This window comes from Salvelinus fontinalis, chromosome 41 (assembly GCF_029448725.1).
Source record: "Salvelinus fontinalis isolate EN_2023a chromosome 41, ASM2944872v1, whole genome shotgun sequence".
Classification (NCBI taxonomy): domain Eukaryota; kingdom Metazoa; phylum Chordata; class Actinopteri; order Salmoniformes; family Salmonidae; genus Salvelinus; species Salvelinus fontinalis.
In genome coordinates, this window is record NC_074705.1 from 11562201 (window position 1) to 11634289 (window position 72089).

Genomic DNA, 72089 nt, shown 5'->3' on the forward strand with positions numbered 1-72089 from the left:
GCTTTGATGCACCTGTACTGACCTCGCCTTCTGGATGATAGCAGTGGCTCGGGTGGTTGTTGTCCTTGATGATCTTTATGGCCTTCCTGTGACATCGTGTGGTGTAGGTATCCAGGAGGGCAGGTAGTTCGCCTCCGGTGATGCGTTGTGCAGACCTCACCACCCTCTGGAGAGCCTTACGGTTGTGGGTGGAGCAGTTGCCGTACCAGGCGGTGATACAGCCCGACAGGATGCTATCGATTGTGCATCTGTAAAAGTTTGTGAGTGCTTTTGGTGACAAGCCAAATTTCTTCAGCCTCCTGAGGTTGAAGAGGCGCTGCTGCGCCTTTTTCACCACGCTGTCTGTGTGGGTGGACCAATTCAGTTTGTCCGTGATGTGTACACCGAGGAACTTAACTTACTACCCTCTCCACTACTGTCCCGTCGATGTGGATAGGGGGGTGCTCCCTCTGCTGTTTCCTGAAGTCCACGATCATCTCCTTTGTTTTGTTGACGTTGAGTGTGAGGTTATTTTCCTGGCACCACACTCCGAGGGCCCTCACCTCCTCCCTGTAGGCCGTCTCGTCGTTGTTGGTAATCAAGCCTACCACTGTAGTGTCGTCTGCAAACTTGATGATTGATTTGGAGGCGTGCATGGCCACGTAGTCGTGGGTGAACAGGGAGTACAGGAGAGGGCTCAGAATGCACCCTTGTGGGGCCCCAGTGTTGAGGATCAGCGGGGTGGAGATGTTACCTACCCTCGCCACCTGGGGGCGCCCCGTCAGGAAGTCCAGTACCCAGGGTCTCGAGCTTGATGACGAGTTTGGAGGGTACTCTATATGGTATGTTCACCTGAAAGATATGAACGTTAAGTGACATTTAACATTGCCCCACATTTACCTATTAAGTACAGCTTGCAAATGATAACGCATCAAGAGCTGCATCTGAGATGTCCTTGCTACAGGAGTCTATTCCAAAAACTGTCCTCACTTCTGAAAAAGTCCATCAGAATGTCACAATTAACTGGAGCAAACGTATCAATCTGTGACTGTGACAGAGAGTCAATGAAACTCATTAGTTGGAAGCATCAGAGGTGAACCTAATTTTATATTTGACAAAAGCTGCTGTGTGTGTGTGTGTGTGTGTGTGTGTGTGTGTGTGTGTGTGTGTGTGTGTGTGTGTGTGTGTGTGTGTGTGTGTGTGTGTGTGTGTGTGTGTGTGTGTGTGTGTGAGAGAGATGTGTACACGTGTTCATGTCAAAAAGAAACAGCACCAGTATTATTCAAATCAGTATTGGCATTTAAACAGTGAGGATGATAAGACCACTTGCTTTGACATTTTAATATTAGTTTTAATATACTGAGTATTCTGCTCAGTATCCTTCTATGAATCCTCCCTGATCTATCTGTGCTGACAACCTTCCTACATACCAAGATTTTTCACTGAGCTGAATTGTAACAACTCTCCATAGGAAGTGGGAGGATGTTGGAAGTCTCTATGCCAGTAAAGATCTCATCTCATATTTCATTAAAGCCTTGGAGACAGTAGTCTTAAACTGTCATGGAGCAAGCCGGTGTGGTGTCCATTTCAATATGCCCAGGAAATCCGTTTCCTCTGTGGGCTAAGAGCACATGCTCACAGACAGTTGACTGTAATCCACTCGCCATCTCCTGTGATTGATTGTTTGCACACAGAGAAAAACAGCTAGCTCCTCTGAGTCAGGGGAAGGGTATAGGGCACATTAACCTGAAATTGGAAAATAATTACAAAGTGGAACATCTCTATAGATTCCAATAAAATTAGGAGGGGAGGCTGTTATTTTATACAATTTGAAATGTATCAGTACAACTTCTAAGTTAGGCTACGGTTTAGTGAAGTTATCATAAAAACACACAGAATTATTGTCACCCTTGATAAAGATGAGCAAAAAAGGCTGTAGACAAACAATAATAGGCAAAAGAAAACAAGTGTGTCTCGTGTACGTTGCAATAAACTTCGGTGAACTATTTACAAGAATACAAAATAATACTACTAAAACAGGCTAGTTGGATCCCCCTCCTAGAACAGGAGGCTGGTGGCACCTTAATTGGGGAGAGCGTGCTCCTGTTAATGACTGGAGTGGAATAGGTGGAATGGTATCAAATACATCAAACATACAGTTTATTACACAATCATGCAAATCTCGATTATTTCTCTTTGAAATACATTTTGCTAATAATGACCATTTGAAACAGGATAGTATTTTTTAATCATTTTTTCATGAGTTTGGAAAAAAGGAAGTGACCTTATTCATGGCCTGTCTCTGACCCAGAACTGATCCTGCTGCTGTCTGGCGCACTTAAGCACTGTCACACTACACAGGGGGCACCCGCTCTCCCCATATTGACAACCATTATAGCAGGCGGAAGCTGAGAAGGACACTGGTTTTGCAATGCATATTCAGGTGTAACATTACAATAACACAGTCGAGGACTCCCTTCCTGCATGATCCAAGGACAAAATCGTATTTCCTGTCTTGGTTGTGAGGCAATCAACCAACCAGAAGCGCAACGCCTTGAGTTTTGCTCACTGGGGGGAACGTAAATGTTTCATTCAAGTGTTAGTTCTCACCAAATATCAAGGCATAATCAAAGGCTTGATTGGTGATTTCCTAACATTGGATTGATAAAATAAAATAGTAAAATAGACCATGTAGCTTTGCGCAGTCATGTCCCGTGGAACAAGTATAAAAGTACATTTCCATACAAAGAGCCAACTCAAATAGCCATGGAGGGAAATATGCTTTATTTACCCATAAAGCATCAGTGAGCATTGGCTGGAAGAACCAAAAGCAAACAACGCTAAGACAACAATCAAATAACTTTCATCATGTTCATAATGATGGAGTGGTGCAGTGTTTGAAATGCTGGTTGTGGTATGTCTTTACACAGTCCTCTATCAAAACAGTTCCGTGCTCCAGTCAATAGTTTGAAATGATTTATATTGTCTTCCACACTGCTGTGTAATTTAAGCGATGCTGGAATTTTTCTGCGCTGCAGCCCCGCTAGGAAACATCAATAGGTTTCTTCCAGATATCAATGGATGACCTGTATCTACACTGCTCTATCTCTCGCAATGAAATCCAACAGGTATCAGGCAGACAACCTCACTTTGGGATGCTAACTAAACTATGCAACTCTTGCTACATATTTCACATCAATACCCCCATTATGTCCACAATCGCAACATGGAATGCATGTACCTTTATTACGGTTCTCAAAATTCACATAAACACCAAACTTTTTTACATTACACTTAATTAACCAAAACAGCATATTTTCACAATCCTATAGAATCATTTTTTGTTGTTGATAAGATTACCTTGTCAGCCTGTACACTCCTAAATGTCATCTGAAATGTTATATAATTAACAAATTATAGTTGTTTGGAGGTTGTGTGCTCTATCCATGGCAGATTGTGCCAGAAGGAGATACAGTTCAGACTAGATGACATGTCACAATATCCTCCTTTGTCAGTGAAATACAGAAATAGACAGCTTTTTTTTATTACACTTCACACAAGTACAATTCAGCTTTTTTGTCTAATGATTTAAGTAGCGACAACAATGGGTTAGATCTGGCCACACCAATTTCCCTTCATCTCATGGATGCGGAGAGCAAATTGTTTCCCATAACAAAATATGTTGAGGTACTTATTGTTGAGATACTTATACTTATTTTCCACCATAATTTGCAAATTAATTAATTAAAAATCCTACAATGTGATTTTCTGGATTTTTTTTCTCATTTTGTCTGTCATAGTTGAAGTGTACCTATGATGAAAATTACAGGCCTCTCTCATCTTTTTAAGTGGGAGAACTTGCACAATTGGTGGCTGACTAAATACTTTTTTGCCCCACTGTATCTAGATATTAGACTGCAGGTAATTATATTGACACTGAAAAATAAATAGTTAATGAAATTGTTTATGTCTTATGTTTTATCGTGCAATGGTTTTGGATCACTAGGCCTCAATAACACAGACTTATCTGACTCATTCAGGGAACAAATGATCTCAAGCTTTTCTTCATTTCTGCATATACCGTATATATCATTACACATTATCGCAGGTGAAGATTTAATTACAATTTTAATAGATTCCATAGCCCTTAATTACGTGAACGGAAATAGTCTCATTCTCCCAAGTAGCTCCTGCTCTTGGAAGGGCATATCAAGGTGCTCTTGGGAAATATGCTCAACCGCCGCTATCTCTGTGACAGGGGAGACAGAGGTGTAACGTGTGTGGTCGTGGCAGGATAAAGCGCCATGCATATGGATATTAATGGAAAACCAGATGGGACAGAGGCAGTGACATTGTCAAGGTATCTAACACCTGTTCATCTGCTCTCTGAGCCTTTTCTTTGTGATGAAAGTGCCTCGTCGCTGTGTTCGGAAAACAAGTGAGTTTCTGAAATCCTGACAGGTGGTGTGAAAACAGGGTTTTACATGAGGAAAAATAGGAAATTTGAGGGTGACAAAACTGTACTGAGCTCCATTAAAAGTGCATTCATAACTACAATACTGTAGTGGGAATCATGCAACTTTTCTATGAAGACCAACAGAAGGCGGCTATTATGAAAGCAAATGGTAAGGTTTCATTTTAGACCTTGGCACGTTGTGAGGGGTGTTTTGCGGAAAGAAAATTACTGTTGAATATCTGAAAAACTTGACATCATTGAATGCTTGACGTCATTGAATCTTTATCATTATTACAATTAAACTATAATGTCAAAAAAATGACTTGCATGTAGGCAGCATTTCATTCACATTTCACTCCTTGCCATATAATGTGAACTATTGGTTTGGAATAATTGATTGACACAAAAAACTGGTAGCAGTGTGTTGTTGTTTCCAGTGAGGCCACCATTCGTCATCCCCTAATTCAGTGACACCAAAACGTAACAGTTCATGTTGCCTCTTTCACTGCCTCCTCCCTTTGCCAAAATCTAATACAACGTCAGAAACAAGCGCTGCTAGTGAGCACTAAAAACCAGACCAGTTGTGCGATCGTAATTACAACACCTATCTATTAATATGAGCCAGTTGGAGGCTTGATGTTTATTATTCATCACTTCTTATATACACACATACACAACTGCCTGAGCAGTGCATTGCTGTCTGTGTCTCCCCATCTGTTTGGAATGGTTAAAATAAACTAATACATGTGAGAGATTGGGTAGAGGGACGTTGTGTCCCCGAGAAGAGAAATTAGTTCAATCCAAAATGTGGAACAGTTCAATAGGCTGTATTAATTATCTTCTGGCCACAAGCTCTATCGCCATAGATATTCAAGGTGATTTACAAAACAACATAAAGTCCTCATACTTTGATAAGGAACTCTCACATTAATCCCATCGGCATCAACTAATGATTTACGTGCACGAATGTCAAATCTAAATACCTTCGAAATGAGATTAGTCCATCAAGGGTAATGCCACTGTGCCGCTGTCTTAAATTTATGTGTGAATTACCCTGTTGATATATCAAATCCATCTTTCAAACATCTTAAAACTCTTCAATTAATCAAAACTAATGAGCACGTATCCTTGGGTGTTGATTGAGTCATTCATTTTGTTGAGCACATCTGACAGCTTTATGTCAAGCACAGTAAAATCTGAAATTGTGTGACTATACTGATGTGGCCTAAGGAATGCCATCACAAAGATAACATTGTGACGTTCAAGTGGTGTGTTATTAAAGCATGATGACAATTTATGAAGCGGAGCAGGTGCTCTCATTATCTAAGTGGAGGATTTCAGATGAAAACACAAATGAATCGACACTATCAAGATTTTGATTGCACCCTACTGTGTAGCATTGCCCCACTACACAATGAATGATTATAAATATTGCTATAACACTGCTATAAACGTTCTGCTATGTGTTATACCTTTCCCAACCAATGTGTTAGGAGAAAAGACAGCAAAGTAAATAGTATCCTAATGTTGGGAAGCTGGAAGACACTAAGAGCTAGAATTTTTTTAAGGACATTTAAGATCAATAAATGAGACTGGAGATGATGTGGGACTCTGGCTGTGGAGCCGTTTGTTTGTGAATGTTCCCTTTTTTAATTTTCTCATCCTTTCATTTCTATATTAATCTTTGGATGTAAGCCTGCAACACACAACAGCGAATGTGCACTCTTCTTCATGTAGCCATCCATCACTTCATATTCCGAGACATTACAGTCTGAGGATGTACTTCAGCCGTGCTTAAGCCTCTAGACCTTCAAAGGAATGAAATGTGTGAAAATCCATCTTGCTTAAAGGTCCAATGTAGCCTTTTTATATCAATATCAAATCATTTCAGGGTAACAGTTAAGTACCGTAATGTGATTGTTTTCATAAAAAAAAAAAAATTATAATTAAAAAAAAATGTTTCTTCGCAAAGAGCAATTTCTCAAGCAAGAATTTTGCTAGGACCATCTGGGAGTGGTCTAATTGGGGAAGGTAAAATGGAAAACTAGCTATTATTGGCAGAAAGGATTGGTCTATTAACTAATTTACCAGACAGGCCAACACTTTATCCTATCAAAACAGGCTGAAATTTCAGGCAGGTTTCCAAACAGCTCTTACACTAAAAGGGCATTATCAACATTTTCACAATTTCAAAGTATTATTCCAACCTCATAATGTGAAACACAGCAGAATCACATTTTTGACTGCACTTGGCCTTTAAAGCTGATATAGTACAGAAGAATGTGTCAGGATTCCAGAAGAGGAATGGCAGGCAAGCAGGCAGGCAGATATTATCGGTTCAGGCAGAAACTCGAGAGAACAGGCTACTGCCAACCAATTTTAATTCATCATTCCACATAAATTCTAATAGTTTTGACTCTCCCGACTCGCACACTAATCAACCTCATTGGCCGAACCACTTAGCCAACATGAGGACCGGATTATCTAATGAATCCGGTGAGAATCGAACATTCTAGCTGTCCTTACTTTGGTGGGTTGTAATCAAGATAGCCTTGCACTGTACCATATTTTTGAAATATACGCCAATAAAAGTGGGAATTCCAATGCCTAAGACTAATTGACAGTAAGAGTGATCCTTTTTTTATTCAGGTAATTTATCTGGCCTTTCTCACAACGTGCCCTGATCAGGCCCCGCCATAAAACAAAAATAAAACGCATTCATGCAGAAAATCTTGTTAAAATGCAACTTTAAACCGCTACACATCAAACTTGCTGACCCTTATTTATGACATAGACTTTTGGACTTGGTTCATAAGTCGGTGAAATTGCTGCGCTGATTAATAACACCTCATTATACATTTAAGGTAATACAATTAACATCTTGTTCGAGCCCATCTTCCAAATAATGTGTTTTCAGCCCCTTGCATTACAGTGCTGTACAAAACATACAAGTGCCACTAGTGGTAAATTGACTTCTTAGGCTACTGAGAATCGTCCTCAGTGGAACATGTCTGCTCGTATCACAAGTGTTGGTCCGTGGGACATTTACAATGTCTCGATACTGTTAAAAATAATTAACCACACTAAGAGTGTCTGTCTCTGTGTACACAGAACAACGTTTTATATTCATCATTAATACAATTTCCAAAGCCCCACGGGAGATGTGTCTGATACACAAATGGTCCCAGTTTTGATTTGGAACGTGTTTGATGGGGTGGTGTTAGTCTTTTTACAGTGCATTTGGAAAGTATTCAGACCCTTGAATAACATTTTCTTAAGTAACAGCCTTATTCTAAAATGGATTTAAAAAATAAAAACTCCTCATCAATCTAATCCTCATAATGACAAAGCAAAAACACTTTTTTAAGTGTTTTTTTTGAAAGACAACAACTGAAATATCACATTTACATAAGTATTCAGACCCCTTTACTCAGTACATTGTTGAAGCATCTTTGGCAGTGATTACAGCCTCAAGTCTTTTTGGGTATGACGATACAAGCTTGACACACCTGTATTTGAGGAGTTTCTCCAATTCATCTCTGCAGATCCTCTCAAGCTCTGTCAGGTTGGATGGGGAGTTTGGCTGCACAGATATTTTCAGGTCTCTCTAGAGATGTTTGATCAGGTTCAAGTCTGGGCTCTGGCTGAGCCACTCAAGGACATTCAGAAACTTGTCCTGAAGCCACTCTTGCTTTGTCTTGGCTGTGTGCTGTCGTGGAAATTCATACTGAGAGATACTTTGTCATATTTTCAAAACAATCATCTTAATTTAATATAGATTCTTTATTGCAATAGTGCAGCCGTCGATCCTAACATCTTGAATGTGTTGCAGAGAGCTTTACCTTTATCCTGTGGTCATCTGCACCCGGTTCCGTTTCCCAGATGAAGAATGATTAGACACAATAAGGGTTTTGTTCGATTCCTCCATCTCTATCTCGGTTACACCCACCAAATCTTACCCACAGACACAGATGAAAGAGTACTCATCAAACCTATTTGATGCATAAAGAATATTATAACATAATCTTGTAATTTAGCTCTCACAGTGCTTAGGGTTGTTGTCCTGCTGGAAGAAGAACCTCCGCCCCAGTCTGAGCGCTCTGGAGCAGGTTTTCATCAAGGATCACTCTGTACTTTGCTATGTTCATCTTTACCTCAATCCTGACTAATCTCCCAGTCCCTGCCACCAAAATACATCCCCACAGCATGATGCTGCCACCACCATGCTTCACTGTAGGGATGGTGCCTGGTTTCCTCCAGACGTGACGCTTGGCATTCAGGCCAAAGTGTTCAATCTTGACCACAGAATCTTGTTTCTCATGGTCTGAGAGTCCTTTAGGTGCCTTTTGGCAGACTTCAAGCGTGCTGTCATGTGCCTTTTACTGAGGAGTGGCTTCCATCAGCCACTCTACCATAAAGGCCTGATTGGTGGAGTGCTGCAGAGATGGTTGTCCTTCTAGAAGATTCTCCCATCTCCACAGAAGAACTCTGAAGCTCTGTCAGAGTGACAACTGGGTTCTTTGTCACCTCCCTGACCAAGACCCTTCTCCCTCAATTGCTCAGTTTGGCCAGATGGCCAGCTCTGGGAAGAGCTTCTTCCATTTAAGAACGATGGAAGCCACTGTATTCTTGGGGACCTTCAATGCTGCAGAAATGTTTTGGTACCCTTCCCCAGATCTGTGCCTCAACACAATCCTGTCTCAGAAGTTGGTTTTTGCTCTGCCATGCACGGTCAACTGTGGGATCTTAAATAGACATGCGTGTGCCTTTCCAAATCCTGTCCAATCAATTGAATTTACCACAGGTGGACTCTAATCAAGTTGTAGAAACTTCTCAAGGAGGATCAATGGAAACAGGATGCACCTGAGCTCAATCTTGAGTCTCATAGCAAAAGGTCTGAATACTTATGTAAATAAGTTATTTCTGGTGTTTAACATTTCTAAATATCTGTTTTCACTTTGTAAATATGGGTATTGTGTGTAGATTGATGAGGAACATGTTTTATTTAAATAAATGTAAGAATTAGGCTGTAACATAACAAAATGTGTAAAAATGGAAGGAGTCTTTCCGAATGTACTGCAGTTGTCAGATCTCGGCTCAGACAGGTGAGGGTGTGGGCTGAATGTTATAGGTGGGCTTGGTTGGGATTAGGGGAATAACTGCTACTCCAGATTAAATATTAAGTTGAGGACATCACCTCGCTCATCAGATCTGTCAGAGCAGAGTGACAGTTGTGCTGGACGTAAATGACAGAGTAAATACATATAAAAGCTCTGCCATATCTTATCATTCCACAGCATACAGGTATATGTAAAATGGAACCCCATTCTTTCATTCTGAATGTACTTGGACTCTCTTGACAAGTACCAGATTCAGCCCGATTCAATTATAGTTTACAAAGGTGCCGTTTTGTTTGTGAATGATTAATTATTGACCGGTTGAGTGAAATGTTTGTGGCCGCGACATCACTTTGTTCATGCAAATTCCTGATACAAATTTGTTTTCTTGGATCCCCATTATGTTTTGCAGAGGCAGCAGCTATTCTTCCTGGTAGACAATGTCAGTTACACACATTTCAAATACAACGATATACAACAACAAAAATGTGTGTGTGCATGTGTGTCTCTTCACAGTCCCCGCCGTTCCATGAGACATTGTTGTATCCACTGTTTTGCTGTTTGCTTGAGTATTTAGAGATGGAAGGAGTTTCTGTCCCATCAAGTTTGTCTATACCTGGTGGTTTATCATTATTTACGGAAAACAATAGTTTTTTTAACTGTCCCACACTAACCAAATTCAAAACAGCAATCCCTGTCTTTCATTATTAGATATTTTATAAATATACAGTATATGATGGTTCACTATTCAATGTTGCCATTTCATTTCTGAGTTTTTACTAGTGAAACAGTCATTGAATGGTTTTCTTATAAATGACCCATCAACTTCAATGAACGATGGAGATTAATTGGGTTTTCTGCCCATGATATAATTTAAGGTACTCCAATGTGTTTTTACATTGTGTTTTATGTCATTTATCTTGGTTTGGTAATATAGTTTCTTATTTTTGTTAAGTTTAGTCAAACATTTCTCAATTTACAGTATGTCAACCACTCAGTTGTGCAACCTGACTTGTTGGCCACCCGTTTTGCATTGTTTCATTGAACCATACTGTTTTGAAATGCATTATCAATCCAGAGGGCTCTAACAGCCCTGTGTTCAAGGCTTCGGCTCTGTGCGGTTGGGACTGTGACGGTAATCAGGTGAAACAGATGACATGACATCCAAATATATTCAGTGCAAAGAGGCGTTTTTCCAAATTCAGAACAAAATGTGCATAGAAAGAGTTCCATTTGAGGATGCAGTTACCAAGCATGTCAACAGTGAAACTTAAATCAGAGATTAAACATTACATTCCCAGTTCAATGCTTTCTGGAGTATATACTGTATTTATGTTTGGAGTTGCAGTGTGAGTGAGGGGGGGAGGAAAATCAATGATGACAAAGCTTGTCATCATTGAAAAAAACACATTTTATGTTGAAGAATGAAATATTTAAAGCACTCCAACAATGGATTCCGTAACAGGATTGATGTTCTTCAGCAGTTCGAGCTTATCACCACCAGCCACACTTTATTGCCAGGGCCTACCACAAAGAAAATTAAAAGCACCTACAGCCTTTTGATATTTCCATTCCCATTATGGAATACTGTATAGCTTGGAAACACTATTACCATTCAGACTCTCCACACACATCCTGCCAGTGCCAGGTGCTATGTGTCAGCAGCTATGTGCCAGCAGTATACCACCCTGCATCCCACTGCCGGCTTGCTTCTGAAGCTAAGCAGGGTTGGTCCTGATCAGTTCCTAGATAGGAGACCAGATGGTGTAGGAGGCACCCTTTCCTCTGGTCTAAAAAAATATCCCAATGTCCCATGGCAGTGATTGGGGAGAATGCCCTGTGTAGGGTGCTGTCTTTCAGATGGGATTTTAAACGGGTTTCCTGACTCTTTGTGGTCACTAAAGATCACATGGCACTTATTGTAAGAGTAGGGGGGTTAACCCTGGTGTCCTGGCTAAATTCCCAATCTGGCCCTCATACCATCACCTCATCATCCCCAGTTTACATTTGACTCATTCATTGTCCCTCCTCTCCCCTATAACTATTCCCCAGGTTGATGCTGTAAATGAGAATGTGTTCTCAGTCAACTTACCTGGTTAAATAAAAATGTAGAAATCTAAGATCAGTTCCTACATGCCCATATAGCGTGATATGATGAGCTGCTCTTAGATAAATTCAAGGCTGCAATTTAACAGCACACAACGCGTCATGTTTCTGTGTGGGAGCAAATATTGTCCTTACAACTGGCGTTTAAATTGGGATTTTGTATTTGGTGAAACTGTCCTCAATATTGATTGTTGTCCCATGGTGGTATAACAGAAATCTACTCAATTCCCACTGGCCACTGCAAGCTGTGTCAACCATACCTCTCCTATTTAATTAACCACAGCCTACAATGTTCGCTCTACCTCCCACTCGTGTTCTGCCGTTGTGACAATGACAGTTAAGATGAAAGTGCTATACAGGTATGTGCTTATGTGGTTGGCCGTAATAGGTCAGCCCTCCAGCAACTTTTCTATTCCTATTCTGTATTCGTGCCTTTTTCCATGAGATGTGCTGTGATGTAACACCCCTGGAAACGGCGGCAACTGCAATGAATAACTACCTGGCATCAAATGGTAACCTAAGGGTCCACCTTGTGATGAAACATATAAATTCCTAGGTACTGTAATTGCCATTTGCTATGTAATATCTGCAATGAAAATAGCATCATTATGATCAGTACCCATGTTTACCTTGACAAAGCATTTAGGCATAATATGAGTTAATACATAAAGGACATTGCCAATTCTCGATCACTTTCATGTAGACTTGAGTAACTTGCTTGACTTAGATTACTGCATTAAATGCTGTTTGAGGCAGCTTGACGCTATAGATTACAGAGGCAGTGTTTACACTGGAAATTCAAATCTAATCTTTTGACCAATAATGAGCAAACAATCTGATCTGATGTGTCAAAAGATCAGAATTGGACTATCTGTGTAAACGCAGCCAAATACACATAGCCTAATATCCACAATACCTCAGGGTGCATATACTGTCCAAGTTTGCAGTCATTCCAGTGGGACTCAATTGTTTGAATCGATCAGCAGCACCCACTACAATATATTCTGATTAACTTGTTTGTGTCTTGGGATGCCATTGGCAAATAACGAAAAAGTCTATGATCAGCAGAAACTTAAGAGTTCATGCTACCTCTTGTAATTTCCCAAGATACCACAGCGTCAAAGAAGAAAATATGAATTAGGATGAACTGCTGTTCCTTAAAAACATATTGATTGGATCAAAAACTTGAGGTCTGCATCTTTAGTTTTCAAGAAAGTCTTCTATTGTGTCACGCCCTGACGTTAGTTATCTTTGTTTTCTTTATTATTTTGGTTAGGTCAGGGTGTGACGAGGGTGATATGGGGGTTTATTCTTGTCTAGGGGTTTTTGTATATCAATGGGGTTTTGGTATTGTCTAGGTAATGTAGGTCTATGGTGGCCTAAATTGGTTCCCAATCAGAGACAGCTGTTTATCGTTGTCTCTGATTGGGGATCCTATTTAGGTTGCCATTATCCATTTTGGTTTTGTGGGTTATTGTCTATGTTAAGTTGCATGTCTGCACTTGTTGTTTTATAGCGTTCACGTTTGTTTGGTTGTTTAGTGTTCTTTGTGTTCATTCATCTTATATTAAAAGTATCTATTCACATCACGCTGCGCCTTGGTCTCCTCTATACAACGAACGTGACACATTGACACAAATGCATGGTTTATACGAAAGTCTGAGGGTCTGTACACATGCCAATCTCAAGTTTGAACTTTCCTCTCAATTCGGTACAATCAGGAGAGTTGGGCAATATCAGAAGTTAAGGGTTGCAAAGCAAAACTAAGTTAGTCATCCGGTTAATTGAATAACATTGGAACATCAATAAAATAATTTTGCTAAATTTAACCCTAGGGAGTCATGTTTTTCCTGAGGCAACAGAGGTATAATAAATACATTCTATTTTATTTGTATTTAATTGACCCAGACAGTAAAATGCAGGGACACGTAACATTTCATTAGGTTGCGGAGGGAATGTAAGCTGCTTCCTCAAATAAGCAGGTATTTTTCCTCTGGAGTTTATTTTAAACCAAAGTAATGCTGTTTTCAAAGAACTGAAGAGTTGTCTTCTCAATAAGGATTTTGGAGAATCTTACCTTTCAACCCACACAGCTAATGGATGTTGAGGTAGGTTCGGTAATTTGAGGTAGTTAAGTGTATCCTCTCTGTAATCAATAGGCATTGCAGGTGCACTCTTGATGTACTTTATCCTTCGAGGAGCACTCCCATGTTGTGTTTTTTTCAGTCCCAAGGTTCCTCAACTTCAAAGCAAACATATTCCTAGAGAAACCAGGTTTGTCAGTTTAAAATTAGAGCTAGATTAAGAAGTACTCGATAATATTTGTTTCTTTGCTCAAAAATAGAAACATAGAGGAAGATGTATTAGAGAGAATAAGTCAGGACCACTTTAAGCCGTACACTCCACAGAGCTGGGCTTTACGGAAGAGTGGACAGAAAAAAGTCGTTGCTTAAAAAAGAAATAAGCAAACACGTTTGGTGTTCGCCAAAAGGCGTGTGGGAGACTCCCCAAACATATCGAAGAAGGTACTCTGGTCAGATGAGACAATGTGCCTTTTTGGCCATCAAGGATAAATCTATGTCTGGGGCAAATCCAACACCTCTCATCACCCCGAGAACACCATCCCCACAGTGAAGCATGGTGGGGGCAGCATCATGCTGTCGATGTTTTTCATCAACAGAAACTGGGAAACTGGTCAGAATTTAAGGAATGATGGATAGTGCTAAAAACAGGGAAATTCTTGAGGGAAACCTGTTTGTCTTCCAGAGATTTGAGACTGGGACAGAGGTTCACCTTCTAGCAGGACAATGACCCTAAGCATACTGCTAAACCAACACTCAGGTGGTTTAAGGGAAAACATATAAATGTCTTGGATTTACCAAGTCAAAGCCCAGACCTCAATCCAATTGAGAATCTGTGGTATGACTTAAAGATTGCTGTACACCAGTGGAACCCATGCAACTTGAAGGAGCTGGAGCAGTTTTTCCTTGAAGAATGGGCAAAAATCCCAGTGGCTAGATGTGCCAAGCTTATAGAGTCATACCCCAAGAGACTTGCGGCTGTAATTGCTGCAAAAGGTGGCTCGACAAAGTATTTACTTTGGGGGGGGTGAATAGTTATGCACACACAAGTTTTCTGCTTGTGTAACGGTATTCCTCCTCTACAACCGAAGAGGAGGAGTAGTGATTCGACCAAGGCGCAGCGGGTTGTGATGACATAATTTTAATAAAACAAGACGGGAAAAACACGAAACGAAACCACTTGAAATAATAAACAAAATAACAAAACAAATGAAGACAATCCTGAACTATACGAACTTACATACAACACGAAGAACGCACGAACAGGGAAAATAGACTACACAAAAATAACGATGTACAAACAAACCGAACAGTCCCGTATGGTGCGACAAACACTGACACAGGAGACAACCACCCACAACGAACACTGTGAAACAACCTACCTAAATATGACTCTCAATTAGAGGAAACGCCAAACACCTGCCTCTAATTGAGAGCCATACCAGGCAACCCTTAAACCAACATAGAAACAGAAAACATAGAATGCCCACCCAAACTCACGTCCTGACCAACTAACACATACAACAAACTAACAGAAATAGGTCAGGAACGTGACAGCTTGTTTGTTTTATTTCTTGTTTGTTTCACAATAAAATATATTTTGCATCTTCAAAGTGGTAGACATTTTGTGTAAACCAAATAATGCAAACCCCTCAAATCTATTTTAATTCCAGGTTGTAAGAAAACATAAAAGGAAAAATGCCAAGGGGGGTGAATACTTTCGCAAGGCACTGTATTAAACTTCATTCTTCTGTATTTTATTCCTCAAGTGTTACTATTTTTCTCTTTATTATTATTTTTTCATCTCTGCATCGCTGGGAAGGGCTCGTAGGCAAGCATTTAACAGTCAAGTCTACCCCCGTTGTATTCGGCATATGTGACAAATAAAAATGTTATTTGATTTGAAAACCTAACCCCGGGACATAGTTTTATCTTTCAGGGTGATAATTACACAAACTTCAATGGCAAAGACACACCAGAATAGTTTTCCAGGTGGTGGTGGTGAGTGGAAGATTATTATTCAAAACTATTTTCAGCTATAATTGCTGCCAAATGTGCTTCCACCAAGTCAAACATTTGCAGTGTGAAGACAGACGCAATCAAGACATCTTCATATTTTTTTAAGCTTTAAATAATTTGGAAAATCTTCTATAATTTTCTTTCACTTTGAAAATGTGGAGTAGATTGAGTATTTCTAAACCATTTCAAATGTAGTCCCTTTTTAGATTTAAGGCCAAAAAATGTGAAGACTGTGCAAGGGGTGTGTAGACTTTCTCTAGGCACTGTATGTACTGTAAGTATGATGTATTGTGTCTGACATACAGTTGAAGTCGGAAGTTTACATACACTTAGGTTTGAGTAATTAAAACTTGTTTTTCACCACTCCACAAATTTCTAGTTAACAAACTATAGTTTTGGCAAGTCGGTTAGGACATCTACTTTGTGCATGACACAAGTAACTTTTCCAACAGTTGTTTACAGTCAGATTATTTAACTTATAATTCACTGTATCACAATTCCAGTGGGTCAGAAGTTTACATACACTAAGTTGACTGTGCCTTTAAACAGCTTGGAAAATTTCAAAAAATTATGTCATGGCTGTAGAAGCTTCCGATAGGCTAATTTACATAATTTGAGTTAATTGGAGGTGTACCTGTGGATGTATTTCAAGGCCTACCTTCAAACTCAGTGTCTCCTTGCTTGACATCATGGAAAAAAATCTAAAGAAATCAGCCAAGACCTCCACAAGACTGGTTCATCCTTGGGAGCAATTTCCAAACGCCTGAAGGTACCACGTTCATCTGTACAAAAAATAGTATGCAAGTATAAACACCATGGGACCACACAGCCGTCATACCGCTCAGGAAGGGGATGCGTTCTGTCTCCTACAGGTGAACGTACTTTGGTGCAAAAAGTGCAAATCAATCCCCGAACAACATCAAAGGACCTTGTGAAGATGCTGGAGGAAACGGGTACTAAAGTATCTATATCCAGAGTAAAGCGAGTCCTATATAGACATAACCTGAAAGGCTGCTCAGCAAGGAAAAAGCCACTGCACCAAAACTGCCATAAAAAAGCCAGACCACGGATTGCAACTGCACATGGGGAAAAAGATCGTACTTTTTGGAGAAATGTCCTTTGGTCTGATGAAACAAAAATAGAATGGTTTGGCCATAATGACTATTATTACGTTTTGAGGAAAAAGGGGGAGGCGTTGAAGCTGAAAGAACACCTTCCAAACCGTGAAGCATGGGAGTGGCAGTATCATGTTGTGGGGGTGCTTTGCTGCAGGAACGACTGGTACGCTTCACAAAATAGATGGCATCACGAGGACGGAAAATTTATGTGGATATATTGAAGAAACATCTCAAGACGTCAGTCAGGAAGTTAAAGTTTGGTCACAAATCAGTCTAACAAATGGACAATGATCCCAAGCATACTTGCAAAGTTGTGGAAAAATGGCGTAAGGACAACAAAGTCAAGGTATTGAAGTGGCCATCACAAAGCCCTGACCTCAATCCTGTGACCTCAACCCAGAACTGACATAGTGTGTGCGAGCAAGGAGGCCTACAAACCTGACTCAGTTACGCCAGCTCTGTCAGGAGGAATTGGACAAAATTCACCCAACTTATTGAGGGAAGCTTGTGGAAGGCTAGCCGAAACGTTTGACCCAAGTTAAACAATTTAAAAGCAATGCTACCAAATACAAATTGTGTGTATGTAAACGTCTGACCCACTGGGAATGTGATGAAAGAAATAAAAGCTGAAAGAAATAATTCGCTCTACTATTATTCTGACATTTTACATTCTTAAAAATAAAGTGGTGATCCTAACTGACCTAAAACAGGGAATTTTTTACTTAGATTAAATGTCAGGAATTGTGAAAAACAGTATAAATGTATCTGGCTAAGGTGTATGTAAACTTCCGACTTCAACTGTATATGGCCTCCCAGGATGTAAGACTAGCTCGTGCTATATGAATCATGATTTGTTGTTTGTAGCATATATCATGTGGACTTATCCAGAAGAATGTCTCAGTGTTTGGTAATTGAATCATTAATATTTTCTTGCTTCCATACAACGGTAAAAAGCACCAGCAGCTGAAATGCTCCAGGCATCTGTTATATTATGTCTGCATAAAGAAAACCCGTATAGAGCAAGAAAGCATATTATCTAATGTGAGTTGACTTAGAAGGCCCCTCCTTGGGTGTTATCCGAGCCAAGAATGACATTTGTGACCATATGTTTGCATTCATCCAAACTACTGTTAAATCATTCATATCCTCCTCAATGGTTCCTGTTCATACACTATTTTAAAAAAGGAACTATCTAGAACCTAAAGGGGTTCTTAGGCTGTCCATTTAGGATAACTATTTGAAGAACCCTTCTGGGTTCCATGCAGGACCCTTTCTACAGAGGGTTCAACATGGAACCCAAAAGAGTTCTACGTGGAACCAAAAAGGATTCTCCCTGGAACCAAAAAGGGGACAGCCAAAGAACCCTTTTGGGAGTGTGGAATAGGTAGACTGTATGTGTTCCCACATGGATTGTTGGCTAGTCTACATACATAGAAACAGTTAGACATTGCCAACGTTAATCGACATATTACCGAAGGCATTTTATCAAAGTGCTGCAATGTAATCTGAGGATGCCATATATTGGGATTACAATACAATGAATACATCTAGTCTCAATGATTGAAGTAGAGTGGAGGGGAAGTTTACAAATATGCATTTGAATATACTGTAGGTAATACATTAAAGAGCAAAACACTATGGGTGAAAGACCACATCACGAAGCCTATGTGAAGGTATTTCAACTGGAGAGAAAACAGACCGGGGAGGAGATTAGTGAAGGAACAGAGCAGCAAGAGAATATCCCCTTATTTTAATCCCATATAGGTTTACATGGATTGGAGCAGAAACTGTGACTGTTTTGATGTGTGTTTTTTTCAGCCCGGGGTTTTAGGATGGGGTTGGAGGAAATGGACTTGTACTGTACAGCAGGTAGTACTTTAGGTGTGGACGATGTGTGGGTATACACAACAGTAACAATCTCACAAATTAAAATGGCACATGATATTGGGTTGCAACAACATTGGAGTACCACTCAGGTATGGTCTAGACGTAGAGAGTAGGTCATGAGTTATGACTCTCTTTATGTTATTGTGACAGAGTTCAGTGCAGGTGTGAAAGAAAGCACGACACAATTAAAAGGAGTAATGACTTCAATGTTCAGTCACTTATTTTGGATCAGGTGACCCCAATGCTGATTCCTATTTGCATGTGGATATATTGAGTTGAGTAACCCAGCACTGCCCCCCAAAAAATGTTATGCCCAACCATGTCGGTGGCGCTTTCACATTCTGCCATTGCTTTACGCCAAGCCAAGGCACCGTGTTACACCTTAGTCACTGTCAGCTAATAGAAGCTGAGAGACTCTTCTACCACATTGAGCCACCGAGAGTGAAATCACACCACCCTGAAACAGCATTCACCGTGACATCTGGAAACAAGGCCCTGTCACCGGAGCTGTGGGCTTCGGGGACCTCAATTGAAAGGCAGTGACAGGAAAGCCAATTGTTGCAGATTCCAGGTAGCCAAGGTAGTGTGAGGAATGACCGTGCTGTGCCAGACAGCAGACTGAAGCATAAGTACTCGAACTGTGAGATTGGGATAAACCTTGCCCACAAAACTTCGAAGTGAAGGCACTATGTGGAGCTCTGTGGAGCTCCTTGAAAATTGCTCTTGGGGGTGAGTTTCAAGAAAATTAATAATCAGTCAAAATCTGGAAATCCAGAAGAGAATGTTCTACCTTTTGAAAATGGGTTTGTAAAAAGATCACACAGACTAAGTGAACAGTGTAGACAGAATGACAGTAAAAGCAGTTTTATGCTTTTAGTTTCAATCCAGGATGTGCCAGATGGGGGAATTGAGCAAAGCACACATGCACCAATGTTGAATATGCACTGAAATTAACTTTCTGAAGAAATATTCTCAAATTATTTTCTATGATGTATTACCTAAGAACTTACACCAACCAGGGGTGTCCATTGCTTGTAAGGGGTTCAGACCGTTTCCCCTGTTCAAATTTATCTTAACGCTTCTGTACCTGTTTCTGGCAGACACCTGTCTCATCCCTCAAACCTACACTCTTAGAAAAAAAGGTGCTATCTAGAAACAAAAGAGTTATTTGGCTGTCCCCATAGAAGAACCCTTTGGAGAACCCTTTTTGGATCCAGGTAGAACCCTTTTCACAGAGCATTCTACATGGAACCAAAAAGGGTTCTAAATTCTAATACTTGCAAAAGTATTCATCCCCCTTGGCGTTTTTACAATTTTGTTGCATTTTACAACCTGTAATTTAAATGGATTTTTATTTGGATTTCAGGTAATGGACATACTCAAAATAGTTCACAATGGTGAAGTGAAATGTAAAATATAACTTGTTTCATAAGATTCTAAAAAATAAAAAACAGAAAAGTGGTGTTTGCGTATGTATTCACCCCCTTTGCTATAAAGCCCCTAAATAAGATCTGGTGCAACCAATTACCTTTAGAAGTCACATAATTAGTTAAATAAAGTCCACCTGTGTGCAATCTAAGTGTCACATGATCTGTCACATGATCTCAGTAAATATACACCTGTTCTGAAAGGCCCCAGAGTCTGCAACACAACTAACCAAGGGGCACCACCAAGCAAGAGGCACCATGAAGACCAAGGAGCTCTCCAAACAGGTCAGGGACAACGTTGTGGAGAAGTACAGATCAGGGTTGGGTTACAAAAAAAATATCTGAAACTTTGAACATCTCACAGAGCACCATTAAATCAATTATTAAACATTTGAAAGAATATGGCACCACAACAAACCTGCCAAGAGAGGGCCGCCCACCAGAACTCACGGACCAGGCAAGGATGGCATTAATCAGAGAGGCAACAAAGTGACCAAGATAACACCTGAAGGAGCTGCGAAGCTCCACAGCGGAGATTGGAGTATCTGTCCATAGGACCACTTTAAGCTGTACACTCCACAGAGCTGGGCTTTATGGAAGAGTGGCCACAAAAAAGTCAGACATGTTTGGTGTTCGCCAAAAGGCATGTGGGAGACTCCCCAAACATATGGAATAATGTACTCTGGTCAGATGAAACTAAAATGTAGCTTTTTGGCCATCAAGGAAAATGCTACTAAGTCTGGCGCAAACCCAACTCCTCTCATCACCCCGAGAACATTATCCCCACAGTGAAGCATGATGGTGGCAGCATCATGCTGTGGGGATGTTTTTCATTGGCAGGGACTGGGAAACTGGTCAGAATTGAAGAAATGATGGATGGCGCTAAATACAGGGAAATTCTTGAGGGAAACCTGTTTTTGTCTTCCAGAGGTTTGAGACTGGGACAGAGGTTCACCTTCCAGCAGGACAATGACCCTAAGCATACTGCTAAGGCAACACTCGAGTGGTTTAAGGGGAAACATTTAAATATCTTGGAATGGCCAAGTCAAAGCCCAGACCTCAATCCAATTGAGAATCTGTGGTATGACTTAAAGATTGCTGTACACCAGCAGAACCTATCCTACTTGCTGGAGCAGTTTTGCCTTAAAGAGTGGGAAAAAATCACAGTGGCTAGATGTGCCAAGCTTTTAGAGACAACCCACTATACCTCAAAACAAAAAGGGTTATCCTATGGGAACAGCCAAACTCTTTTTACTTAGAGTGTAAGCCACAAAGCTCCGACGATGGATCACCTATGAGTTCCTAAAAAAGATGACGACTTGGTTGTAAATAATTCCCGTGACTGTATAGCTCTGCACTGCCTGCCTGCCAGCTGCCGCTGCGTCTTTCTTTCTCTTTTTTTCACTCCATCTCTCTTCCTCCTCCATCCTCTCCTTCTTTCCCCAAACAAAGCACTACTCAGCATCCTTGGCAGCGATCACAGGATGTGGAGGAATGAGACTACAGTCTGTCTCCACTGCTCAGGTACCTGGTGTGTGGGGCGAGGTGTAATTCATTATTGAATCTGCCTGATAGGCTGTCTGGGATAGAGTGACAGTGTCACACACAGAAAAGAGACAAAGCCAGTAAGGAGGAAGTAAAGGTGACGGCATCACAGTACAGCCCTGACGGCTTCCACTCCAAACCCTGCCCCCAACCCCCACACCCTCTTCTGACTCCCAAACTCCTCCAAAGAAAAGTAATGACTCAGCTATTTCTCGCAACACAATACATGAGTGTGGGAGACTAAGGTGAATGGCAATGTCAAACAGCTCAGAGAAATCCTTTGAGCGAAGCCGCTACACACCACACACATACAGTAACACAGTCTGAGCCTATGCTAATTATTCCGCACTGAATGACAACGACATGGCAACAGGATTGCAACAGAAGCTGGCCGCCGGAAGAGAGAAGAAAGGATGAGGGAGGGATGGGATGGAGAGGACTTATGATTGAGGTGAAGCAGAGGCTGTTATGCAGTTCTGCATTCATACCTGCTGTTGTCCCAGCCCTGTATTTATGAGATACCAGCCAGTGTAAGAAGAGGATCAAAGAACTGAATCAAAGGCGTTGGCAGAACAGGGGGCCGAGATCTGAGAACACCAGCATCTCTCTTTCCCTCCACTTCAAGTCATCCGTTTTAGCTTGCTCTCGTCTCTGACCTAATTTCATTAAAACACATCCAGAATACTGATATTTAAGTCCACAGAATCAACTTCCTGTATATGCGTTCTATACTGATTAATTGGGCTATCACGTATTCAAATTCTTTTCTGTTGTCGAAGAATGTCAGAGGGGCATTTTTTGGGGCGGGAGGGGGGGGGCAATATGTATCACATCTGCATTGGTCCAACAAAGAGTAACAATGTTTCAGTTATCTACGTTGAGAATCGGGGAAGGAGAGGAGGACCCTTCTGTGTCCTGGTTGCATAGCAATGACTGTGCTGTCTTCTTCAGGACGCAGATGGTTTGTGGGAGAGAGGGTGAAGAAAAGAGGAATACATGTATAATCAGACAGTTATTGTCAGGCAAGGAAAGGCAACCAGCAACCTCCAAATGCACCTACTTTGTTGGCCTGAAGAAGTGAAGAAGTGGTAGGAATCAGACGCTTTCATACTCGTGTGAGTTTCGTCACTCCCTGCCAAGCCTCTAAAATCTCACCATCATTCGTTTATTCACGACACGAGAGAAAGAGAAAACACAAACATTCCCTGAAATAGAATGTGTCATAAATCTGACATAGCCTGGTGAGGGAAGGAGGCAGGGGAGGGGGAAGAGGGATGCAAGAGGAGGACTGCGGTGGTAAACTTGGGAAATGAATGGTGTGCACGGCTGACAGTAGATTGGGGAACAAAAGAGGGGATAGAACATTGATGCGGGGCTCTACTGACAAGTCCGAGGCTACAGCAGAAGGCACCATGGGAATATGGTTGACAGGATACAGAGGGAAATCATTAAAGATGATAGAGGAATAGCGGGAGGGCACAGTCACTGCAGTGTCAGAGAGAGAGGGATGTGGCTGAAGCAGCCATAGGCATAGAATGAAATGGAATACGTGAGTGGCAGACAGGCCTAGGAACCACAACTGATCAAAATGACTGTGATTGCAGAGTCTAGATGTGTGTGTGTGTGTGCCAGCCCACTTCCAACCAGATTTTTTCTGTCGGATATGGGATTCAAACTGGCAACCCTCCGGTTGCTGGCTCGCCTCTCTATCCGCTAGGCTACCTCCACATTTTGTGTGTGTGTGTGTGTGTGTTTCAACTTCTGTCATAGAGCTCCTTAAATAAATTGGATCCCTCGAGATCAGATGCTTGATAGCTTTTCCACCATGGATGTTTGCACATAATACGGTGAGACTGATTCCCCATGAGTTGTTCTCCACAATGTCTCCATGGCTACATGTTCTGTACAATAAACAGAACTGAAATGTTTAAAGACAAATTGTATAAATTACAACATTAAACTATACTGAACAAAAAATATAAAATGCAACATGCAAGAATTTCAAAGATTTTACTGAGTTACAGTTCATATGAGGAAATCAGTCAAATTAAATAAATTCATTAGGCACTAAGCTATTGATTTTACACAACTGGGAATACAGATATGCATCTATTGGTCACGTATACCTTAAAAAAAGGTTGAGGTGTGGATCAGAAAACCAGTCAGTATCTGGTGTGACCACCATTTGCCTCATGCATCGTGACTCATGTCCTTTGCATTGAGTTGATCAGGCTGTTGATTGTGGCCTGTGGAATGTTGTCCCACTCCTCGTCAATGGTTGTGCGAAATTGGTGGATATTGGCAAAAACTGGAACACACTGACTTACATGTTGATCCAGAGCATCCCAAACATGCTCAATGGGTGACATGTCTGGTGAGTATGCAGGCTAAGGAAGAACTGGGACATTTTCAGCTTCCAGGAATTGTGTACAGACCCTTGCGACCTGGGGTCGTGCATTATAATGCAGAAACATGAGGTGATGGCGGTGGATGAATGGCACGACAATGGGCTTCAGGATCTCGTCCCGGTCTCTTTGCATCCAAATTGCTATTGATGAAATAACATTGTGTTTGTTGTCAATAGTTTATGCCTGCCCATAACATATCCCCACCGCCGCCATGGAGCACTCTGTTCACATTTTTGACATCCGCAAACTGCTCGCCCACACAACGCCATACACGTGGTCTGCAGTTCTGAGGCCAGTTAGACGTACTGACAAATTCTCTGAGAAGCCGTTGGAGGCTGCCAATGTTAGAGAAATTAACATCAAAACACGTTGTTAATTGCATGCTCCCTCAAAACTTGAGATATCTGTGGCATTGTGTTGTGTGACAAAACTGCACATTTTAGAGTGGCTTTTTATTGTCCCAAGCGCCAGGTGCACATGTGTAATGCTCATGTTGTTTATTTAGCTTTTTGATATGCCACACCTGTCAGATGGATGGATTATCTTGGCAAAACTGCACATTTTAGAGTGGCCTTTTATTGTCCCCAGCGCCAGGTGCACATGTGTAATGCTCATGTTGTTTATTTAGCTTCTTGATATGCCACACCTGTCAGATGGATGGATTATCTTGGCAAAGGACAAAACAAATGTGTGCACAAAATTTCTTTTATTTTAGCTCATGAAACATGGGACCACCACTTTACATGTTGCGTGTAAATTTTTGTTCAGTGACAAAGGCTACTGCAGCTGAAACATATAGGGTGTTGGAGAAAAGCAGGGGAGAAATACTGTATATCGTGTATGTCACACCCTGATCTGTTTCACCTATATTTGGCATTGTCTCCACACCCCTCCAGGTGTCGCCCAGCTTCCCCATTATCCCGTGTGTATTTATACATGTGTTCTCTGTTTGTCTGTTGCCAGTTTGTCTTGTTTGTGAAGTCCATCAGCGTTGTTGTTCTCACCTCCTGCTTTTCCCAGTCTCTATTTCTTGCCCTCCTGGTTTTGATCCTTGCCTGTCCTGACTCTGAGCCTGCCTGCACACCAATTCATAGAATTTGACAATTAATTAAATAATCCCATAACCTAATAAAGAACATATTTTCTGTTGTCCATGACAATCCATCCAGATAAATTCATTACAAAAAGCAAAGGATCAAAAAAACATTTCCTCATCTCTCATGTGGTATCCTATAGAGAGCCTCAGACTTTATGTGTAACTATGGGCTTGTGTCAATCTGTACCGCGGATGTTCAGCATTACAGCGTGATTGACATTTAAAGGCGAAGTTCCATTGTCAGCAGAGACTGCATTCACGGTAAACGCTGCCAGAGACTGCATTCACGGTAAACGCTGCCAGAGACTGCATTCAAGGTAAACGCTGCCAGAGACTGCATTCACGGTAAACGCTGCCAGAGACTGCATTCAAGGTAAACGCTGCCGGAGACTGCATTCACGGAAAACGCTGCCGGAGACTGCATTCACGGTAAACACTGCCGGAGACTGCATTCACGGTAAATGCTGCAAAAAATTGTCAGACTCCAGTCAGCCAAGTTATAGACTGTTTTCTCTGCGACCGCATGGCAAGCGGTACCGGAGCGCTAAGTCTAGAACCAAAAGGCTCCTCGAAAGCTTCTATCCCCAAGCCATTAGACTGCTGAACAATTCATAAAAATCGCCACCGGACAATTTACATTGACACCCCCGCCTTTGTTGTACACTGCTGCTACTCGCTGTTTGTTTGTTACCTATGCATAGTCACTTCGCACCCACCTACATGTACAGATTACCTCAACTAGCCTGTACCCCCGCACACTGACTTGGTACTGGTGCCCCCTGTATATAGCCTCGTTATTGTTATTCTTATTGTGTTACTTTTTATTATTACTTTTTATTTAAGCCTACTTGGTCAATATTTTCTTCTTCTTGAACTGCACTGTTGGTTAAGGGCTTGTAAGTAAGCATTTCACGGTAACGTCTACACTTATTGTATTCGGCGCATGTGGCAAATAAAGTTTGAAATAAAGAAATAGCCCCCTTGCAACATATTGGCAATCAGGCCAGAATCAACACACTCGGCTGGAAATTATCGATTGCAGTCCAGCTTTATAGCACGTTAGACCCAATAGCATCTGGTCACAGCAAAACACAGTCACAAGTTATACCGGCTTAGAAATAAACCGAGCAGCAAAGACACTTCAGCTGCTGTGGAACCTTGGGGTTCTTTTTCCAATCCATTAGTCTTTCATGGAACCATATACTGTATTTGATTTCAAATTTTCTAAAAACATGGCCCTGGTCTTTCACTTTCATACAAAGTCCACGCCATTCTGCATCCATGGTAGCGTGGTGTTAGGGGCCACTCTGTGAATGTCCCTTTTAAGATTCTGTCAAAGCAAAAAGCCATTTGAGAATACCTGGCAGTTCACCCATATTCACAACAATGCTCCGGGGCAACAGATTGTATATTTCGGTCTGAAGTGATCCGGCCTAAGATAGAAAATGGGCAGCCGCTTTGTAACATGTTTGTACTCTTGAATTGCATATGAAAGCTTTTGTTAGTAAATTGTCATGGAATGTTAATGGAATCAGCTATCAAGTAAAACATGATTACATTTATACACAAACAGGACTGATGGACACATATCCCACCAGCTAGAGATAAATGTGTCTAAATGATATATGTGACATTTCCCCATGAAGAGCCGGTTTTAAAAGAGCGATGCATTTTTTTTGTCACAATACACAGAGGCCAAACACAATGAAATCGCTCATTCATTGTCTTTCGCACTAATTAAACAATCCATCATGTGCTGTCTGATAAGACCGATCAGTTGGGGACACAAGTAGAAGTTAGTTCAAATGAAGTCTACAGCTTCTCGAATTCAACGTCCATCATAAAAGTAAAAGTGTCCGCGGACAGTGATATGTGTTCAAGCGATTCGTGGGTGTATCATGGTCTGTGGAGTATTTTGTGAAATGACACACAGGGACACAACCTGATTCTGCCACTGTGCTAGGTGTCATTCTTTGTCGCGTCAACCTCCTTACTCACTGTCAGTTTGTGACAGGGTTGTTGTGGGAGTTTGTTTGTGGAACATGAGTGACATGTAATACTGATGTTCTCCCGAGAGACACTGCTTCTGTTTGAACTTCCAAGTGCATTTGGCTGTCTCGAGGTTGATCAAAGTCACTCCCTTTGGGTGAATGACACAAGAGGTAACATTGGGGGAGTTGGGGCGTTACAAACCATTATCTGGCATATTTAAGACAGCCCGGAGCAATGTCTAACATAATTTATGTATATATACAGTTGAAGTCGGAAGTTTACATACACTTAGGTTGGAGTCATTAAAACTATATTTTAAACCTTTCCACACATTTCTTGTTAACAAACTATAGTTTTGGAAAGTCAGTTAGGACATCTACCTTGTGCATGACACAAGTAACTTTTCCAACAATTGTTTACAGACAGATTATTTCACTTATAATTCACTGTATCACAATCCAGTGGGTCAGAAGTTTACATACACTAAGTTGACTGTGCCTTTAAACAGAAAATTATGTCATGGCTTTTGAAGCGTCTGATAGGCTAATTGACATCATTTGAGTCAATTGGAGATGTACCTGTGGATGTATTTCAAGGCCTACCTTCAAACTCAGTGCCTCTTTGCTTGACATCATGGGAAAATCAAAAGAATTCAGCCAAGACCTCAGAAAATAATTTGTATACCTCCACTCGTCTGGTTCATCCTTGGAAGCAATTTCCAAACGCCTGAAGGTACCACGTTCATCTGTAAAAACAATAGTACGCAAGTATAAACACCATGGGACCACGCAGCCGTCATACCGCTCTGTAAGGAGACGCATTCTGTATCCTAGAGATGAACGTACTTTGGTGCAAAAAGTGCAAATCAATCCCAAGACAACTTTCAAAGGACCTTGTGAAGATGCTGAAGGAAACAGGTACAAAACAATCTATATCCACAGTAAAACGAGTCATATATTGACATAACCTCAAAGGCTGCTCAGCAAGGAAGAAGCCACTGCTCCAAAACCGCCATAAAAAAGCAAGACTACGGTTTGCAACTGCACATGGGGACAAAGATTGTACTTTTTGGAGAAATGTCCTCTGGTCTGATGAATCAAAAATAGAACTGTTTGGCCATAATGACCATTCTTATGTTTGGAGGAAAAAGGGGGAGGCTTGCAAGCCGAAGAACACCATCCCAACCGTGAAGCACGAGGCTGGCGGCATCATGTTGTGGGGGTGCTTTTCTGCAGGAGGGACTGGTGTACATCACAAAATAGATGGCATCATGAGGAAGGAAATTATGTGGATATATTGAACAACATGTCAAGACATGAGTCAGTAAGTTAAAACTTGGTCGCAAATGGGTCTTCCAAATTGACAATGACCACAAGCATACTTCCAAAGTTGTGGCAAAATGTCTTAAGGACAACAAAGTCAAGTTATTGGAGTGGCCATCACAAAACCCTGACTTCAATCCCATAGAAAATGTGTCAAAACATAATTTTCTGGAATTTTCCAAGCTGTTTAAAGGCACAGTCAATTTAGTGTATGTAAACTTCTGACCCCCTGGAATTGTGATACAGTGAAATAATCTGTCTCTAAACAACTGTTGAAAAAATTACTTGTGTCATGCACAAAGTAGATGTCCTAACCGACTTGCCAAAACTATGGTTTGTTAACAAGAAATTTGTGGAGTGGTTGAAAAACGAGTTTCAATTACTCCAACCTAAGTGTATGTAAACTTTCGACTTCAACTGCATATATAAAAATGTATCCTTACATAGCCAAACTTCACATGGAAAAATGGTTCAAAAATGTATTTGAATGTCATTCATTGCTCAGTTGATGGATAAACCCATGTGTATTCCTATCACTTGAAACAAATTCATATTCACATGCTTAACTAAACGTCTCAAAACTCTTGGGACCCTGCTATCACTATGCAATGTGTTCATACGTTTATACCACACTGATTATTTTCCCTCTTTCTCGTTCCTGTTCTTAATTCACGCTTTAAAGATCTAATTTAAAAAGGCACCATTAATTAAGAAAATCATATTTATTTTCTCCTCTCACCCTTAGAGGAGGGAAATCAATTAGAAATAACAATAAGCTGGTTCCCACTTTCTGGTAGAGGTTGTATGGTCCCCTGCATATTTGATTTCCCCGTAGATTCGACACGCTCCATTGAGTTACACGCTATGCAGTGCCATATGCACACCTTTGACCGCATTAACCTAGCCGAGCATTCACTACCCACTGGAGGACTGAGATTATACCACCTCCTCAGTTTAAAACCCCCAACTCAGCACTTCTGGGAGAATTCCCGGACATGAACATGAACATGAACACCCCATATAACCAGTGAACCCCTCTCAATCTGGGGAAGGGCGGGTATCACAAAGGGTTGAAGGTCACTTGTTAATTATTTGTTATCCTGTATAACTTAACCGCACATATCCCAGGTGTGCCAAGACACATGGTTGTCACACACTCCCCTCCCTCCTGTTATTTGCATTGTGATTGGGCAGATTCTATGAATGCGTATCGACAATGTATCATGGTTACTATACATTCCATGGAAGCTCAGATTCGATATGACTATTAGATTTCATAGTGTAAAAGAAGCCAATTCTTGGTGGATTTTCCACCATATTGCTGCTACGTATGAAAAAGTAGTGCTGGTGAGAGGAAGGACATATGCTATGAAGCCATTATGGTTTTTGGATACAGGCTTAGTCCAAATACTGTTCAAATGCAATTCCTTTATTTCCTTTGTCTGTTTCCCAAGTTCTTCCTAACTGCCAGTACAAGTTAAGGAGAAAATAAGATATCCAACTTTGCTGAAATCTATCCAATCCAAAGCAGTAAGCGATGATGAGACACATCTTTAGGGATTCAGACAGGGCCATAGCCCAGCAGGCATCATCAAGGCGTGTCACAGTGACCGAGCTCCTGGAACTCCTTTGGTCCTCAGGGGTCCATGGGTTAGGAGGAGGGGGCTGCTGGGTAGTGAAGTTTCCGGTTGATGTGTTTGTTGGCCGTGCTTCCCTTCTCCTCCTCCCGCTGCTTTAATCTGCTCCTCCACAGCTGTCACTTCCTCCCTAACAACTGCTACACCTCCCCTATCTTCCCCCTAGCCTCACTGCACCACTCCACAGCCTGCCCACTGGAAAGTGGAAATCCTTTCAGTTAGCATCCTTATTCAAATGTGTATTTGTCATTTTTCGTCTGAATAAAAGGGTACAATTAAAGGGTTAGTTTACCAAAATTACATTGCTTTCCTTACCCTGTAAGTAGTTTATGGACAAGGTATGACAGCAATCAACAACGAACAATTTAACTATACTTAAAGAACCAAGTAGCCAATATAGTTTGTCAGATTTATGTTTGGAGGCATTTGACCTTGGATATTCCTGGATTACATAATTGAATCACATTCATTACTGGTGTCATATTTTGAAATATCCTAAATCATTTTAATGCAGGCACTGTATTACACAGGTAAAATGACTGGCCCCTCGCACTGAGGATTTCAAGTTGAAAGCCGACCACAGTATTGCAGGCATTGTTTCCAGAAAACAGGATCTCACATTATAGTGAATGGGGGAAGGCGATGTCCATGGTCAAAATTAATGGAGAGCAATTGTTTTTAGAATACAGTTATGGTACCAGTAATTGTTTCTATTTCACCAAGTGTATGTCCTGCAGTAGCTCAAACTACGTTTCCAAAAACTCCTCCATGCTGCAAGATGACGACATGCTAAAATAACACTTCCTGATCATCAAATGTGCCACTGAGCATTCTCATACGAAACAATGGGGTGATGTCATTGATGGCTTCATCCATATTTTTTACAGTTTATGGCAGGGGTATTCAACTCTTACCCTATGATGTCTGGAGCCTGCTGATTTTATGTTCTACCTGATAAGTAATTGCACACACTTGGTGTCCCGGATCGAAATCAGTAACTGTTTAGAGGGGAATAATTAACAAATGCATTGGAACTGGCTTTGAGGTCCAGAGTTGAGTTTGAAGGGTCTATGGTATTACACCAATACGTGAATCACTGTGCTATAAACTTATACACATGTGATTGGGATTGTCATTAGAGAGTAACCAGAAATTACTTTGCAAGTTTAAGCACAGCAGTGATTCATATTCCGCAGTAATCATCCTATCATCCTTCCTGCCATCCAGGAACATACAACAGGCGGTGTCAGAGGAAAGCCCATAAAATTGTCAGAGACTCCAGTCACCCAAGTTATAAACTGTTTTCTCTGCTACCGCACTTCAAGCGGTACCGGAACGCCAAGTCGAGGACCAAAAGGCTCCTCAACAGCTTCTGCCCCCAAGCCATTTGACTGCTGAACAATTAATAAAATCGTCACTGGACAATTTACATTGACCCCCCCTCCCTTTTGTACACTGCTGCTACTCGCTGTTTATTATCTTTGCATAGTCACTTCACCCCCACCTACATGTACAAATTACCTCAACTAACCTGTACACCCGCACACTGACTCAGTACCGTTGTCCCCTGTATACAGCCTCGTTATTGTTATTCTTATTGTGTTACTTTTTATTATTACTCTTCTTGAACTGCACTGTTGGGTTAATGGCTTGTAAGTAAGCATTTCACGGTAAAGTCTACACTTGTTGTATTCGGCGCATGTGACAAATAAATGTTATTTGATTTCAGTTGATTTGATTTTACACAATGGCAATTTCCACAGTAACAGAGTGATGCTGAGACTCAGTGAAAATATGAGTCTCAGCATCACTCTGTTCCCATGGAATTGCCCCTATGCTATTAACGATGACCTTCAATGTAAGATAAAACAGACATCATTCAGATTGCAAATTCCATGCAGTAAAATGATCAATTACCATTACCATTTTACCAGAAACAAGATCCATCAACGGCACTTGTTTTGATCTTCAACTCTACTGCTTTTGAGTGGGACATCATCTGAGGCCATTGTTAAGTATCCCTCACACATTACCAGAAGTTCAAACTTTAAATGCTCTCGATTCAAAGGATCACCGTGAAATTATCCAAGCATCTGATTATTATCGCTGGTCTTTTGTTAAAATAGTCTGAGCTGAACAATAAGGAGATGTTCAAGATAATTGTTTTGTTGGTGATTGGCGTTACAGAGAAAATGAGAGGGCTTGTAAAACTGCTGGAAGTTTTGAGACGAGGAGACTGCTTGGAGATACTTCAAATAAACAAGAACACGATTCCACATTAGGGTTTCTTCAAGTTCTTATTCCACATCTGATTTGTTGCTATGTAGCATACACAAGGTTTGGTACAGATTCCCACTTCCAGACAGTGATAATAGGACTGAGTGTATTGTTGATATTGTTTCAACAGAATCAACTAAACTGATAAATCAGTCGTCTAGCACAAACACAATCTTTGCAGTGGGCTCAATAGTTTTGCCACTGTCTTTCATTATATGTGTGAGTGGACACATGATTCAAAATCACTCAGTGAGTCCAGATGATTTAAGCATTGCACGCTCCCATTTACAGTATAATCCCTGGTGTGGTAGACAATTAATTGAATAGTGTCTGGTTGGTTAACTTTCCTCAGTCTAGTTTGAAAGGACAAGGTCCTATGACATAAACAATTGCAATATTCACTCACCAAACAACAGAAAACAGACTGAAACAGGAAGGGACTATATTAACCTTGTCCAATAAGAAACGCTTGTTTTTGTTTTCATTAACGAATACAACCCAGAATGTTAAGATGACTATGGCATAATGCTCTGAATATGGAACTTTATGGCCCTACTATTGATGCCACTCTTAAATATCCTCTATTTTCCATGTCTCCTTTTTCTTTTCATGGCCTTTGACAATGCAACTGTCAGCCGCATCAAGCCCATCCAAGCCTCCTCAGATCAACCAATGGTCATGAAAGGACAGGGTTATAGTGAAAGGAAATGAATCAAGACTATTTAAATGCAGATGCTGTGTCACCTTTGGTCCTCCCTCATCAGCCACTCACAGATGCGCCCCGTCTCACATTCCTAGCATCACTTATCCCCTTCTCACTTTAGGTTAGCTAGATTATAGGTAATCACCCTGTAACCTTTCTGACAGCACCTTGTATTGAAGGGTTAATGTCTGGAGGACATGGAGGACATATCAATGAAGACATCAACGTGAAGAGTTTTGTTGGCTAAATCAGATTTGGCGTAAACTACTTATACATACTGTAATGCTCTATTTTTTATCTTAAAAATCATGATATAAATAGAGTTCAACCTTCAATGTTCTATAAAGCCAAGGTATCAACTCATTAAAAGAGACCCAATTGTATCTGAGGGAGTTAGCTTAGTTACATTTTTTTTAGTTAGAGTTCCAAATCTGGTATTGTTCAGCAGAGGGCAATTGGCTCTATTCATCCTTCTAAAACGATACAGTCTGATCTATCTTTTTTCAGTCTTTATGTTGCCTGGTTTTAATCGTGATATTTTTCATCCTGCAGTAGATTATCTTCAAACGAAACGACAGCAGAGACCTTGGCATATCCAGCCCTGGGAGGCTGTCTTCGGGTCCTCTGAAATGATGCAGAAAGGATTTTGTAGGGTGGAAATGAGAAACTTCTTTCAATGATGTAAAGCTGACACAAATGTCAAGCTCTTCCCGGAATTGCTGATAAATAGCTTGGTGGTTCACAATGAAATCTACAAGGTGGTATAATCATATATATATATATATATAATAAGCAACGTGTTTTAGACTGCTTTGTTTCTTGGGCACTTAAATTAGGGACCAATCATAACATATGATATGAGCATGTAACTCAGACTTTCACATAAATCCTGCATGTCAAGTTCAGGAATCAGCCTAAATGTAGTGCATAATTAATCTATTTTGAAGGTCACCCTTTCTAACAGCAATTCGTTTGGTCTAAACTCTATGTTAGACACGTACTGAAATTAACATTTAGTCATTGTTTAAATACATCTGTAAAATATTAAGGGAATAATCCATCATACATGTGGAGAGATGATATGTAAGTCATGTTGATTGCACATTACACAAAAAAGTACAAATATTCATAATTATTCAGTGTGCAGATAGATGTAAGAGGGAAATATGAAGGGTCCAATATGCCACTTTACATTTATAAAACATTTATCCACCAATTCATTTGTAGAATAACGTTTCCAACACACACCAGATGTAATGTATATGAGACATTATAGAACAGAGTTTCATGAAGTGGTACTTCTTATTTAAATGAGTTGGGAGCTTATCATCAGTCATTGGGGAGTGCAAATCAATCAATCTCTTCTCTCAGAGAGAGAGAGAGAGAGAGAGAGAGAGAGAGAGAGAGAGAGAGAGGGAGAGAGAGAGAGAGAGAGAGAGGGAGAGAGAGGGAGAGAGAGAGAGAGAGGGAGCAAAGCGTACTTGACAGGGAAGAATGGTCATCAGTCAGTGTTGTTTACCACAGCATCCTGCCAAGGATTTTCCTGAGAGAGGCTTGTTTTAGTTCGCCACCGCCTGATATGGAATTCCAATCCATTATCGAGCTGGCGAGTCTGGCGCCGCTTTATCAGTATTGGGTTAGATGAACGTGCATTCATTAACACCTCGGACTGTTTCAATAACAGACTCCAACTCTCGTGCCAGAGCAACACTCTGGATTTACCTCAAATGTGCGGGAGTTATGCCGCCTCTTCATAGCAGTGAAGCTAATTTCGTCTAAAGGTCACATGTAGGACAATGGCACCATTGAACCAAACGGTGAGATGCTGAAGCTGTCTTCGGGAGTATATCACTCAGGCGGACTGTAGAACGGTAGATCTGCCCATCGATAACACCCACTGATGAAAGGTGTTTAATTAGACAAAAAAGGAGACTTAAAATCAATGGTTCCCTTTGCCAAGACTTCCTTCGGGACTGGCCTAAGCCCCAGTTTCTTGTGAAGTGGTATGGAGGTGGAAGAAATGACTGAAATCACAAGTACTGAGCTGGTTGGGCCCTTGAAGAATCAGCAGCTAACAATGAAGAGTGTCTAAGTCCCACAGCTCTTAGCTGACATTCATCAGTCTCTACAGATGATACCGCTCTTAAATAACCTCTATTTTCCTTGTCTCCTTTCCTTTTCATAACCTTTGACAATGCAGCTGTTACACGCATCAAGCCCATCCAAGGCTTCTCATATTAACCAATGGTCATGAAAGGACAGGGTTACAGGGAAAGGAAATGAATCAAGACTACTTAAATGCAGCTGCTGTGTCACCTTTGGTCCTCCCTCATCAGCCGCTCACAGATGTGCCCCGTCTCACATTCCTAGCGTAACTTATCTCATTCTCACGTTCATCACAGACCGAATAATTTCTCATTAATTGCTCGATGATTGAGTGATGATGCTCTACGCGGCTTTATGACAATGTTTCATTGAAGAAGTAGACCAAGAAGTTAATAAGTTAGAACATGTAAAAATGGTATAGCTCTGAAATGAACACGATTTAAAGACCTTACCAATTATAATCACATGTGTGTCATATCACACAAGCATTAAGAAATGTAATACATTAAGTCTTCCGGTATTCATATTTAATTCTTGCACTCAATCTTTCAACAAGGCGTTTTTCGAACAAAATTGAAAGTTTTGAATATAATAGCTACAATAGCAGGGAGATTGCTCAAGATTGACTTCGAAATTGGACGTCTGTCCATGTTCTGAGGACTTCGGGAAATGCCTTCAAACTGGCAACTAGGGGCAACAGTGAGCGCTATTACCATCAGGTAGGCTTGGGTTTTGCTAGGGTGATGTGGACGGGGGTGGCGGATGGGCTTAATCTCATGACTCCCATTAATGCCTGAACGTAATGTTTTAACCCTATTGCAAACCTTAACCCTTAATTTAAAAACACTTTGAAATTTGACGTTTGGAGAAATGGAATGACGCTGAGCAGGAGCAGCAACCAGGTGTGAAAAACACTTCGACATGTGATGTTTGGAGCAGCTTCGAAATTTTGACGTTTGGAGAAACGTGTAGAAATGTCCGAATCTGAAGTCAACTTGGTAAAACCGTGAGATCTTGTTGATAATAGATGTTGACAATATGAGGGTAACAACATACTTCAACAATTAAGTTATTTGCTGGACCTTGATAAATAGCCTACTATCTTTAGTGGATGGCATAAGTCCAAGGTACGGTGTGATACAACAACACTAAGTGGTGGAGAGAAATGAGTAGCAATCATCACGCCATTACCACCCCATTTGTTCATGTTAGCTAATACTTAGAACAAAAAATCAGGAATTATACTTCTACCAAAACAGTAATTGGATGATGTTCCTCATGTTACTGTTTTACCAGTAGACTAAACTCCACTCCATGGTGAAGGAAGATTCTGATGACTCCACCAATGGAGAGCAGGCTTTGTGGAATCTAATTCAGTACCCTAAAAAAAATATCAAATGCCTGCCATGTACTGTACCTATGTTTGTCCTAGGGTAGTTGTGTGGCTTACTTTGTTTGCTGAAATCCATACTTTTTCAATAAACGTTAATCAAATACAACCACCGACTGTCATTGCTGTTGCTCTACAACGGCAACTCGGCGCAAATTTCATGTGCCAATTTAATCTCAATAAGGGAACAGTCTGTTGTTGTATTTTATTAATGTTTATTGAAAACATATGGATTTCAGCAAATAAAAAAAGCACACAACTACAAATGACAAACATAGGTACAAGGTAGGCGTTTCATTTTTTAAAGTATTGACCTTGTGCGAATCGAGTCGGAGCTAGATTCCACAAAGCCTGAAGTAGAGCTTAGTCTGCTACTGCCTCACATGAATGTTCATAAATTGCCAATGGAAAGTTAATAGAAAACAGGTAGCATACATTCATGTACTCAATAAGTTTGATAATTCCAATGTGTGCTTACCTCCAAACAATTGCTAAACACTCTTTAAATTGTCTATGTGTAATCCTCTGGGATTGGAGCAAATTGTGAATTTGGGTACCAGCCTAGTCTCATAGACTACACATAATATGGTAAATCTAAATCCAGAACACTCAAATTAGTATGATATGTTACATTAGGTCATTTTACATAAGACATTTAAATGGTTACTTAAGGCAAAAATGAAAGTAGTGTGGTTGGTCGGTGTGGATGGATGGATAGGTGTATAATGTGAACTTCTAGGAACCCAAAGGTTGAAAGCTCGAATCTCTTCACGGACAACTTTAGCTACTTTTCAACTACTTAGATTACACATTTTTAGCTACTTTGAAACTACTTAACCCTAAACTTAACCCTTTTAGCTAATCCTTCCCCTAACCTTAACCTTAAGCCTTTAATCTAACTCCTAAACTTAACCCTAACCATGACCCCTAACCTAGCTATTGTTAGCCAGCTAGCTATGTTAGCCACCGAGCTAGATTCGTAACAGATTATACGTTTAGCAAATTTGTAACATATTGTACGTTTTGCAAAGTCGTAGCATATAATACAAATTGTAATTTGTAACATATCATACATAATGGGTGATGGACATCCACAAATTAATACATACCATACAAAATGTAACATATACTAAATGTGTACCATACTAGTGTCTCGGATTTCCGTACAGACTAATACAAAATGCTCTGAGACCAGTTTGCAGCTACACAAGTAAATGATCATATATTACAACAATCCATATGCAGTCATACTGTTTTCTATAATAGCCTGAGCATTTACGACACAACAGGGTCATATGCAGTCAAATCTAGTAACCCGTTTTATGGGATTCAACAACATTATTTCCATAAAGAGAGATAACTAAGAGACATGTTATATTTGTTACTGTTCCAGAGCAGCCCAATCTGTTACACTGTTACATCAGCTACAACGCAATCAAAACCAATTTGAGCATGCTTGCAGTGCAAAACCATGCGTATATATAAACCCATCTGAGTTTTTATGCAGTGTAAAAAACAATGCATTTTCACTGCAAACCTGGTTACCAGGATGGATTAAATAGGGCCTTGCCTTACATAAGCAAGGCATATACTATATAATCACAAAAAAAGAACCAAATGGTACCAAAATATCTTGAATTTCACTGTGCCACATATTCTGGCTGCGGTCTCTAGGAATGGATTAGGGTGAGAGGTTTGCATAGCACTCGTGCTGACAGACAGTCTCAGACATACTTCCCCTTTAACACTTGGTAGCAAGTATGAAATGTGATTGCCAGCCGTCATCCTAAATCTGAGAGAAGACATTTTAGAGAGAGAGAGAGTCATTGTTGCTTCAAGTCATTGTATATTTCTCTGCCAAAGATCCTGGAAGAACTTGTGCTCAGGCCATATTCAGAGTAGAGAAGCCTCTACTTGTACAACGGTAATACTTGTCATTAATACATTTTACTGTATATGATGAATAAAACCCCAGTACTATTACCTAAAGCAGTAATCATCAGTTGAAACAATAACAAAGTGCACGCCACGCCACTGTTTAGGTAAAAACCTGAGGGATTGGGCTGGAGAAGTCTAACCACTCTCAAATTCATAGACAGAGCTAAGGACTTACCATCCATGATATCAAAATAATAGTTTTAACCATGCTTTGTTGGTATATGGTGGTTGTTTACATTTACTGTGTTCTCAAGCATTGGAGTAAAATAAGCTTATATTTTGGGTTCTGATGCAGTATGAAAGTTGAATTAAGCTCACGAGGCATGTATAAGTTATATTATTCATGAATGAGTACAAATCATTATTATTATGTATTTATTGATGTCGCAACTGCAGATTGCCCCTTTAAATGTTTCTATTTGACTCTACACTGCAATAACTGCTAAGTAATAACTTAAGCTACAGTATATAAAGCCACATTTAATATTACATGGAATCGTTTGAAAATGCATACAGGTACATGCTATGCTGATAATAACATTTATGAATCTATCATACTTAACATTGGGTAATCAATTGTTTACAAATATTTAGAGTAGTCCCATCAAAGACACGTCATAACTTATTGGCATTATCATTTCTTATTCATCCAACTAATCATTTTGAGCCCTTTCTGCAACATTAAAACATCTCCCAGCATCGGGACTGAGCTACTATATCATTGCAATCACGTTGGAGATCTCAATTTCATGAGATAGATTTTTTTTTTCTTCTAAAACTTAACACCACTGTCTCCCTAGACACCTCACACATTTATAATATGTTCCTATTGGCACCCTTACAACAAAAAGGGTTCCCCTACAAGGACAAACCAAAGAACCCTCTACCTAGCACCTTTTTTTCGAAGAGTGTATACCTACAAGCTATGAAGCTGTTTTTTACATTGATGTTGCAAAAATGACTTTTTGCACCTCCGATGGACGCAGAAGGCACACAATGCCAAGCAATTTTGCAAGGAATCAGATTTTTTTGTTATCCTGTCTTTTGAAATTGTATGGGTGCAACATATTATGGATTCCCTGTTGACCACACCATCTATCAATGTAAAGTGTTACAGTACATCTAATATAGTGTTCATTCTGATAACCTCTTAGCGCTAGGGGTCAGATTTTTAATTTTCTTAAAATAACGTTCCCAAGTTAAACAGACATTTTCTCAGGCCCAGATTGTAGAATATGCATATAATTTACAGATTAGGATAGAAAACACTCAAGTTTCCAAAACTGTCAAAATATTGTCTGTGAGTAAAACAAAACTGATTCTGCAGGCGAAAACCTGAAAAATCTAACCCGGAATTGATATATATTTTTTAAATCTGTGTTTCCTTGACCGTCTTTCTTCCATTTAAAGGGGTATCAACCAGATTCATTTTCCAATGGCTTCCTCAGGCTGTGACCAGGCTTTAGACATAGTTTCAGGCTTTTATTTTGAAAAATGAGCGAGATTTTTCAAAAGTAGTTAGGTGTCCTCTAAATAGTTCCTGCGCGCGAGAGAGGAGCTCCCCATTTTCCTTTTCTCTCTTAAAGAATAGGTTATGGTCCGGTTGAAATATTATCGATTATGTTTGTTAAAAACAACCTGAGGATTGATTATAAAAAACATTTGACAGGTTTCCACGACCATTACGGATACTTTTTGGAATTTGTCGAACGGAACAAAGCTTTTGTTTTCTGAACATAACGAGCAACCCAAATGGCATTTTTTGTGATAAAAGTAATATTTATCGAACAAAAATAACATTTATTGTGTAACTGGGAGTCTCGTGAGTGCAAACATCTGAAGATTATCAAAGGTAAGCGATTAATTTTATTGCTTTTCTGACTTTCGTGACCAAGCTAACCAAGCTAATATAAGGCTAACTGTTCTAGCATTGATTACTACACTCACAAAAGCTTGGATTTCTTTCACTGTAAAGCAATTTTTCAAAATCTGACACGATAGGTGGATTAACAACAAGCTAAACTGTGTTTTGGTATATTTCACTTGTGATTGCATGATTATAAATATTTTTAATCTGATATGTTTCGGAATTTTCTTCTTCCTTTCAGGACCGGAACGAGGCTGTAGTTTTCTCAACCTAACGCGCAACCCAAATGGCGTTTATTTGTTATAAAAGTAATATTTATCGAACAAAAATAACATTTATTGTGTAACTGGGAGTCTCGTGAGTGCAAACATCCGAAGATTATCAAAGTTTAGCGATTAATTTGATTGCTTTTCTGACTTTTGTGACCATGCTAATTTGGGGCTAGCTGTTGTAGCATTGATTGCTACACTCACAAAAGCTTGGATTTCTTTTGCTGTAAAGTAAATTTTCTAAATCTGACACGATAGGTGGATTAACAACAAGCTAAGCTGTGTTTTGGTATATTTCACTTGTGATTGCATGATTATAAAAAATGTTGTAATATTTTTGCATCATGCAATTCTAGCCATTGTTTAGGAAAGTGATCCCGCTAAAGGGATCCGTAGCGCAGAGAAGTTGACTACAAGAAATTAGGACCAAATTATAGCCTGAGAAATTCTCAGCTCTTTGCATTGCTAGGTAGAACCCTTTGCAGAGGGTTCTACATATAACCCTCTATGTAGGGTTCTTCATAGAACCCCTGTAAATGATTCAATCTAGAACCCTCTATGAAGTATTCTTCCTAGAACCCTCAATAAACGATTCTACCAACAACCCATTTATCATCAAAAGGTTCTTGCTCGGACACACTAATCGAATCACATATTATTTATCACATGCGCCGAATACAACAGGTTAAATGCTTACTTACGAGCCCTTTCCCACCAATGCAGAATTAAAAAGTCTGAAAATGTGCACAAAAAAAGAAATAGTAAGACAATAAAATAACAATAATGAGGCAAAATACAAGGAGTTGGTACTGAGTCAATGTGCTGGGGTATGTGGTGGTTGAGGTGATTGAGGTAACCATATGAAGGGTTCTACCGAGAATACTTTTATCTTTTAAGGGTTCTTCCTTAAACCCTCTATGTATGGTCACACCAGCTTTATTAGCCTTTAAAATTAAATTCTTTATAACAATACATAACATACATCATAATGTGTATGTTTTGGGGCCTAGTTATACCCTAACACTATCAAGACACAAGGTGAGACCCAGATTCAGACACAGGAGCCAGATGTTTGGAGTCTTACAATGTTTATTAATCCAAAGGGGTAGGCAAGAGAATGGTCGTGGACAGGCAAAAAGGTGTAAACCAGATCAGAGTCCAGGAGGTACAGAATGGCAAACATGCTCGGGGTCAAGGCAGGCAGAATGGTCAGGCAGGCGGGTACAGAGTCCAGAAACAGGCAAGGGTCAAAATCAGGAGGACTAGAAAAAGGAGAATAGCAAAAAGGAGTACGGTAAAAACATGCTGGTTGACTCAACATACAAGACGAACTGGCATAGAGAGACAGGAAACATATACTCGGGAAAATAAGCGACACCTGGAGGGGGTGGAGGCAATCACAGGAAAAGGTGAAACAGATGAGGGTGTGACAAACACAGTGGTGTTAGCAAACTCCTGGTTTACAGGCCACATCAGGCCTGCAAGGCAAATTATGCTGGCTTGGAAAGTGATGTGTAAATCCTATTGGAATCCAGCCAGAGTGAGGATATTCAACAATAAGAACCTCTAATCACCGTAACCTGCATTCAGAATGACTGCCACAGTAGGGAAGATTGAGAAACGAAGTAGCTAAATCATCTAAACTGGAACAACAATCTCAGTAATGAGTGAAATAATTCCAACTCCTAACAGATTGTATTAGATTTTGAAAAATGTACAGTTTGTTATTTATCTGGAACAACTATCTCAGTAATGTGTGCAATAAATCCAACTACTAACAGATTGGGTAAGTTGAGAAAAAATGTATGTTATTTATCTTTGTGAAGCATAGCATTAATCAACTAATCAATGTAAATGCAAAAACACAGATATTAAAACAATCAATTCTAAATATAAACATGCAATAAAGCATGTTGGGAAATATGGTAAAGATGGGCATGGTTTTGAGAGTTTTACTCTAAAGAGATTAAAGAGTACAATCACACTCAACTCTGGTCATTACATCAACACTGATGTTGCTTTACACCACTGAGTGTTAATTTAACTCCTGAACTAGAAATATTACACTGAAAAATCAAGACTAGGTAAAACTGGCCAATACACTGCTTGTTTACTCTTTCCCCACAGCTATTCTTCTACTCTCCGCTCAATAAAAATCACAGAAAATACTCATTTGAAAGACAGAAATCATGGCAAAGATGTCAGCACTATGTCAGCACTGTATATATTTGAAGTCGTAAGTTTACATACACTTAGGTTGGAGTCATTAAAACTCATTTTTCAACCACTCCACAAATTTCTTGTTAACAAATTGTAGTTTTGGCAAGTCGGTTAGAACATCTACTTTGTGCATGACACAAGTCATTTTTCCAACAATTGTTTACAGGCAGATTATTTCACTTATAATTCACTGTATCACAATTTCAGTGGGTCAGAAGTTTACATACACTAAGTTGACTGTGCCTTTAAACAGCTTGGAAAATTCCAGAAAATAATGTCATGGCTGTAGAAGCTTCTGATAGGCAAATTGACATAATTTGAGGCAATTGGAGATGTACCTGTGGATGTATTTCAAGGCCTACCTTCAAACTCAATGTCTCTTTGTTTGACATCATGGGAAAATCAAAAGAAATCAGCCAAGACCTCAGAAAATAAATGTAGGCCTCCACAAGTGTAGTTCATCCTTGGGAGCAATTTCCAAACGCCTGAAGGTACCACGTTCATCTGTACAAACAATAGTACAAGTATAAACACCATGGGACCACGCAGCCGTTATATCGCTCAGGAAGGAGACGGGTTCTGTCTCCTAGAGATGAAGGTACTTTGGTGCGAAAAGTCAATTCAACCTTTTGAAGATGCTAAAGGAAAAGGGTACAAAAGTATCTATATCCATAGTAAAACGAGACCTATATCGACTTAACCTGAAAGGATGCTGAGCAAGGAAGAAGCCTCTGCTCCAAAACCGCCATAAACAAGCCAGTCTACGGTGTGCAACTGCACATGGGGACAAAGATCTTACTTTTTGGAGAAATGTCCTCTGGTCTGATGAAACAAGAAAAAAACTGTTTGGCCATAATGACCATCATTATGTTTGGAGGAAAAAGGGGGAAGCTTGCAAGCCGAAGAACACCATTCCAACCGTAAAGCACGGGGGTGGCAGCATCATGTTGTGGGGGTGCTTTGCTGCAAGAGAGACTGGTGCACTACAGAAAATAGATGGCATCATGAGAAAGGAAAATTATGTGGATATATTGAAGCAACATCTCAAGACATCAGTCAGGAAGTTAACGCTTGGTCAAAAATCGATCTTCCACATGGACAATGACCCCAAGCATACTTCCACAATTATGGCAAAATGACTTAAGGACAACAAAGTCAAGGTATTGGAATGGCCATCACAAAGCCCTGACCTCAATCCTAAGACCACAGTCCAGAACTGAAAAAGCATGTGCGAGTAAGGAGGCCTACAATCCTGACTCAGTTACACCAGCTCTGTCAGGAGAAATGGGACAAAATTCACCCACCTTATTGTGGGAAGCTTGTGGAAGGCTACCCAAAACGTTTGACCCAAGTTAAACATTTAAAGGCAACGCTACCAAATACTAACTGAGTGTATGTAAACTTCTGACCCATTGTGAATGTAATGAAATAAATAAAAGCTGAAATAAATAATTCTCTAATATTATTCTGACATTTCAAATTTTTTAAATAAAGCCGTGATCCTAACTTTACCTAAGACAGGGAATTTTTACTAGGATTAATTCTCAAGAATTGTGAAACTGAGTTTAAATGTATTTGGCTAAGATGTATGTAAACTTCCGACTTCAACTCTATGTACAATTAGGGGAATCGTTACACAACTCACATGCACACACAATCCAATATAGGTCCAATACTGGATATATTTATTTTTTCATTTTTAGCCTAAAATGACATATCCAAATCTAACTGCCTGTAGCTCAGGACCTGAAGCAATGATTTGCATTTTCTTGAAACTATTTGAAACACCTTGCAGTTTGTGGAAATGTAAACTGAATGTAGGAGAATATAACACATTAGATCTGGTAAAAGATAATACAAAGAACAAAACTTTTTGGGGTATTTTTTCTGTACCATCATCTTTTAAATGCAAGAGAAAGGCCATTATGTATTATTCCAGCCCATGAGCAAGTTTGATTTTGGCCATTAGATGGCAGCAGTTTATGTGCAATGTTTCAGACTGATCCAAAGAACCATTGTATCTATGTTCAATATTTGTATCAAGACTGCCAAATGTGCCTAGTTGGTTTATTAATAACTTTTCAAGTTCATAACTGTGCACTTTCCTGAAACAATAGCATGGTATTATTTCACTGTAATTGCTACTGTAAATTGGACAGTGCAGTTAGATAAAAAATAATTTAAGCTTTCTGCCAATATCAGATATGTCTATTTCCTGAGCAATGTTCTTGTTACTTACAACCTCATGCTAATCGCATTAGCCTACGTTAGCTCAACCGTCCCGTGGGGGACCCACCGATCCTGTTAAAACATTCTCACACCAATTTTTACTTTTCAGATGACTCTCATTCCTGATGTTAGTTTAAACACTGAGATAATCAGTAACGCTCACGCACTGTTGAAAAGAAAGAAAACAATAGAAAGAAAAAATATTCAGATTCAGAAAGTTTCTATGTAGTACCCTTCTTGCATGCCAAATAATTCTTATTGGCTTTCAAAAAATCATCAAAGAACCCTTTCTTCCAAAAACGGCTGTTAGGATGAAAAAGGTTCTAGGTAGAACTCTGCCTTACAAAGAACCTTCTTCTTCCAAAAAGGGTTCTTCAGATCAAAACGGTTCTTAGTAGAACCCTATCCCTCTGCAAAGAACCCTTTTGGAAACCTTTTCGCTAGGAGTGTAGGTCTAATACTATGCTCTCTCAAACACCATATGTCCATGATGCTCCACCCAATGGGAATAGACACTAGCAAGAAACGAATGATCTCCAACAACCCACCTGGGACATGGACAACAAAGGGTGATGACGATAGCATAGTCCACTTCCTGTCATCTGATCACGTGGAACACTCGCCTGGGGAGGGAAGCAACAACTCAAGAACCCCTTTGCAATTTGCTAGTCAGAGCACTTCATCGGCATGTGGAATAAAACTATTGGATTCCTTAGGACTGGAGGACGTTTGCTGATGCATATACTGGAGCATACAATGGATGGGAAGGAAAGCACAAGGTTAAGCTGACGTAGATGCTGCATCGGGCCTGTTGAGAGATCCTGCACAAGTTCCATTTTTAACAAGCACACCCACACAGTGCCAACTCTGCCCTCTCTATTGTCCAAATGGATGCAAACTGTCACACGAGTCATTCCACGGAGTAGGAGAGTGGCACTGTTTTTTTCTTTCCTTGTTATTGTCCTTTCACAATGAGTTACTCAGACTACAACATTTAGTATGTTTACATCAAATTAATAATTCAAACTGATTAAACAGATTATGGCCGAGTATGGCTTTAGTTAGGTCATAATTGAAGTAAGCATACGCTGATTAAAACACCTGGATTTCTGAGCAATCTTTAGAATTATTAGGACATGTAAACACCTTAATCGGAGTTCCAGTGGTTTATTTGATCTCTGGATGTGCTAGCACCAGCAGCACGAGCCCCCCTCTTTTGTGCAAGTGGCGTGAATTCAGGAAAAAAATAAAAGAATTCACATAAACTTTACACGTCCGAACATGTCCGAGCTTCCCAAAAATGACATGGTTGCTGTGCTAGAACGATTAATTTGATTGGCGATTTAACATCATATATCAAAGTCCCATTAGGTAGCCTGGTTTCAGGATTATTCGGGAAATCAGAGCATGTAACTATTATATGAATCTGAGTACAGTGGCTTGAGAAAGTATTCACCGGCTTGGCATTTTTCCTATTTTGTTGCCTTACAACCTGGAATTAAAATGGATTATATGGGGGTTTGTATCATATGATTTACACAACATGTCTACCACTTTGAAGATGCTAAATATTTTTTTTTGTGAAACAACATGAAATATAACAAAAAAACTGAAAACGTGAACATGCATAACTATTCACCTTTTGCAACAATTATAGCTGCATGTCTCTTGGGGTATGTCTCTATAAACTTGGCAGATCTAGCCACTGGGATTTTTGCCTATTCTTCAAGGCAAAACTGCTCCTTCAAGTTGGATGGGTTCCTGCTTGTGTACAGCAATCTTTAAGTTATACCACAGATTCTCAAATGGATTGAGGTCTGGGCTTTGACTAGGCCATTCCAAGACATTTAAATGTTTTCCCTTAAACCACTCGAGTGTTGCTTTAGCAGTGTGCTTAGGGTCATTGTCCTGCTGGAAGGTGAACCTCCGTCCCAGTCTCAAAACTCTGGAAGACAAACAGGTTTCCCTCAGAATATCCCTGTATATATCGTCATCCATCATTCCTTCAATTCTGACCAGTTTCCCAGTCCCTGCCGATGAAAAACATCCCCACAGCCTGATGCTGCCACCACCATGCTTCGCTTTGAGGATGGTGTTCTCGGGGTGATGGGAGGTGTTGGGTTTGCGCCAGACATAGCGTTTTCCTTAATGGTCAAAAACATACATTTTTGTCTCATCTGACCAGAGTACCTTCTTCCACATGTTTGGGGAGTCTCCCACATGCCTTTTGGCGAACACCAAACACTTTTGCTTATTTTTTCCTTTAAGCAATGGCTTTTTTCTGGCCACTCTTCTGTAAAGCCCATTGGAGTGTACGGAGTGTACGGCTTAAAGTGGTCCTATGGACAGATACTCCAATCTCCGCTGTGGCGCTTTGCAGCTCCTTCAGGGTTATCTTTGGTCTCTTTGTTGCCTCCGATTAATGACCTCCTTGCTTGGTCTGTGAGTTTTGGTGGGAGGCCTTCTCTTGGCAGGTTTGTTGTGGTGCCACATTCTTTAAAAAAATGTATAATGGATTTAATAGTGCTCCGTGGGATGTTCAAAGTTTCGGATATTTATTTATAACCCAACCCTTATCTGTACTTCTCCACAACTTTGTCCCTGACCTGTTTGGAGAGCTCCTTGGTCTTCATGGTGCCACTTTAATTAAACAATGCCACTTTATATAATATTTACATACCCTACATTACTCATCTCACATGTATATACTGTACTCTATACTATCTACTGCATCTATGCCGTTCGGCCATCGCTCATTCATATATTTTTATGTACATATTCTTATTCATTCCTTTACTCTTGTGTGTATAAGGTAGTTGTTGTGAAATTGTTAGGTTAGATTACTTGTTAGATATTACTGCATGGTCGGAACTAGAAGCACAAGCATTTCGCTACACTCGCATTAACATCTGCTAACCATGTGTATGTGACAAATAACATTTGATTTGATTTGCTTGGTGATGCCCCTTGCTTAGTGGTATTGCAGACTCTTGGGCCTTTCAGAACAGGTGTATATTTACTAAGATCATGTGACAGATCATGTGACACTTAGATTGCACACAGGTGGACTTTATTTAACTAATTATGTGACTTTTGAAAGTAATTGGTTGCACTAGATCTTATTTAGGGGCTTCATAGCAAAGGGGGTGAATACAGATGCCTGCACCACTTTTCCGTTTTTTTATTTATTTAAAATTTTCTGAAACAAGTTATTTTATTCCATTTCACTTCACCAATTTGGACTGTTTTCTTTATGTCCATTACATGAAATCCAAATAAAAATCCATTTAAATTACATGTTGTAATGCAACAAAATTGGAAAAACGCCAAGGGGATGAATACTTTTGAATACTACCTCCATTTAACCAATCTCAAACTAGCCTGCATTAATCAAATGTGTTTGTTTAAAAAACATTTAAATACTGTATTCCAGAGTCAATTCCAGAGTCTCATAAAAATGGGAAATTAATTTACTACCTCCCACCATTTCATTATCAGGTCAATCTCCTAGCACCTAGTCTAATTCCTTTATCAGGCCTGTTTCTGAATTATGCTCCTTAATGTGTATGAAAGACACAGAGATTGAGAAATGTGGACAACAGAGAATAAAACATCACATGTGTGGAATTTTACAGTAAATCAGACTCCAATTAAAGACTATCTACACTCAGCAGAGGCACATACCCGCACAAACACACACAGAAAAACACACACAGAAGTGCATAAAAACACACACATCCTTATGACACACACACAGCTCCCTTATGCCAGCTCCTCAGTATGGTCTAAGAATTCTAATCTTGGCAACGACAATAGGCTATTTCTACCCATACATAGCAGCAAAATATGCAATTTCATTTTTAAAGTCTGTCCCTGTGAGGGTAAACAATCTCCATATTATGGTCATGCGTCTTGCATGAAATCACATTGTCACATATTGAGCTTGTGCTAAAATCCAACTTCAATACACAGTTATATGTGTTTGTGCGTGCGTGTGTACATGTGCGTGTGTGTGTGAGAGACTGTGACCGTGTGTGTGTGTGATCCTGCATGGTTTCATGGAAAATAAATGACAGCCTATCCAGTCAGCACACCATACAAAATAAACCGTAATCCGTTGCCACATTGACATCAATTTAGCAGCACCTTCTCGCATATCTACGGCTGTCAACAGCTCTCAAGTCAACTAACAATATCACCCAGTACAGCCGTAACATTCCGAGACAAAATAACTGTGTCTACAGTATGCTGCATCATTGGGTGTACCATTTATGCATTCCTTTCCTCCCACTCAGAGACAATGACGCACAGAGCTAGGGCAAGGGCTACAGTTAAATGACTTGACACACTCAAGGAAGCGATACATCAACCTGTTGTTTTTTGGGCCAGACATCATGAGGCTGGGGAGTCAGTAATGCTATGGTTGCCATTTATCAAACGACAGGGTCGCCGCAGCTTCTGATCAACGTCTGCAGCACTATAACCAAACGGACAAAACGCAAGCCTAATAAGCACAACCGGGCGACCCAGTGGGAGCATGCTTGGAAACAGGGAGACAGGAAAGAGGCACTGACACACACACACACACACACACACATACACCGTCGCTGACATTCTACGCACATACACGACTCTCTCCCCCTCCCTGCCGAACACATAAACACTGTCACTGAGATTCTATGCACATACACAACTCTCACACTCTCTCCAACACACACACAAGGTTATGCGATGACAGACAAAAATAGCATCCATTTTGAAAACTGTTGTTGCAGTTTGTTAGTAATCCAGGGCCCTCGCTGGCTTTCTGCAAAGACTTTCACCGTCTAACAGAATCGATTTTTTTCATACGGCACATTTGATTTGATTTGGTTTTATCCCTGCAGAGAGGAACAATCACTAGGTCATATTTAACAGGAAGTTGTATGCACAGTAGCTCAGCTCAACCTCTCAGTACCACAGGAATGTGGAGTACAAATACATGTTTTTATTACTGTCCTTTTCCAGTATACTCTTATAGCGTATTTCATTACCATATTTTACTACTTTTCATGTGGTCTGGGAAAACTATAGATTGGGGAGACGGGTGAATTAACATCAGACAACATCCCTTAGGAATCTTAACAACAGGTACTTGAGAAATAGGCTGCTTTGTTAGAGTCAAATCACACTGATATTCTCTAAACTGCAATATGTTAAAGGTCAAAATGCCAAATGGAAATTATGATTTACCCTTGCTTTGAATAATAAGTTATAGTTTCTTTCTGGATGCCCATGAAAACCATTGAAAGGTTACAAACCAGGTAAAAAACACATGTTCTCGCATTGTGAGCCTGTTTGCAAAATGAGAAATAGTGTCAGACATATTGATTCAAATAATACAATAAACAAAATATTCATTACAATCGGTGAGAATAACACCACAAAAAAAGTACAGCTGTAATTACAGAGGTGAGGGACAAGGAATCTTAATGTGTTGATGAACATTTGAGCACTTTTACATGCCTGGAGGAATTCCATTAACTATCATGATTAAAGCAATCATCAGACTCATTGGTGCCTGTCAGATCTCATCTCTGCCTTCTCAATTACCCAAATCTCCTTGAACTCAATTGCTCACATCATCATGACGCTGTGGCAGAGCGTCCTCCTCACATATATTCTCGGCCATGCACTGCAGCACAACAGGTTTACAGCAGAGATGTTCCCTCCTTTGGCCCCTCCAAATGAGCTAAGTAAAAGAATCCAGGGAGGCGAATTAAACCATTCTGCCATTCCACATGGAGCCCCACAGAGGACCCCATTGGCTTATTAAAAGCATTATTTGTCAGGTTAGAGGCTCTCACGGCAACCTCCTGCAGTGGGACATGTCTAATTCATGCATCCATTAGCCAGGAGTCGGCTACCCTGCTCAGGGTCATGGCAACATTGGGGCTGGCTTCTGGCTTGATAATAAGAGCATGACCCCCCCCCCCCCCCCCCAACCAGGTTCACTCAACAAATGAGATGGGTAGATTGAAATCACAAAGAATGTCAGTGTAGACACACAATACATAAACACAAACATCGATCACACATCCCTATACTAACGCCATAAATGATTCACACCTGAAATACATTTTTTTCCCAAGCAAGGATTTCTATGGTCACTGCAGTTCTTTACCAAGGTGAAACACAAATACCAGGAAACGAAACTGCAGCACAGCAGTAAACCAGCTAGGTCAGATTCTCAGTATTGGCTAATAACACAAGCACAACAACATGCAGCTTTTGCTGAGGGTGCCGGAAGTAAAATGTTTAGATTTTGTGTCACTTCCCAAATGAGTTACACTGGCACATAATTTACCCCAAAACTGTCAACAGCCTAGGTTACATCGTTTCAGCCCATGACAGGGCCTGGCCTCCATCGTTAGCCTGTGGACACTTGGCTATGATTCACCTCCTGTGACGGCTATGACATATCGACAGATACACTGAGTTTCGGGCCCTTCTGTTCTCTAAAATGCTGCTTTCATTTTGGGCCGCTATAAAAAAGGCTCACATGCACCCCTTCTGAAATAGGGCCCTGGAGTCTTGAAAGGAACACTTTCAAATGTTTTTTTTGGGTGACTGTGATGTAATGTGTTTTTAACCCTATCTGAAGATGATCAGCACAAATGTTGATGTTGGTAATTGGAACCACCGTGATTACGAGGACACCCTCACAGGATCATTGATTGAAGCATATCGATCAAAATCCGATTGAAACACCAACTTCTCTTGATTGGTACATGTTACGTGCAGCTGCCTCTGTGAAGTATCTAACGATAGCCTTTCATTTTCCCCACAAGAACGTATATGAACCTGACATCATATTTATTGATGACATTAACATATTTTGGTCAATATAGTGCAATAAGTGCAAAGCAATTAAAACGAATGAAATTGATGAGGGAAAGAGAATTGCGAATGCTTGTATAAAAATAGGTGTTACATTAAAATATCAGTATTACACAACATAATTATTATTTCAATTATTATTCATGAATTTGATAACATATCAAGAATACATATTAAGAATGAATGCACATATTCATTTTTAATAGTAATCATCCTAATGATAGCTGTTTAAAGGCCCACTTGCCTTCCAACTCCAAAAAGTGCAGAAAGCATACAAAGACAACTTCTTTTCTTCTTTAAATGACGCAGTCTTTCTTTAACATTGGGGGTGTGCCACCTTTTTAAAAAAAGCCACTTTTACAATGCGAGCTACAGTAAATGATATGGAACTACAAACATAAACGTTTACAGAGGATCATGGAATTATGACACAGGTAATATTGATGAAGGATCAAAAGTTTGGAAAATACATGGCAGAGTATTCCAATAAATAAATACTTACAGACTAAAGCAGAGAATTGTCCTGCGCAGTTTGATGGAGGCACTGCCGTACAGTGTTTTTTCGTCAGAAGGTAATTTATAAACATTTTTGTGATTCACAATATATGTATGGTTATATTCCTGAAAATGTAGTTGGGTAAGTTTACCTGTACACTTACATGTATGTGTATTCAATCTTCACCATATAAAAATAGATTCTAAATCACCAGTTAAGTAGGACAACTTGTGTGTTCATCCAGTTAGGTTCAGAGAGAGACTTTCAGTTCCTGCAATCTCATGTAATTAAGAAATAAGAATAATAGAGTTTGGCACACCCCGTTTAATGCTTATTTTGTTGATGTGTCGTGCCAAGGCACCCTCAATATTGAGCCAGTACTTTTAAGGGGGGAAATCCTTCATATAGGGACAAATCTGTTGCTCAAAACTGACTGAAAGTGGTCTGTTTCTCAAGAACTTCGAGGTAGTCCGGCTCGACTTGAAGTTTCGCTTTTAGTTCCAAATATTCATTTCTGTTGGGCTCCACGTAAACAGTACTCGGCGCTGTGCCATAGAGCACTGTTTCTCGTATCCTCTCTGGGTGTAAGAACTGGCGTCTAACATCAAAGTTTGGGTTGTACGTGTACGAGACAGGGCCAGTGTACTTGTATTCTAGACTGTTACCGGAGGGGGATTGGTTGTCCGCCTCTATGATGCCCCTGAAGAAGTGCTCAGCATTGTCTGCAGGGGAGGGGTCCTCGCGAGGCTCAATAGTGCTCACGCTATAAGTGGGACTTCTCATGTTGCTGTTCCTCTCCTCATCCACATCACTCCTATAAGTCACCTTCAATTCATGGAGGTCGCGGTAATCCTCGACTGTGTTGCCTTCCCTGGACCTGTAAATGGGATTTTTGCACATGTGGCCCATAGGGTGAGGGATGTACTCATACACGTGTCCTGCGGGGGCTTTGACTTTGGGGACGGTTCGGTTATTACTGTAAAGGCTGTACTGCAAGTTAAACGAGCTCACGTCAGAGTTGTTGGTGCTGGTACGGTCGCTCTGGGACTTTTTACGCTTTTTTACCACAACAACAAACAGCCCCGCCGCCACAAAGACGGACATGATGAACACGAGCAGCAGGCTGAGGATGAGGACAGAGAGAGGGACGACGCTGCTAGTGGGGTTAGATCTCTGGTAGGTCTCTGTGGTGGTGGCTCTGTCCGGCAGAGGCTCGTCAGAGGGGGGCGCTGTTGAGACGACCACGTCAGAGTAATCTGGACACAGCTGTTCAGACTGAACGGAACGCATATCAATCCCGCTGTGACGTTTGGGGGTCTCACATTTAACCTCATTAACAACGGTGCCTGCACTGAGCTGCTCGAGCCATATCTTCATGCCGACGACGTCACACGAGCAATCCCATGGGTTCTCAATCAGATCTATCTGCAACAGCAATTTTAGCTGATCTAACACACCGCTCACAGGCAGGTTTTGGAAGTGGTTACTGCGGAGATTAAGTCTAGATAGGGACAGCCCAGTAAAGATTCCCGCTGGTAAGGTTTTCAGAAGGTTATTGTTGAGGAAAAGCAGCTGAAGGTTTGGCACAAACCGGAAGGTGCCCCCTACAATCTCACGGATTTTGTTGTATTCTAAGTAGAGATACTGCAAACTCTGCAGGCCAAAAAACATCTCTGCTGTAAGCCTGTCGATTAGATTACCATTTAAATACAGCCTACGCAGGTTGGTTAAATCCCCAAAAGCTCTGTCTTGGATGAGGGATATCCTATTGTTTCCTAGGTGAAGCAAATCCAATCCGGTAGCCTCCAAGAAATCAGATCTGCGTACCACAGGAATGTAATTCCCCGTGAGGTACATTTTTTTGGGATTGTATGGCTTGGGCTTCAGGTCAGATATGTTCTCAATCTTTCTCTCCTGGCAGTTGACGTTTAGTCCAAGATCAGCAATCTGCAGATTACACGTACAGGTGGTGGGACAGTCCAAAGGCACAGGAGATTTGGTCTGATAAGCAATGATGGGGCCATAGTTGTAAGGGTTAGCTGGAATCCGGGAGGTGGGCTTTGACCTGGTTCGGTTTGATTGACGGGTGCCCTTGGTAGGCCTTGACGACGCCTTGAAAGCATTCGACGAGGTGGCTGAGGCCGTCACCGAAGCTGGCGTGGTTTGGAAATATCCATTGGTGCTGAGTGGGGGAGGGGGGCGCATTTCATATTCAGAGATTGCTCGGCGGGGGCACAGCTCCTGTTTGGAGACCTCGTCCAGGTCTCTGCCATGCAGCCTGAACGGCGTCTCACAGACCACCTCCCCCACTAAAGCTGTGTACGATATGCTCTCCAGCCAAGCTTTCAGGGCAATGAGCTCACATGAGCAATTCCACGGGTTCTCCTCAAGTTGTAATTCCACCACTTTGTCCATGTGCTCCAGGAGCCCAATGTAAGGAAACATTTTCAACCGGTTGCCCCTGAGGTCCAGATGTGTCAAGGGAACATTCCGGAAAATGTTGGTAGGCAAAGCAGAGAGCAAATTGTCATTCAAAATGAGAACTGTGAGCTGATGCAATTTACTCAGGGCATTGGGCTCTATATTGGTGATGTAATTGTAATCAATCTGAAGGTATTCCAAACTCTCCAGGCCGACAAACGTATCATCCCTTAGGACGTCTATCTTGTTGTTGTTCAAGTGTAATCTCTTTAATCCCTGGAGTCCATTGAAAGCACCCGTTTCCACTTCATCGATAGCATTGTTGCCTAAATGCAATATGGTCGCCCCAGTGTAGTTGATGAAGTCGTTGAGGGACAGTTTCTTTAAGAGGTTCCCTGTCAGCAGAAGGTGGTACATTGAAAAATGCACCGGGCTTATTTCTGTCAGTCTGATGATCCCTCTATTCTCGCAGCTTACCGTCAGTATCCCTTCCTTCTCTTCGCATGTACATAGATTCCTACAGATCTCCCCGTAATTGTCGTACATCTCGACAAGACTCAGAGATGCTGCGATCAGAAGGATTATTTTCAGTATCCAGATATGCATTTTCGAGGGAGAAGGTGCCCCAGTTCACTGAAGTATGGTGCCAGTATGGGGTGTCATCTAGAAGAGAAAGGCAGGCATTGTCTGTTTAATGAACATCTTGTCTTAAGTGAAAAATCCCTGCATGCAGTGGTTACAAAGAGCTATACACTTGTGGATAGAGACAGAATACACTTTGTAAAGCATTTTAGGAACTATTTGCATATACATGTTTGGAGTTTTACGTGCATAAGAAAGAGCAGAAATCTGGACAGAGTTGCAAACACAATATAGTTATGCCATAAACATTTGTTGCAGCTAAAATGCCACATTCAGTACAGCTCCATTATTATTTATTCAGCTACAGCATCATATCTCAACATGGTATAGACACCCGAAAATGAAATAAATCTCCATGCGAAATATTGATGACATGCAGTGGGAATGTCATGGAAAAGAGTACAGCCTATGCATGTGTTTCTTTGAAAATAGAACAAGCAGGTTGATTATAGCCCCCTTTAGGTTGGTGATGTGCGATTTTGAAATCTATCGATGGATTCAAATGGCTTGCAAACTAAACCCACTAGCCATCTGCGGCATTTATACAGAATCCATTGCCATTTCAAATTCTATTCCCCGAAGATTCCAGGAAAGAGTTAATCTTGAGACAAAGTTCGCATTTAATCGATGCGACCCAGGATTCAAATATATATTTTATAAATCGAATGGAACAAAATTCCGTTGTTTAGTTTAGAATTAATGATATATTTAAAAAAATAGGATACGAGCAATCCTATGGAAAGACCAATCTCCTACCCACCCTGCAGATCCGACGACTTGCGAATAGTATAGAAACCGCCGGGTATTAATCATTATCATCAGATATCCGGAGATATTTTGTTAATAAATGATAAATAGGCTAGTCCTGGTCATTATGGTAGGTGTTCATCCTCAATCCTGCGTTAGAAATACTGATTGTTACATAGGGACAGTCACAGCCTTTCATTCCTCGGGCGAAAAAAAGAGACCCAAGTTGATTAAAAGCAAAATCGGATTTGCAAGCGTTGCTGAATGTCATGCACAATTTACATCTTGATGTGGAATAAATAATAGTATAATAAACGTTTTATTTCGCATCCGGTATAATGTTGAAATTGAATAATATATTAATTCTTGTTCAAATAATCTCTCTCTCCCTTTCTCTCGCCCCCCCCCCCTCCCTCACAAACGCGCGCGCACCACTCACACACACACAAGTTCTATCTGTGACAAAATCGAGAAAATAGAAAAAGCTATCGGTCTGGAGGTCCGATTTTGTGGGTGTAGTCATCCTAATATGATAATAGACTTTATGGTAGGCTAATAGGCTATGTTTTACGAAAGGACATTTGATTCATACCGATGAAGAATGTATTGCATTCCATATTTAGTTAGTCTGTAGCCTATGTAGGCCATTTACCACTAATTCATACAATCAAAATAGGCCTACACTGAACGAATATGAGTCATTGCAATGATTTCATGAATTGCGCATTCATTCATCACCTTGAAGGACACTGAGTAGCCCCCCAAAAAGTTGTGCAATGTAAATGTCAATTTATTATATCTACCAGTAAACGCGGATGTATATTATTGGCACTTTAATCAAATCCACCGGTTTCATCGTTTTAATTTAGATTCAACCAACTTGAATACAGCTGTAAGAGCTGTATGGGAATAAATAATTTTCTGGACCATGGACAGCTCCCCAACTCAAGAATTAGCTTCCCCTGAAATGAGCAATACAGCCCTGCATCTCAGACAGAAAATCCGCTGTCCTTACCATGTTGAACCCTGTCAATGCGAAAGCATTCCAACTACCTTCCGCTGTTTACCATCCTGTCCTATGGTAATGTGGAATCTGGGATTTTCCTTCCTTTTTCCCCGCTGTAAAATCCTCAAAGTAGAGCCACGGCGGTCTTTAGCTCCAAATACCTGGCAATGAATTGCACAAACTGTCTCATTCACGCCTGCAACGTGACGATCAGCGCGACAAAAAAAAAGCGGGTTCTTGTATTTCTCACAGCGAATCTTGGTCTCTCATTGTGGAATGGAATCAAAGAAAAGTAATAATTTCATATGGGAAAAAGTGTAATAAGCCGAACTGCAAAACATCAGATACATCCATTTCAACCGAGATCTCCCTCTGTAGCACAAGCGCCGGTGAATCGGTGGAAAGGCACGAATCCCTTTGTATCTTGTGAGTGGTACGGCTTGTATTGCGTTGTGAATAGATCTACCCAAGATCCTTATTTTCTTTCTCAGCGTTGACCGCACAACTTGACTGAATATGTATGCGCATCTTAGATAGTTGACTTTAATTCAACATTGTCTGACGAAATAATATGATGTCCTTCCTATGTCTCTGCGCAATCAATTATGCGTTTTTTGTACTGCCAATGTTTCAACTGGTGGAACGTGGATCAAGGTTGGCGCAGCATACACAATATTTAGAGTCAATATTCATTTCCATTCGTTGGAGGCTGAAAGAATCCTGGAATACGTATGAATGTCCCCACCCCTAATGTATATAACGAGCAAAACATGCATGTTGTCAATATTTAGATGCTATTTGTGGTGTAGTACCTCATGGGGGGGGGGGGGGGGGGTCGTGAGAGTGAGGAAGACCTATAGAGGGCAGTACAATGCGAGGAAACATACTTTTTGACGGTGTACTGTACACATTGCCAGGCAACAAGGCTGCATTTACACAGGCAACCCAATTTTACATTTCTTTGCCACTAATTTGACCAATTTAATCAGATCTGTTGCAAAAGATCAGAAATGGGCTGCTAGTGAGAAAATGCTGTGACAACATGGCAACAGGTGTTGTTCATGTGGCATGTTAAGGTCAGTGTGTGGGTAGAGTCCGAGCGTGGCCCGAGGATGTGTGTGTGTGTGTGTGTGTGTGTGTGTGTGTGTGTGTGTGTGTGTGTGTGTGTGTGTTTGTGTGTGTGTTTAGGGTGGTGTGACATAGAACACAGCCTATGAGACATACAGTATAACCTAGTTGTAGTTGTGGGTTAGCTAAAACTCTCTTTGGTCGGGCTAACTGCCTGCACCTAACTTAAACCTCAGGCATGCCTAAACCATATGGTTTGGGTAAGTGTTTCAAGACATGGCAATTTACTGTATATACAGGTAATCTGTGCACACAATTCTAAATTGCATGTATTTTTTAAATTAATTCAACAATTATAACAACTAAAACATTTGAGGCTGATTTCCTGAAGAAAAAAAACAAGACTAATCCTGGACTAAGAAGCATGTTTAATGGATATTATTCCTGAAAAGTACATTTTAGTCCAAACCTAGGCTAAATCTGAGTCTGGTAAACTGGGTTTTTTCCATTACAGCACCAGTGGTTCGCCAGTGATCATATTCACGTTAGCTCTATTGTATTTGGGGGGAAACTGTGTTTCCAGTTAGCACTGGGGACTTGACACTGAGGACTTGACACGGAGGACTTGTGTAGAGCAGAATCAACAACATCTGCATCATCAAGACAGTTGCTTTGTGAGAAGGTGTTAACCGTAGATGGTGTTAACCCATGTTCACAGTTAGCCTTTGCTATGTAAATGCAAGCTGAAAAGTACCAATGGCCTGGACTTGGCCGCAAGTTAGAGCAGGTCCACGGAGGCCATGGCGCAGTGAGACACTGGGACCAGGCTGTGGAGGTGGCAACACAGAAGTCTGAGCCTTTTTGGTAAAACACTGGGGTAAATCCTTAGTGGAAATAAGCCATTAGAGTCTGAACTGTTTGAATTCATAAACGTTTTGCCTGGTGCCTATTCAACAGTCGTGTTTGTGGTTTATCTGTCCATTGGCTAACAAAGACAGGCGATTGGCAAATTAAGTTTGAATAAGTCTTTGCAACCATATGCGTGTTAGCTCTGCCAGGGATAAAGTCCAATTAGACCTTGAGAGCCATTGAGCAAGCAATGTATACATATAATTAAATCTAGCATATGGAGGGGGCTGGCATGTACAAACAGATCTTCCCATTAGTCTACATTATATTACGTATCCATAAATCAACTCCTATACCCTCCTTAGTGACCAAACACAACGGTAAGCTGATGTGTCATATAGGCGGCTTCCAAATTAGCCGTGGCGATGCATTAAATGATCTGAACGTTTCTGGCTGGCTAATCGCATTAACAATACGTTAACCGTAAGTTGCCCGTTGTGAAGGACAAATCTCACAATCTTTGGCGCCCAGCTGGGAATCCAGTTAAAGAAGTCGTTGTCGTGATAGCGTGGCGCGGTGGCAGTGGTGTCTTCCCAATGGAAGGCACTTTGGCTGGCTCCCCCGAGAAGAATCATGACATCAAAATAGCAGTCGTTTTTTCATTACCTCCTCTGATGGAGGAGATACAAGTGGTGTGTGTGTGTGTGTGTGTGTGTGTGTGTGTGTGTGTGTGTGTGTGTGTGTGTGTGTGTGTGTGTGTGTGTGTGTGTGTGTGTGTGTGTGTGTGTGTGTGTGTGTGTGTGTGTGTGTGTGTGTGTGTGTGTGTGTGTGTGTGCGCGCGTGTGTGTAAGAGAGAGGGAGATAGAGAGCGAGGGAGCGAGCGCAGGGGATAGATATGTACATGTGATCATTTTAAAAGAAACAGTAGCAGTATTATTCAAATCAGTTTGTGTGTGTGGGTGTGTAGGCCTTTGTATCTACCCTACAGCGGATGCATTTATGCCACTCTGCCTGTTAACAGACAAAAAATAATAATAATTATACACAGGCACTACAGATTTAGTAATTGCTTTAAAATGGGAGCACATACAGCTGCTTGGCCAACATGAACTGAGTGTGTTTACAGTTTGTAGAATTAGGTACCTATAAGCTCTACCTGGAAAGCTCATCCTAGTGATCACCTACTAAATAATGACTATGCCAGTGGAGGCTGCTGAAGGGAGGACGGCTCATAATAATGTCTGGAACGGCGCAAATGGAATGGCATCAAACAAATAGAAACCATGTGTTATATACCATTCCACTCATTCCACTTCAGCCATTACCACGAGCCCGTCCTCCCAAATGAAGGTGCCACCAACCTCCTGTGCTATGCACACACTATCGTACCCAGTCAAAATAACAAGTCGTAAAGATCTGATATCATTGGGATGTGATGCTACAAAGTACTGAGCCCAATGCCTGTGCATAATGAGATCAGATGATGAGCCCAACGCTTGTGCTTAATGGTATGTGGGATTATCTCAGTGCATTATACAGTATGTACTGTGTTTCTATGTCACACATTACTGTTTGCATTGACAGCTTTAGCACCTAGACAGTCTGAGCCAAGATTTGTGATGCTCATAGAAGAAGAAAAAAAAGATATACAACTCTTATCACTGTTGTCCTTGAGTTATCCTTTTGGGACCCAAACACTGACATTCAATAGAATGGATTTATATTACCAGCTAGTTCTCCATTTCTCAAGACAACGTTGACCACTTGCTATGGTTCTTCATGTAAATAGTGATGTTAATCATTGAATGTGAATGTCATTTGGATGTCATGTTTAAAGGGATAATGAGGGGATGCGGTGGTGAATTCATAAACAGGATACATGGGGTGTGATGAAACTGGTTCAGCGACTGCACATTCAATTGATTCAATTGCAGCGCACGTCTCGAATAACGAACAGTAATTCCAGCTCAATAAATGTTACCGATTTCTGGAAAAATCACTTTTGGTGAACTGATTATTTGATTGACGGGTTAGCTGGATTGCTTGGAGAAATTGATCATCTAGATGCACCACAGTTAATAGTGTACGCCTTACTTACGTGACTTTGGTTTCTTAACAGTGGAATGGCGCCATTCATTTTCCTTCAACTGTGGCAAATACAGTGCCTTCAGAAAGTATTCACACCCCTTGACTTTCTCCGCATTTTGTTGTGTTACAGCCTGAATTTAAAAATGGATTACATCTAGATGTTGTGTCACTGGCCTACACACAGTAACCCATTATGTCAAATTGAAATTAGGTTTTTAGAAAATTGTGCTAATTAATTCAAAATTAAAATTTGAAATGTCTTGAGTCAATAATTATTCAACCCCTTTGTTATGGCAAGCCTAAATAATTTCAGGAGTACAATTATTCTTAACAAGTCACATGTGTGCAATGATAGTGTTTACTGTAACATGATTTTTGAATGCCTACCTCATTTCTGTACCCCACACATACAATTATATGTAAGGTCCCTTAGATGAGTATACCTCACTATTGGCTAATAACACACATCAACAACAACATGCAGCTTTTGCTGACGGTGCCGGCAGAATTTTGGGGCTATTTTGTGTCACTTCCCAAGTGAGTTACACTGGCACAGCATAGGTTACATCGTTTCAGCCCATGACAGGGCCTCCACCGTTAGCCTGTGGACACTTGGCTATGATTCACCTCCTGTGACGGCTATGACATATCGACAGATACACTGAGTTTCGGGCCCTTCTGTTCTCTAAAATGCTGCCTTCGTTTTGGGCCGCTATAAAAAAGGCTCACATGCACCCCTTCTGGAATAGGGCCCTGGAGTCTTGAAAGGAACACTTTCATATTTCTTTTTCTTTTTTTTGTGCCCGTATGTTGAATGGCGCTATTCATGGCGTTGCCAAATTAATTTGGATTAATGTCATGTGTCATTTGATTAATGTCATCAGAAGATGATCAGCACCAATGTTGATGTTTGCAATTGGAACCACCGTGATTATGAGGACACCCTCACAGGATCATTTATTGAAGCATATTGATCAAAATCGCATTGAAACACCAACTTCTCTTGATTGGTACATGTTGATCAGCTGCCTTTGTGAAGTATCAAACAATAGCGTTTCATTTTCCCCACAAGAATTTAGATGAACCTGAACCAAATATATGTTGGTCAATATAGTGCAATAAGTGCAAAGCAATTAAAACAAATGAAATTGATTAGGGAAATAGAAGTAATTGATCATCTAGATGCACCATAAATTAGTGTATGCCTTACATGACTTTGATTTCTCAACAGGGGAATGGCACCATCCATTTTATTTCAACTGTGGCAAATACAATGCATTATATTGATGTTTTGTGTCACTGGCCTGAACACAATACCCCATAATGTCAAATTGGAATTACATTTCCAGAAATTTGTACATATTATTTAAAAATCAAAAGTGTTTTGAGTAAATAAGTATTCGACCCCTTTGTTATGACAAGCTTAAATAAGTTCAGGAGTAAAGCTGTACGTAACAAGTCACATTATAAGTTGCATGGACTCACTATGTGTGCAATGATAGTGTTAAACATGATTTTTAATGCCTACCTGATCTCTGTACCTCACACCTACAATTATCTTAAATCAGCTTGAAAATCTTTGGCAAGACATGAAAATGTCGGTCCAGCAATGATCAAGAACCAACTCGACAGAGCTTGATGAAAAAAACAAAAATGTACGTGCAAATATTGTATAATCCAGGTGTGCAAAGCTCTTAAAGACTTACCCAGAAAGACTCACAGCTGTAATCACTGCCAAAGGTGATTCTAACATGTATTGACTCAGGGGTGTGAATACTTATGTAAGTGAGATATTTCTGCACTTCATTTTCAATAAATGAGCAAACATTTCTAAAATCTACTTAATCCATTTTGAATTCAGGCTGTAACACAACAAAATGTGAAATAAATCAAGGGGTATGAATACTTCCTGAAGGCTCTGTACAACACATCAATAAAGTAAGCGACTGTAATGTGTAGATCACTTCTTTACTCTCCTTTTACATTTTTCTGGCAGTTCATTTGCCACGTTTACCTTAGCGCGATACTAGCTGTCGATGCCCGGGCGCTAATCAAAAGCATAAAATCTAACCCTCAGCATTTATCAGGCCTGAGAGGATGTACAGTACAGCTCTGGAGTGGATTCCCATTGCATTGCATCTTCAGACAGCTAATATTGATCACCAAAGAGCAGGGATGTTTCGCAGGGGGCTTTCCTTTGTTTTTTTCCCCCACAGGTTCCTCTACAGGTCTAAGAGAAGGTAATTTAAAAAATTTGAATCGGTAAGATGCCAACTTACCTGGGGCTATAATGAAGAGAGCTGCTGACGACAGCGATAAGTGCATCCACAGTATCAACAGTATGAACGAGTGAATTAATTGAATTATGAGCTCTCATGCAGAGTAACAAAGCGGCGAACCGGAAACAAGTTCACCCCTCATAGACTTCAGCTCCAGTAGGCCCTAGGTTAAAAAAAGATACACAACAGTCCAAAACAATAAAAACAACATTTTTTTCACCATAACTCTGGACATAGAAATCTCCAATGTTTACAATGTTGACATTTTCAGAAATAGAAACTTAGAGTTGACTTGCTGAGGCTTGGGTACTTGGATAGAGTATCAGGACTGAGCGTCCATACAGAAAACTCATATGTCATAAACTTCATTTACATATATGTTCAGAACATTCATAAACTATTTAACTTGAGCACATCATAGAATATGTATGTAAATATATTTTAAACTCTATGTAAATTAAATATATTTTTGCGCCACATGTATCATGCTGAATTGTAATGTTGAGTCTATGGACCTCTGGTTCCTTGGCATTAAGTTCCCAAAGTGGGGTTTGCATGCAAAAGTTGAAAATAAATTATGCAGCTATTGAGGCTACTTGCCAATTATGAAACAATGTAAGATTAGCTATGCTAATCTCGAAAAGAGACACTTGAACCTAGAACATATTGCTCCCGAGCTCAAATCCCAATTTGAAATGATCCAGAGCCCCGCCTCCAGCCCACCTCCAACTGACAGAGCAGCAGTTGCAATTTAGAATTTTCAGCTGTCAGCGCCCAAAATCTTTCTCATTGATAATAGCATTTTGTTTTATTATTTAATCATAACATCGATTTAAAATATGTTTTTAAACTAGCGGGTCAAACTGCCTGAAAGAAAGAGTTTTCACCGAGCTAGCTAACACAGCTAGTTAGCTATGTAGCTCCTTTAGCTTGTACACACAACATGCAGTGTGACTGACCAAGGCAAGAAATTCTTTGGGTAGTTAATATGTCATGTAGCTACAGTACAGGTATGTGTTAGATATAATCTAATTGCCAAAGCTAGGTAGTTAATGTTAAATGTTGCTTGCCAGGCAATGCATTGCTTGCTAGCTAACGTAAACTCACCCCATTCCGTACAAATGTGCGCAACCGCGACATTCATACTACAAAGAAAACTAATGGGACTGTAGCGACTGTGTTGACTTCAAAATCGGGTGTGTGAACTAGGTTTCTATTCAAGCGTTGATCGACATGGTAATGGCTCTATAGCATTGGAGAAAAGTTGAAAAAACTGACCCTCCGTTACATCGTGACGTGTCATGCCATAACGTACAGCACGCATAAAGCAACTATTTCTGTCTTACAATATATCTCCACCAGGTGTAGCTCTTCTCTCATCCTTTAAAAACAAGATATGGACAGTGACGGGGGAAAGGGGGATACCTAGTCATTTTTTGCGTCATCATTGCATGCGATCATCTTTCTCAAAGCCGCTGTTTACTTCTAAGACCACTTTAGCACCGCCCTAAAAACCAGATTCAAATTCGACACAAACCTTCAAATAGGTATGTAATGACACATTATATAAAATCTCTACAGTGATTTATTTACATTTTAGAGGCGATAAGGTGATACATTGGACAGATCGAGTGAAAAAAAGCAACATCTCTCCTTCTCACTATCACGCATTAGTTTCGCTTCCCCACCCACCATTTTTAAAAAGATCCGACGGGGCTCATTGCCTTCTTGAATCATGCAGAAACGGGCAGCGTGGGGGTCATGTAATTGATTCTGTTGGAAAGGGGAGAAATTGTGCTTTACAGTGGTATTGACATTACAGTTGATCTGGAAGTATTACGTTTTTGGGCCGCTAAAATAAGGTCAATTGTATGGACCAAGGCGATGTACAAAAGTGAGTGAGTTTACGTTAGCTAGCTTTGTAGTGAGGGCTGGGTTTCTCTGACAGCAATATAGTTAGAACTGGCTAGCTAGCTAGATTATTTTAAGCTAAAAATAAAAATATTTTTCCCTGCAGTGGATCATTCTGGTCTGGAGCCTCAACAGCTAATATAAGTTAGTATGTTGTATCATTTAGCTAGTTAGCTCCTGAACATTATCCCCTAATTCTATATCTTGTGTGGAATTGTTTCACTGACTCTCTGTCTCTGCATTATTCACAGGGCAGTTGTCAACTTGTGAGTCTGTAAATGGACACTGGAGGTTAAGGAATCTGCATTGTAAGTATCAATTTGATGTTCATGAACATTTGCCACAACCTGATTTGGTCGGGGTGCATTGTAGTTAAGCCATACCCTAACCCTTTCCCTAACCTTAACCTAAGAGAAACAAACAGGTGCAATCAATGAACAAAAATGAAATCCTTACAGGAAGCCCAACTTCATTGGGTAGTCACAAAATAACCCCTAATTCTTCATCTTGTGTTGATTTTTTTTCACTGACTCTGTCACATTATCCTCAGAGTAACTGTCAACTTGTTTAATGACCTTATTTTCCGTTCATCTCCGTTCATCTTTGCCTCTATCCTGACTAGTCTCCCAGTCCCTGCCACTGAAAACATCACAACATGATGCTGCCAACACCATGCTTCACAGTAGAGATGGTGCCAGGTTTCCTCCAGGCGTGATGCTTGGCATTCAGGCCAAAGAGTTCAATCTTGGTTTCATCAGACCAGAGAAATTGATTTCTCATGGTCTGAGAGTCCTTTAGGTGCCTTTTGTCAAACTCCAAGCGGGCTGTCATGTGCCTTTTACTGAGGAGTGGCTTCCGTCTGGCCACTCTACCATAAAGGCCTGATTCGTGGAGTGCTGCAGAGATGTTTGTCCTTCTGGAAGGTTCTCCCATCTACAAAGAGGAACTCTGCAGCTCTGTCAGAGTGACCATCAGGGTCTTGGTCACCTCCCTGACCAAGGCCCTTCTCCCCAGATTGCCCAGTTTGGCTGGGGCGGCCAGCTCTAGGAAGAGTCTTAGTGGTTCCAAACTTCATCCATTTAAGAATGATGGAGTTCACAGTGTTCTTGGGGAGCTTCAATGCTGCAGAAATGTTTTGGTACCCTTCCCCAGATCTTTGCCTAGACACAATGCTGTCTCAGAGCTCTACAGACAATTCCTTGAACCTCATGGCTTGGTTTTTGCTCTGACATGCATTGTCAACTATAGGACCTTATATAGACAGGTGTGTGCCTTTCCAAATCAGGTATAATCAATTAAATTGACCACAGGTAGACTCCAATCAAGTTGTAGAAACATTGCAAGGATGATCAATGGAAACAGGATGCACCTGAGCTCAATTTCGAGTCTTATAGCAAAGGGTCTGAATACTTATGTAAATAAGGTATTTCGGTTTTTTGTTTTTAATACATTTGCAAAAATGTATAAAAATCTGTTTTCGCTTTGTCATTATGAGGTGTTGTGTTTAGATTGCTGAGGATATTGTTTTATTTAATCCATTTTAGAATATGGCTGTAACGTAACAAAATGTGGAAAAAGTCAAGGTGTCTGAATACTTTCCGAAGGCACTGTATGTGGACATATGTGACCGACTGGCTCAATTCGGTCTTATGTATCACAATGTGAAATTGTGTTTTTACAATGGATAATAGTAGAGACTCAGAGCTACAACATGTTAGATGATACACTACAGTTGAGGAACAATGGGAAAGTTCTCCTTTTTCACATTTGATAAACTTGGAAACTCACGTTTGAGAAAATAGTCTTTGAATATTTTGGTACTACTACTGGAGAGCTCTTCTTTGTCTACAGCCTTTCAGCATCGGTCACACCCTGTTAAGCTTTAGCCCCACCCATCTCTTTAAGGGTTGATCTGAGCTATCTGTACGAACAACAGTGGTCAAGCACCTAAGCTAACTTGCTAGCTACTTCCAGACACAAATGAGAGAACAGCTCACTGAACATTACTCGCCCTAACAGAGCTGGTTAGGCTGTTATGTTATCCAGAGTGTTGGTGACTGTAACTGTGCTGCTGGCAACAATTTAATTATGCTTTTTACCGACATTTACTGACACCGGCCATATTCAACGGGTGTTGAGCGTTCGTAAATTCATCAGTTATTCTGCACTCAGGCGCACTCAGACGAGAGTGCTCTTAAATCAGGGTAGATGACCAGACAGAATTTACGAACACACCTGAAATGGTTACTTGCATAGTGGAGTCTTTTGTTAAGACATGTAGCTAGCTAGGTAAATAATGAACCATAATCCCAATTCCTGACTTTACTTCCCTGCGTGAATCTGCAGGTAGCTAACCACCCAGGTCCAATGTTAGCTAACTAACATTCGGCTATAGCTAGCCAAGCAAATGGCTCTGAGATACGAATAATAAGATCATACACGTAACGTTAGCTAGCGAGCCAGCCAGCTAACGTTAGCTAGCTAGCTAACAGTACACTTTAACTTGAAATTAAACCACTTTCTGTCAAATTTAGAAACGTGTAATATCTGAAAACCTAGCCAGCTAGACTATCTTAACCGTATTCATCATTCATAGATGAACGTGTCTCCTGTTGGATACCATGGTTGCCCTTAGTTTGAAGATGTAATCCGGAGACAGTTCTTTTCTCCATTTCCTTAGCTATCATACTCGAGTTCCACTGATTTCAAAACTCGGTCCTCCAGAAAGTGGAGAGCAACACTTATGCATTTTTACTACCAAATACATTAAAAAAAGCTGCATTAGACAGGATTACCTAGACAGACTGACCAGCTCAAATAGACGGAAGCTGCTATATGGCATACCAATTCAATGTCATCTCTCAGCATGTCATTATCTCAGCCAATCATGGCTAGCGGGAAGGTTGCCCCTTTTTCTGTGGCTAAACCAACTAGGCTCGTAATTTAACAATTGTATTCATATTTACAGATAGCATACAAGTTTGTTATTAAGGCATATGAAAGTTCACATGTTCGAGAATGCATTTCTGCCAAAAAATGCATTTTGATTTATAAAAAGGTTTACGTTCAAACGGCTCTCCTATGAAGTAGTGACCTGCGACATACGCCTCGTTTCCTGAAACGGGTCACATATATGAGCAATAAATATATTTAGATATATTTATTTCAAATATTAGTACGTACTGTATATTACATATATGTATACAAAATATGTGTCAATATATTAGGCTTCGGTATGGGTTAACAGCACTTAGGGTCTTCAGGCATCAAGGTCTACCGCCATCTGTGAGGTACCATCACCACTACCTGTAATTTCAAATTCTGACTTTGACCCATTATCTTAAAGTTCAAGGGCATCAAGGGATAGAATAATAGTGAATTTGTCTGGCTAGTATATTCTTGTCTAAATCCTTTACTATCAACCACTCACAGAGCAAAAATTCAGTCCACAAGGCATTTTGAAGCACCACTCCACATTGCCTGGCCAGTTGAAAGGCAAATTTGAAAACACTAACTGAAGTGGAGCATGGTTAGGAAAATGCATGGTGGCCTGCATTCAAAAGGTCAACATTATGTATTGCAGAGAATGGATGGCTAAGCCGGTTTTCAAATGTTGGCCCACTTTGTCAGCAATTTCATAAACAGACAGGAGTGGAAGCCTGACTCATACTCACCTTCCGTACACCATACAGATTGCTGCTATGTAGTTCTATGTTTGCACAGTAGCTAAGGTTGGTAGTTATTGATTAAGGGTAAAAATATATATTTGAAGGAAATCAGAAAACTGAAACTGGGACGTTGTTGAAGTAGGGATGAAACATTATTCCCATCCTGTTCCTCTACTGAACACTAATCTCATATTTAGTCAAATTAATGTTGCTAATAAAACAACTAAATGTCTTCACTTAATGAATGTTGTACAAAATTGGGGGGATAACCCACAGAACTTCAAACATCACACATGTGCAACAAAATGTAAAGCTCATCTACAAATCACATGTCAGATACACACAGCATGAGGCCTATTGTTCAAACAAACTTTTCTCTCTTGTTTGGGATTGGAAATTAATTTTACTGTGCAATGTTCTAGTCTAAATTAGAATCACTGTAGGATTTCAATCTGTGAGTGAGAGAATGAAGGGGGAAAAGCCTGCCTAGCCAATTAGCCAGGCAATAATGGATTTCTAAGTCACAAGAGGAACCATTTGCCCTCTAATTTAAATAGTCAAGATAATTACAGTAAATGAAAATATGGATGAGAATATTACCATGTACATATCAATTGTCATGCATGTCTGGTAGTCTCTTTCCTTTTCTCTCTGCACTAGAAATCCACACATCTAGACACTAAAACAAATATAACTCCTAAGATAGAGGCCTTTCAGTTAACCTACAATTGGTGGTGTCAGTTTGTCACCCAAATTATGTTCTTCGTTTTTGACACAGAAATCAACTGCACTAGTTGTTCAGGCTCTGGTCTTGTCCCATCTTGATTACTGTCTGGTAATATGGTCAAGTGCAGCAAAGAAAGACCAAGCAAAGTTGATAATGGCTCAAAACAGAGCAGCACGCCTTACCCTTAACTGCACATACAGAACTAGCATCAACGACATTCATGATAGTCTTTCCTGGTTGACGAGAGATTAACTGCTACTCTTATAATTTTTATGAGAAATGTTACTTTAATGAAAATGTCTGATTGTCTGCGTAATCAAATAAAATTCAGTTCAGCGACCAATAAAAACTCCACAAGACATGCCACCAGGGGGCTCTTCACAGTCCCCAGTCCAAAACGAACTCACGGCAATGCACAGTATTATACAGAGCCATGATCGCATGGAACTCTCTTCCATCTCCAAATACTCAAGCAAACAGAAAAATTGCCTTAAAAAATAGATGAAACAACAGTTCTTGAAACGGCTGGGACTGTGAGGGGACACACACAAACATACGCACACACAATGTTTTTAGTAGTATTGTTTGTGCTATTATTATAATTTTTATATTTTTAGTTGAATTGTTTATATATCTTATTTTAAATTTGTGTGACTGTCCTTGTCTATCAGTGTATCAGTGTTTTGTGTTTATTGTGGACAAAGCTGCTGCTTTGTCAAAAGCTAAAGGGGATCCGAATAAACCAATGAATTACATCATAGCCAGAGTTCTGTCACAACATCTTCAGCCATTTCTCCCCACTGCAGCGGATGTTAAGAACTCAGTAGTTGAGGTTCACAGAACTACTTCACTTGCCAGGAGCCTAAGAAGCATGAAAAACGCCCGTCCGGCGCACAAACAGATACAACAACACTCTACCCATGCCTTTACATAGCTGACACCATCAAACACACACAGCGCACCACAGAATGCCACAGCAGAATGAACAGGGACATCATAGAATCAAAAAGGTATTTGAAATGGAAAAAGGTTGTTGAACCCTATGACGTTCCAATTCTTTGCACGAGCTGCCTTTTTTATGTCTGGATCATTGATTTCCGTAGGAGTGATTTGATTCATGCTGGGAAGGTGTAGGGGGAAATTCAGAAGGGCCCAAGGAGTCTGACTATATCAGAGACCTCTCAAATGCTCCTTTGAGTGTCAATGGTGCCTTTTCTACACTATTCTTCAGTATGGTCCATGTTCTAGTATGTTCCAGAACATCACCATAGAAAACAATAGAATTAACTAAGCACACTGACCATGAAAAATAACTAACGTTTTTCTGAATGAACAAAGTGTTCTGTACCATACTGCATGGTAGAATCATATGAACAAAGACCATTGCTCAATAAGGCTTATTATCTACAATGCCTGAAAAATAATATAAAATGTTTAGATTCAAAGAACTATTGAGTGAACGCATTAGGCTTCTGTGAACGTATGATACAGCTCAATAAACATTTATTTGACAAGAAATAATCAATATACAGTTGTTTTAACAACCACCCCCAATCCCAACGGAGGACTTTGGTACTCAGTAGAGTGTGTTGATGAGGAGAGTTCCCAAGGGAAATCATTTCATACTGCACCCTCACAATGACAAGCAATGGGACAAGAATACATTAATTAACAAATGTTCATTTATCAATAAAGTGCCATCAACATACAATCCATGGTACTCTAGAAGTGAGGAGAGTATGCACAACAACAGATGCATTTTAGGCTCTTCAGACATGTATGTAATAACTAGAAAAGCATTCTGATTAATGAAAGGTGAAATGTGCATGGGTAACTAATAAACTAACTGGACCATTACTTCGTTAACATATGCAAAGTGTGATGTTCTCCTAATTGGCTTCAGCAAAAAACATATCCTTCAAAAGGCCAAGTGATATAGGGTAATACTGTGCAAAAGTGGTGTTTCAAACTGACCTCATTTCCAGATTAAAATGTGCTTCCAGTACTTGACAAAACCAATTAACATTTCTGCTCCTCCGTTCCTACAGGACAGCAGTTGTCTATATCTTGCCAGAGCCACTCGTGCTCCCTTTGTGCATATGGAGCCAGGGACACACTG

General features: G+C 40.4%; 1 protein-coding gene across 2 annotated transcripts; it reads right to left on the bottom strand.

Annotated features, from left to right (window-relative positions):
* Window positions 1-52023: 52023 nt before the first annotated feature.
* On the bottom strand, window positions 52024-58138 carry LOC129840240 (SLIT and NTRK-like protein 5). 2 transcript variants are annotated; one of them, XM_055907968.1, is made up of 2 exons: window positions 57390-58138; window positions 52024-55648 (listed from the first exon to the last, which is right to left on the bottom strand). In XM_055907968.1, exon 2 carries the CDS (start codon window positions 55589-55591, stop codon window positions 52988-52990), a length of 2604 nt encoding a protein of 867 aa, XP_055763943.1. In that variant the 5' UTR covers window positions 55592-55648; window positions 57390-58138; the 3' UTR covers window positions 52024-52987. The 2 variants fall into 2 exon arrangements, with proteins under 2 accessions (XP_055763943.1, XP_055763944.1); XM_055907969.1 differs by lacking the exon at window positions 57390-58138 and adding an exon at window positions 56388-56685.
* Between the last annotated feature and the right edge of the window lie 13951 nt (window positions 58139-72089).

What these genes read in the sequence shown, in the direction of transcription:
- LOC129840240 (XM_055907968.1), bottom strand. Translation starts at nt 55,591, where the DNA reads ATGCATATCTGGATACTGAAAATAATCCTTCTGATCGCAGCATCTCTG.